This window comes from Apium graveolens, chromosome 7 (genome assembly GCF_009905375.1).
Source record: "Apium graveolens cultivar Ventura chromosome 7, ASM990537v1, whole genome shotgun sequence".
NCBI lineage: Eukaryota > Viridiplantae > Streptophyta > Magnoliopsida > Apiales > Apiaceae > Apium > Apium graveolens.
The window spans coordinates 8,028,406-8,100,494 of record NC_133653.1 but is presented as its reverse complement, the minus strand read 5'-3'; the positions used below and the strand labels follow the sequence as shown (position 1 = coordinate 8,100,494).

Sequence of the window (72,089 nt, the reverse complement as noted above, 5' to 3'; positions counted from 1 at the left end):
ATTGGCAGCTTTCACTTGTGCTTTTCCTGTCAATTTTGCACCCTGCAAAATCTGCATCTGAGTAACCTATTAGCTTAAAGTCTGATTCCCTAGGATACCACAATCCTAGATCAGTTGTACCCTTAAGGTACTTGAAAATTCTTTTCACAGCTATTAAGTGAGGTTCTCTTGGATCTGCTGTTGGATTTGCTTGAAATCTTGCACAAAGACAGGTAGCATACATGATATCAGGTCTACTTGCAGTTAGATAGAGTAGTGAGCCAATCATACCTCTGTAATCAGTAATATCTATTGATGTACCAGTATCCTTATCCAATTTTGTTGCAGTGGCCATGGGAGTGGATGCACTTGAACAGTCTTGCATTCCAAATTTTTTCAAAAAATTTCTGGTGTACTTAGATTGAAAAATAAAAGTTCCTTCTTCATTCTGCTTGACTTGAAGGCCCGGAAAATAACTAAGTTCTCCCATCATACTCATTTGATATCTTGACTGCATTAGCTTGGCAAACCTTTTACAAAGTCTGTCATTTGTAGAACCAAAAATGATATCATCAACATATATCTGTACCAAAAGTAAGTCCTTTCCATGGTTGAGATAGAATAAAGTTTTGTCAATAGTCCCTCTGTTAAATCCACTTTCCAGAAGAAATTGAGCTAATGTCTCATACCATGCTCTTGGAGTTTGCTTAAGGCCATAAAGTGCTTTATCAAGTCTGTAGACATGATTAGGAGATTTTGAATCTACAAAACCTGGAGGTTGTTCAACATATACTTCTTCTTCCAATTCTCCATTAAGAAAAGTACTTTTTACATACATTTGAAAGACTGTAAACTTTTTGTGAGCAGCATAAGCTAAAAATATCCTTATGGCTTCCAATCGAGCAACTGGTGCAAATGTTTCATCATAATCAATTCCTTCTTGCTGAGAATATCCTTTTGCAACCAACCTTGCTTTATTCCTTGTAATTATGCCATCACTATCAGTTTTGTTTCTGAACACCCATTTTGTACCAACAACTAATCTGTTCTTTGGTCTTGGCACTAGGGTCCAGACTTTATTTCTTTCAAATTCATTTAACTCTTCCTGCATTGCTTACACCCAATCAGCATCTTGAAGAGATTCTTCCACTTTCTTTGGTTTAGCCTGAGAAAGAAAAGAATGATAGAGACATTCATTTGATGTTGTTGTTCTAGTTCTAACACCTGCTTCAGGATTTCCAATAATCAAGTCAGGTGTATGTGCTTTAGTCCACTTCCTTGCAGATGGAAGGTTATCTCTAGAACTGGATGCTCCCCCATGATTCATGCTGTCTCCATCAACATCTTCTGATGCTCCCCCTGAAATTATGCTCTCTGAGTTGGATCCTTCAGAATTTGAGTTTCCAGAATTATCAGAACTTGGCCTATCAGAACTTGATGAATCAGAACTTGAAGAGCCTGTTCGAGGTTCTGATACTTCTTGAGATGTGGTTGGATCTTCAATATGCTCCCCCTGCACAGATGCATTTTCCTTTGGCGTAGTCACCACAGTTTCAATAACATCAGAGTTTGACCCATCAGAATTTGCAGTATCAGGATTTAGACTATCAGAATTTACCATATCAGAATTTACAGAATCAGAATTTAAAACTTCATTCTCAAATCTCAGCTGATCATGATCATTGAAATCTTCAAGTCCAGTAATCTTCTTATCATTAAAAGAGACATTGATAGATTCCATAACAATCCTTGTTCTTAAATTATAGACCCTGAAAGCTTTTGTGGAAAGTGGATATCCAGCAAAAATTCCTTCATCAGCTTTTAGATCAAATTTGGATAGCTGTTCAGGATGAGTCTTAAGGACAAAATACTTGCATCCAAATACATGAAAGTACTTCAGATTTGGCTTTTTTTTCTTCACCATCTCATATGGTGCCTTTCCATGCTGGTTGATAAGTGTTGCATTCTGAGTAAAACAAGCAGTCTACACAACTTCTGCCCAAAAGTAGGTTGGTAACTTTGCTTCATCAAGCATAATTCGTGCAGCTTCAATAAGAGTTCTATTCTTTCTTTCAACAACTCCATTTTGCTGTGGGGTTCCAGTAGCAGAGAATTCCTGCTTTATGCCATGGTCTTTGCAGAACTCTTCCATGATCAAATTCTTGAACTCAGTGTCATTATCACTTCTTATAATTTTCACAGAGTCTTTGACCAATTTATCCAGTTATTTGACATGATCAATCAAGATAGATGCAGTTTCACTTTTTGTGTGCAAGAAATACACCCGTGTGTATCTGGTAAACTCATCTACTATGACCATAGCATATTTCTTCTTTGCAATAGACATGACATTCACTGGACCAAATAGATCAACATGTAGTAGGTGATAAGGCTCAAGAATTGAAGATTCAGTCTTGCTCTTGAATGAAGATTTTCTTTGTTTTGCCTTTTGACATGAATCACAAAGGCCATCAGGAGCAAATACTGATTTTGGCAGTCCTCTCACAAGATCCTTCTTGACTAGTTCATTTATATTGTTAAAATTTAAATGAGAGAGTTTCTTGTGCCAATCCCAGCTTTCTTCAATTGATGCTCTGCTTAACAAACAGATTGCAGAACCATCAGAACTTGTTGAAAGCTTGGCTTCATAAATGTTACCATGCCTGTATCCCTTCAGAACAACTTTGCCTGTAGATTTGCTTACAACTTCACAGTGTTCTTCAAAGAAATCCACATGATAACCTCTGTCATAGATTTGACTAACACTCAACAGGTTGTGTTTAAGTCCTGAGACTAGAGCTACTTTTTCAATGATGATATTCCCAAGATTGATATTGCCATATCCCAGAGTTTTTCCCATGTTACCATCTCCATAAGAAACTCCTGGGCCAGCTTTCTCCACAAAGTATGATAGCAGGGCTTTATTTCCAGTCATATGTCCTGAACATCCACTGTCCAGGACTAGGATGTTTTTCCTGTTGCCATGCAATCATAAAGACCACTAATGATTAGTTTAAAGACCCAGACTTGCTTGGATCTTTTGGCCTTATTAAGTTTGTTAACATTTGCAGCGGATTTTATATCAGAGTTTATGTTAACATTTTTCTTATCAGAAATTACAGTATCAGACTTTGCATCAGAACTTACACTAGAAGGAATTAAAGCAACTTTCTTCAAAGAAGGTTTTATTTGATAATAATCATAGTACAAACTATGATATTCCTTACAAGTATAAATGGAATGCCATAAACTATCACAATGAAAATAAGGATTTTGTGGCTTAAACCTAACAAACTGACTCTTAACTCCTGACTTAGAAGGTAAGGAGTTTATATTCTTATTCTTCCTGCAAAAAGAAGCCAGATGGTTAGAATTTCCACAGTTATAGCATTTCTTTCTAGGAGAATTAGGAACAGGCATAAAATTATTGCTTTTATTCACACCTTCCTTTCCATTCCTATTTTTCCTAGGTGGCTTTAATTTGTTTACATTTTTAATCTCTTTCAGCTTATATTTAAGCTGCTTCTTTGTCATTAAGCCTATGTTAACTTCAATTGGCTTATTCTGTTTCAATTTGTCAGAAGTTAAATCTGCCTTAACTTTTGTCTCAGTATCTTTCATCTTTTCAGAATCAGACTTTACAGTTTTAGCTACAAACTTAACAGGATTTACCTTTGGCTTAATAGTCTGTTTAACAATAATTGGCTTAATTTGTTCAGTTCCTTTTTCACTTTTGTCATCTCCATAACCTAAGCCCTCTTTCAAGTTTCCACTACTTAATATATCCTGAGTTGTTCTACCAGAGTTAGTCCAAGTCCTGATAATCTCTCTTTCCTATTCTAACTCAGTTTTTAGAGATTGATTCATTTTTAACACTTCATCTCTAACATAGAAAGCATCATCTCTATCCTTCTGAGTTTGATGGAACATAACTAACTCCTTTTCTAAATAGTCATTCCATTTCTTAAAAGCTAGATTTTCAGAAGTTAACCTATCACATGTTAAAGTCTGATCTCTATAGCTAATGAACATGGTTTTAAGATAAGATCTCAACTCATTAATATCATCAGTATGAAAAGCATAAGTTATTTGAGGGACCTTTAACTCAGCAGCATCAGAACTGCTATCAGCATTTACCATCAAGGCATAGTTCACCTCATCTTCAGAATCTGAAGTGTCTGTCCAGCTTTTCTTCTTTGTGACCAGTGCCTTGCCTTTGTCACCTTTTCCTTTCTTGAAATCAGGAGATATGTGGTCTTTCTCACCACAATTGTAGCATTTAACATTTGAGTAATCTCCTCTGTCAGACTTTCCAGCTTTGCCTTCAGATTTTCTGAAACCCTTCTTATCAGAACTTCCACTTTTCCTGGAAAACTTCTTTCCCCTTCTGAATTTCCTGTAGGCTATCTTTGTGATACCCTTCACCATAAGAGCACACAATTTCATCATCTCTTCATTAGCATCCATCTCAGATAGACTTTCAGTTTCTGAATACTCATGATTATCAGAACTTGATGACTCAGTATCAGACTTTGTGATGAGAGCCTTTCATTTGCCTTTCTTTGAGACAACCACTTTGGGGGATTCCTCCTCAGCCTTAAGAGCAATTTTTATTGACTTTCTCCCATGCCTCTTGCTTCTTTGATCCATCTCAAGTTCATAAGTCTTGAGCATATCATAAATTTCATCAAGAGTAGTTTCATCAAGAGCATAGTTGTCTCTTATAGCAGTTGCCTTCAAATCCAAACTTTCAGGAAGAGCTAAAAGGAATTTAAGATTAGTATCTTCAAGATCATATTCCTTATCCACTAGTGACAGATCATTCAAGAGTTTGACAAATCTGTCATATAAGCCAGTCAATGACTCATCAGGTTTTGAGTCAAAGTGCTCATACTCTTGAGTGAGTATAGTCCTCATATTCTTCTTAATTGCATCAGTTCCCTGGCATCTTATCTCCAAGGCATTCCATATCTCATTTGCAGTCTTGCAGTTGATTACCCTATTTGACCTGACATTATCAATGGCACTATGCATCAAATGCCTTACCTTTGCATCCTTGGCAATGGATGAGATATCTTCAGCTGTATACTCACTTTTCTCCTTTGGCACGACCTTTGATGGCTGATCTGCAACTATAACAGAGAGCTTGGTTGGCTTATGTGGTCTTTCATTAATTCTGTCAAGGTATTCTGGATCTGTAGCTTCCAGAAACATAGTCATCCTCACTTTCCATATGGGATACTCATAAGGTTTCAGTATGGGAATCCTAATAGTCTCATATCGACTATGGATTTGAGTCTTTGGAGTTTCTTCAATTTTGGTGGGCTTGATTAGAGTTTCTGCTTCTTCAGACATGATTGTATTTGGATCTTAAACTGTATATGTGTTAACAGATAGGCTTTGATACCATTTGTTAGGTCACACACACTGTAGAAGGGGGTTGAATACAGTGCATACTACAATCAAATCGAATTAAGAATACAAGTATGAAACACAGAATAATCTTATTAATAAAACTGTATTACAATGGAACCATTCTCTCTCAGTGATGAACAAATATCACGAGAGCTGCTAGGGTTACAATGAATAATATTCTCGATTAAGATAACACTTATAGTGTAAACCCTATGCTGTGTTTATATACTACACAGTTACAAGATAATCTTCTAATTGATATCGAATATGATTCTGTATTCTAAAATATATCAACTAGTTATCTTTTCTTCCAAGTCTTCTATTCTTCATAGAATTCTTCTCCATGCATATCTCTTCTTGTTTTAGTCTTGATCTTCTTTCCTTTCAATCATCCGCCTTCCTTATCTGAAAGTCTTCTTAAATCCTGATATTATCTCCTGATAAATATCTTCTGATATCTTAAGTTCTGATAACTTAAGTTCTGATATCTTAAGTTCTGACTTTAGTATAAGTACTGATTTCCAGTTAAGTCCTGATTTATCCTGTTAGACAAGATCTGAAAACTAAACACAAATCACTATTAGACATGACATCACAAATATATCTAACAATCTCCCCCAACTTATAAATTAGCATAATATACAAGTTCAATAGATATTTGATGATGTCAAAAACATTAAGTACAAATACATATGAGAATTTGACTAGATAACTACAACCCACAGTCCTTGTAGCTTTTACCATCCTTAAAGTCTGATATCAGCTTTAGCCTGTATATCCTTCAGAATTTATCAGCTGTAGTCCTTGACCTGGCTTCAGTGTATGATCTCTCGAATATCAGGAGTTGTTCTGAGATAGTTCTTTAACAGTTAAATTCTCAACAATCTAAAGCTGAACAATCTACTCAACCTTTGAAGACTACATCAAGTGGTTTTGAAGCAAGAGTTATTCTAGGAAAGGAAGCTAAAGACAAATCAGGATTGGGTAGTTCTGATGAAAGAAGAATACATAACACTACCAATGATCCAACTTCCTTAAGTGCACAAGGAGTAGGGACAACTCCAGAAAGACTAAATCAATTAGAGTCTGTACAAATGGTCTATCACTCTGTGCTAAAAGAAGATATCATGCTATACTTCATGACAGATGGGAGGGTATTCCAGATAAGAAAGGATGTTATTCGTTTGAAGTACTTTGAAGAATTGCAACATGTGATATTTCTACTTCAAGTGAAGAACAAATCAACAGATGGTGCTGCCAGATACATAAGGTCTGATATTGAAAGACAGAAGAAATTATACTCTGTAAAGTCTGACAGTCCATACTATCCAAAGTACAGAGATCACAATGATGATTTAGTTGAGATGAAGCCTAATACCGCCAAGATCACTACTTTTCTGGGTCTTAAGGGTGTTGAATTTAATCTGGAGTCTGACAAAGCTTATCTTATCAGACTGGATCAGAATATAAGGAAAGCAAAGATTAATGATCTCAGGGCTGCTATTTTTTCAGACAGGAGAAGATACAGCTGAACTTAAAGATGCTAAAAGGAGGATGCAGAATGAACTTGAATATGCTGAGAGGAGTCTGTTAAAGAACTATCTCAGAACAACTCCTGATATTCGAGAGATCATACACTGAAGCCAGGTCAAGGACTACAACTGTTAAATTTTGAAGGATATACAGGCTAAAGCTGATATCAGACTTTAAGGATGGTAAAAGCTACAAGGACTGTGAGTTGTAGTTATCTAGTCAAATTCTCATATGCATTTGTACTTAATGTTTTTGACATCATCAAATATCTATTGAATTTGTATATTATGCTAATTTACAAGTTGGGGGAGATTGTTAGATATATTTGTGATATCATGTCTAATAATGATTTATGTTTAGTTTTTAGATCTTGACTAACAGGATAAATCAGGACTTAACTGGAAATCAGTACTTATACTGAAGTCAGAACTTAAGATATCAGAACTTAAGTTGTCAGAAATTAAGATATTAGAAGATATTCATCAAAAGATAATATCAGGACTTAAGAAGACATTCAGATAAGGAAGGCGGCTGTAACACCCCCAAATTCGGGGTCGGGGATCCGGATTGTCACGAGTTCCATTTCCCTTAATAACACCCAATCTTAATAATTAATCAACTACTCTGTACTGTGACCCCACAATAAACACACACACCACACGTTATAGTCTCAGAGATGAACATCCAAAAATAATCACAAGTCATTTTATTCCACAATTATCTGCCAATACACCTTAAAAGGTTTTCTGAATAAATTTACATTTTCTTTGCCATTATTACAATTCATAAGTATACATAAATCTGGTGCATCAAAAGTTGAAGCCTAGTCTATTGGTAGTTCCCACCTTAGCTACAGCGACTTCAATGCCTATAGGAAGCTGTAGAACGTTTTCTATCCGCTCGCGAATTGGGAGCTTGGTCCTGTTCATCTTGTCTATCTGATGTTGTGTGATGAAAGAAGAAAGCAAGGGTGAGCAGCAAGCCCACCAAAATAATATGTATAATAATTTACAATATATGAGCCTTCTCATAGTACTCATGAAAGTCTTGGTCAAAAGAAATGAACCAAGTTTGATATCTTAATGCGATGAAGTCGCAAAATATTCAGTATATATACATATATACTTTTCAAAATCTTGGAAGTCCTCTTCCATGCATAATATACACAGAGTTCCAGTGTATAACTGTATAAAAATATCGTTGCAAGGTGATCTCATATATTTAACCTTGTCTCAACGTTATTCTGAAAATCTTTGTCATGCATAAGATAATCATTTACTAGATATAAGTTTAAAAGATGAAGTTACAAGATACTCCAATATACTTATATCTTTTCCAAATACTACTTGAACTACCATCGTTCAAGTTATAATTAGTTTCAAAAGTTCATCACGTAGATGAGACTACAAGACCAGATTTGAATAGATTAAATCTTCAAAATGAAGTTACGAGATACTTCATTTGATGCAAACATCATTTTGAAAACTTGACCATGCCAACACTCAACAATCGCCCAACCGTAGCCTTTCTATCGAAGTGCTCTGGGTAGTGTTGCAGAAATATCCAATTGGATGATGAACTCATTACGGGAGTTTGTCGCGCCAGGAAGACCACTTACGATGATCAGTCGTAGTAGTGCAACCCCACAATTTTCTACATGTAGAGGAGAACCTGTCGGATTTACTTGTCAACCGAACACTGAACTCCTAAGGAATGGACCGCCTTAGCGGAACTTCCAGGCCATTTGGGCCAATATAATAAGGCTGGGCCGGCGCCACTCGACCACTTACGCCACTCCTAGTTCAGATGAAATCCATGACTCTGAAACGTAAAGGAACTTGTTGATACGGCTCCACCAAGAAGTCGTATCTAGTTGGAAAGGAGAACTCACCGATATTTCCCAAGCGATGCCTGTTAATGGATTAACTTGTTCCAAGAATTTTACTTCCCGAGTGTTGGGTAAGTAATCGATTCATTTAACAAAACAGCAATCTTGTTGCGAATATAAAACACACCACAGAGCCGGATCCCTCAGGTTTTGAGCGAGTATTTAAATCCCCTTCGAAAGGAGGATCTTAAATATAAAAATGAGTTTTGGGATCCGCTCTAACTTTTAAAAATCATTTTGAAGACTCGCAAAACATTTTTAAGAATGTTTGGAGTGATGCTGATTTAACAAAATAAATCAGTCCCAGTATATTAGAAAATATCTGAATATTATTATTTAAATAATATTTCCATAAAGAATAATCTTTATAAAAATAATTGAAGTAGAAGTTTTGAAACTTATACTTGAAATGAATATTAAATATCTAAAGATATACCTATAAGAAAGTACTATCTTTATTTGAATAATTAAAAGTGAGTTTGATTATCGACACCTTATTCTTTAATAAAATAAAGAATATATCTCAGCAAATAATCGGAGTCATAGATCCTCAAATGAATATTCAAATAATATTCAATAAATAAAATAAGCTGAGTCATAAGCCCTCGAATGAATATTCGAAATAATATTCAATAAATAAATAAGCTGAGTCATAAGCCCTCGAATGAATATTCGAAATAATATTCATTAAATAATAAGCTGAGTCATAATACCTCGAATGAATATTATAAATAATATTCATTAAATAAAATAAAGGAGTCATACATCCTCAAATTAATATCCAAGTAATATTCAATAAATAATATAAAGGAGTCATAAGTCCTCGAATGAATATTCAAGATAATATTCATTAATAAAATAAAGTTATCGAATAAAACTTATTCGATTAATAGTTTTGAAAACTATAACCATATATATATAAATATATATAAAAAATCTACTCGGGATCCTCGACTCCCGGTTTTAGAAAATGTTTTCACCTTTGGGTCCCTATACTAAGGGTATATGCAAATTACCGCTATTCTCTAGCATAGGTATTATCAACTGAACCAACAGATATATATGGCAAGAATACGAAACAGGCATACATATATATACCATATCAGCATGCTTCAATATATCGCAAAATTTGCTAATTAACCAACATGCATCCATCACAAGATAATGCATATACATATATACATCACAACAACAGTATAACGGGTAGAAAACTTGCCTGAGCGACTGGGGGTGATAAAAGGCTCGGGACGAGTCTGGTAACCTATAAACAACAAGTAAGTTGGAATTAACCAAAGTCACTTGTAAATCTATACTCTAACTATCTTAGACTCTAACGCTCGCTTTGCGCTTACTGATTCTCTTAAGTCACTCGAGTACCCTCGGCTCCACCATTTTTTATAATTTAACCATTACAAGTTTTAAGGCGATTCCTTCGCGAGTGTCTTACCAACTGCCTAACACTCTTACCATAATTGTTTCATACACTAATTAACCCTTTTTGGTCTTTAACCTATATTTCAAAGTAAGGCGAGGGGAAAAGTTTCGTTCGCGAAACGCCGTTACTTAAAACGGTCGTTTCTCCTAAACCGTACATCGGAATCAAACGAACTACATATCAAAACGAAGCTCGTAACATGAACTATCTAAACATGGCAATGGTCATAATCTAGCAGGGAGTTCTCGGGTCTAAATGTTATGAACAAAAGCAGTCTAAAGTAAATCGGACATTACGACGGCTATGTTTACGCGATTACCAATGTTTAAACTACTCCAATTAACCACCAACCAACTCATAACCATCAATACAATAAAACTTCACCTAAACCATACCACATCAGTCCATAATATCCAAGGTTTTCAACTCAAACAACCACAATCAAGACCTATGAACTATAATCAAGCTTCAATTACCAAAACACTTCCAAATCAAACCAAACTACTAATAATCACAATCCATGCTTCTCATTTCACAAAACCAACCATTAAACTTACTAACAAATAAAGTAAAGGCTAGGGTTTGAAGTTTATACCTTCCTTGGGAGGTTTTAAGTTGCTAGGAAGCCTTAGGGAGCCTCCTACAAGCTTGATCTTTCAAAAGAAATCAAGAACACAAAGTTAGGCTTTGAAGTTTCTAAAAGTCCGATTTAAAGAACTGTAAAAATGAGGGTCTTACCATGATTATTTGGACGAGACTTGTGAACAAGAGTTGTAGGCCATCTCAATACCTTTCCAATGAGCTATAGAACACAATATTTGAGTGAGAAATGAAGGAGATACAGCAGTTTTAGTGTGCTGGTTCTGTTTTGGCCGAGAGCAATGGAAATGGGGGAGGAAATGCTTTTGCTTTCTTGTGTTGGTGGAATAATGTGGTGGATAATGATGGGTTGTCTTGATATTTTGCTAGGTTAATAATAAACAAAGGAGTTAGTGGAAGATGATCTCACCATTTGTCATATGTTGGTGATTTGTGGTGAGATGAGATCATCCCTAGTTAAGTATATAATTAACTAGTCATTCCTTCCTAACTATCACTTGGTTTCTTGTTTGATCAACCATCCACTTGCCTTGCCACTTGCAAAGGTATTTACAAGAGTCGTTATTCATTTCTTTGTCCGGTTATCACTCAATCTCGTTGATCGTTTGGTTAAATACCTTAATGGTTTTATTGATAAAATCTTCTTGGTATTTTTAATACCTAAATTAATTCTCCTTTATAATCCTTGAATTTAAAATCATTCATCTTAATATTAATTCCTTAAATCCCTTAATGTCTGGTGGAAATCTCGGGGAAAAATAAAAGTGCTCGTTTTCAAAATCCGACAGCTTTTACATACACTTATTTTCTTTATGGAATACTAATACGATCTTAGAATTTCCATAACAATACTCCTATATATCGTGGTCTGATAATTTTTCTTAATCAGCATTGTCAGCAAAAATTACTATTCATCCGGGTTTCAAAAATCTCCAAAAATTGGGGTTATTACAGTCTCCCCTCCTTAAAAGGATTCCGTCCCGGAATCAGATAGAAAACAGTTGGGGATGCTTTTCTAGCATTGTGCCTTCTAACTCTCTAGTCAATTTTCCACATTATGGTTCTACCACCAAACTCTGACTAGTTTGATAACCCTTCTCCTAAGCACTTGTCCCTTTTCGATCTATAACCCTTCCTGGTTGCTCCATATAGGTTACGTCTGGTTGCATGTCTATGCGCTCATATGCCCCTATTTATCTGGCATCCGAATTACATTTTCTTAACATTGATACGTGGAACACGTTATGAACTTGCTACATATTCGGGGGTAGGGCTAGCTCATATGCTATCTTCCCAATATGTCTTAATATATCCAAGGGTCCAACAATTCGTGGACTTAGCTTCCCTTTCTTTCCGAACCTCATCCTTCCTTTCCAAGGGAATACCTATAACAACACTAGGTCCCCCACTTCCTATTCCTTGTCCTTTCGTGTCAAATCAACATACTTCGTGTTCCCATGTTGGGCTACTACCAGCCGTCCTCTGATTAAAATCTATTATATCCGTGATCCTTTGGACTACTGCGGGTCCGAGCATCTTGCGCTCTACAACTTCATCCAAACATAAGGGAGATCGACATTGTTTTCCCTCAAGGATCTCATAAGGCGATATCTCAATACTGACATATGATCTATTATCGTAAGAAAACTCAATCCGTGTTAAGTGATCATTCCAAATTCTTTCAAGTCTATTGCACAGAATCTCATTACAGCTTTTAACATTAGAGCTTTTGCTTCTCAATACCCATTCTTTTCCAGTTCGTAATCGCTACTACCTTCCGTTCCTAATATTATACTGGTTATACTTTTGCTCGTTAGCGTTCTATAACCTTTTAATAACCATGCCAACCTTAGTATCACGAATGTGTTTCCATTCCGAATACTACCACAACTTTATTACTCCTTTTTCAGCTGTTTCTATTTTCGAAAGCTTAATCCTTCATATAGAAGTAAAAGAATTTATTGAGAGATCACTATGATCATGAACACTTGTTATATCGCATAGTTAGTACAGAAGGTGGCCAGCCTTTAGTACTTGACAAGCAATTAAACAATAGATGGTATCCTACTAGGCTTCTATCACACAGATAGATAGTCATTCGGCAATACCTCCCCTTTCTGGAAGGGTTGTTCTTCTCAGCTTACATGAAATGAAAAGAAGAGAAAAGAACGAATTGAAGAGAATTGTATATATAAAAAAATATACTGCCACAAAATATCTGGCTTGGAACCTACCTCTGAACTATAGAGGTTTGTCATAGGAGAACAAAACATATATGTATTTATATCAACATCAAGTATTATAGCATCGCATTTCACATGCCTAAATATTTTCGCCATTCCGTCCATCATTCTATGGACCCATGCTCTTCCTCGAGCTTATACACAATCACCTTTGAAACTCCCTCGATATCGAAAATCGAATCTGGGATCTCATTCTAGACCTCATCATTACTAGAATCCATTTCTATACCGCAACCTTCTTCGTATGGGTAATACTACTCTTTATCGATAAGAAGGAATAAATATATTATAGGTAGATAATCGACTTAATTAGTCTATCAATGATAACTTATACACCACCACGACCCGATTAGTGGTACTTACTCTCAACATCCATTCCAATACAACTCTCACGGTTGTAAGTAATCAGCTCATTACTCTCAGAATCATTCCTGCATTACTATGGCCCACCGTTGACCTACTGTAGTCATTCGTTTTCCATGAAGTTTTAATAGCTAACCATACGGAGTCCATTCATATCATATCGAATTCTTCTAAGGAGGTAACATGATCACCGTTCTTGATTCATGAAGAACACTCCTGATCCTGACGTACATTCATGACGTGAAGCAGATAAAATTGCAAAAGAGTTTCAATGAAAGCAATGATAGCAGGTTAATACCATTCTTAATCATATGCCTTCAATAGAAGACTTAACTCAAAGGTTTGTTTAGTCCTTTTTTTGAAACATGGTCCAGGCTCATTCTCAAGATAGTATCTCCTGAGATAGATAGCCCGCTCATGGCGATTACACGAATTAAACCTTTACCAACTACTATTACGGTTGGGTATTGCACAGTCATCAGAAGGAATGTCAATCTTCCAAACCATAATACAACCTTCATAGCTTTAACCATCATCACTGTATTCCTTTGGCACAAGCCCCTATAATTATCCTCTTACCTTTAAAGTGTCGGCCACCTCTTTGGCCTTTCCTGATAGTAAAATTTCCTTACAGTCAATGTCATTTTAACCACCTCCAAATAAATTTTCTACCTTATTTCAATCACAGCTTATGTGAAAATGCTTTTCTTTAATATCTGATGAGTAAATAAAAAAAAATATCACCATTTTTCCATAAGTTATTGCCTCAATCTTTAGAGGTTAATCACTGTCACGACTGACTCTCAATCATACTTAGAACATCTTTTATCTTAGGTCCTAATTGCCCTGAACAATTTCGACCTTTACTGGTTCGATCCATACTTTCTCGTGATTTAACACGTGCCCCACTTGGCATCATTATAATTATGTCATATTTCCTTTATCAACATTTTTATTCTTGAGAATTTCGAATATTTCCTTTCTCCTTGTAAAACCTCTAAGGTTATCCTTCAATCGTTCCTCATGTATTCCCTATATACAGGGCATATCAAAATACCATTTACTAATACTAGAACCATTGTCTATATACTTCTGAAAAATTTCTCCACTAATCCTTAAAGGTTATTATTACCTTAATCCTTTCCAATTCATACCGTCAAAACTCATACTATCCCTATTAAGGGTGAAATGCCAACCTTTATGCATTCCCCTAGGATTCGTTTTAAGTTACCGATGTTCTATCCTTAATTCCACCTTTAAAAAGGTACAAGCATCCTTCCATGGATAAATAAAGTCATATATCCATGATAAGGGTATCTTATTCAATCATTTCCACTTCGATAGTCTATACCGAATTTCACAATAGCATCCTTATTCAAGTTAAGGTCAATCCACATGGCCTCCAAAAGATAAAAATGGTTATCCGCTTTTCTTTCCTGATTTGGTAATGATCACATGGATGATCTGGAAGATATTGGTCGTGTTCAACGTGAACTTCTTCTTAATAAATCCTTATTTACTTTTGTTGTTTATCTCAACAGTCATCTCAATGTTGGGATATCTTTCATACCTGGCGTCTCCCTTCCTGGGTATCAAGCCACCGGTCTTATATTTCACATTCTTGAAGGTCACTTCCTTCATCCAATTTTCCTAATTTCTTACTTCCTTGTCTCCTCAGTCTATCCGCGTCTCAATATTTATCCTTCGAACTATCTCAAGGTTTCCTCAAATCCTCCCAACTTACAGGGGATAAAATATATTTATCTCTTATGCCTTCAACCATCAATTTAACTCATGGTGAATCACCCTCATCCTGACGATTACATACTTTTCTATTTCAATTGCTACGAGTCTTTAGGGTTTCCTCATACCCAACTTCCTTATCATTCCTCAAACTCTATTGCCTTTATATTCCTTTCCACTTCAGTTTCTTTTTATTTTCCTTTCTCTTATCATTATTTCATGAACCAACACAACATAAGCATTGATTTCAAATATCCCGTCATTCTGGATTCGTGTCCTCAGAACGAATCTTGATAACTTTTACAACTTAGATTCATAATTCATCATACTCATCCGCTTTTGTTCTAGCTCCAAAGCTTTTACACTACCTCCATAACCTTGGGAAGTACTTTCCCGAAAATAATTGTCTGAACTTAAATCAGTTTATTATAATCTCTTGCTCCGTGCCTTCCTTGGCCTTTCACCAGCGGGTGGCCTCTCTCTTAGGAGGGTAAGTGACAAAAATAGTCTTTTGTGATTCGTCAATCATTTAGAATCTCAAATGATTCCTGTATTTCCTTTAGCCAGGCTCTTGCCTCGACTGGGTCAGCTTGTTCCTTGGAACTCTGAGAGCTTAGCGACTTAAAGGTCCTGAAAGAATTTCTCACCGCATTGTTTCCTCAGGGTGGTGGTTGGGGATAATAGTCTAAGTTCTGTCTAGACTGGTCCATAAATTGTCGTATAGGAGTACCATCTCGGGTCTCCTTTCCTTACTCGACTTTCTGTTTCCTTAGTATGAAATGTTTCAACCTTCTCCCATAATCGGGGTTATCTTATACATTAAAAACCTTGTTTTCCACTCTATTATGTTATGGGTTCTTTCTTTCTTGATGGCAACCTCCCTGACTATCACATTCAGGGTTTGCCCTAAATCTTATTCCTCAAACTATGGCTCTCATCTAAGTTCTCATCCTTAAGCTCTTGAACTTTTGGAACCCAATTTATGTAGGAACACCTCACTATCCCCTTATCATCTTTCTCGGTGTGGATCTCTTCTCCAGTCATTGACTCTCTGCCTTCATTCATCACTTTTTCTGGCACAATATGTTCTTTTCCAAAAATTCGGTCTGTATTGCAATCTCAAACAGCTTTTCGGTACCGGCTCCGGTTACCTTCACTTCTATTTCCATTTTCTCAAAATCTCTTATAAACTATCCCAAAGACATTATCATCTTGGGTCTCTCCTTTTTACTAAGGGCATCAGCCACCACATTGGCTTTCCCCGAATGATAAAGAATCTCCCAATCATAATTCTTGATTAGCTCTAACCGCCTCCTCTGGCGTATGTTGAGCTCTTTCTACGTAAAAATGTACTAGAGCTCCTATGGTTTGTGTAAATCTTGCACTTCTCTCCATACAAGTAGTGCCTCCAATCTTTAGGGAAAAACTATTGCCACGAGCCCAAGCTCATGGGTGGGGATATCGAATTTTATATTCCCTTAGTTGTCTTGACGCGTACGCGATTACCTTGTTGTGCTGTATATGAAGCACCCTAATTCCTTATGCGAAGCGTCACTACACATCACAAAATCTCATTTTCCATCCGGCAACGCCAACATAGGGAACGTCACCAACCTTTGCTTCGGTTCTTAAAAGTTGTTCTCACATTTCTCTGTCCATTCGAACTTCTCAGTCTTACGAGTAAGCTGCGTTAAAGGGGCTACTATCTTTACAAACTTGAACGAACCTCCGGTAGTGACCGGCCAATCCTACCTCTGGTAGTTTCCCTAACCATGGTCATCAATTCCTCAGTGGTCCTTTATTCATTCTTGTCAGGATCCTCCACGGGATCCTCCTCAGCAACAATCCCTTCTAGGACAACATCCTCAACCGCTATATCCTCAATATGAACATCATCCGGTCCTGCGTTAGGACGCTCTATCGGATCCACAATCCGATCTCCAATTAGTAATAAAACATCATCGCGTTGTTGGTCCTCAACCTCAGGGTTCGGAGTCCCGCTACCATATACGATAACGAACTACTCTTCTATAACGATATTTATAAGGGTTCCCATAAGGGTTTTAACTGTCAGTACTACGTTAGGTAGCCCGACTATGAACTTGGCAAGAGTTCTTATTATCTTAGTTATTATCTTAACGTCACATCATCTCTGAGGTTTATAACGCTTAGCTCTGATACCACTTCTGTAACACCCCCAAATCCGGGGTCGGGGATCCGGGTTGTCACGAGTTCCATTTCCCTTAATAACACCCAATCTTAATAATTAATCAACTACTCTGTACTTCGACCCCATAATAAACACACACACCACACGTTATAGTCTCAGAGATGAACATCCAAAAATAATCACAAGTCATTTTATTCCACAATTATCTGCCAATACACCTTAGTTATTATCTTAAAAGGTTTTCTGAATAAATTTATATTTTCTTTGACATTATTACAATTCATAAGTATACATAAATCTGGTACATCAAAAGTTGAAGCCTAGTCTATTGGTAGTTCCCACCTTAGCTACAGCGACTTCAATGCCTATAGGAAGCTGCCGAACGTTTCCTATCCGCTCGCGAATTGGGAGCTTGGTCCTGTTCATCTTATCTATCTGATGTTGTGTGATGAAAGAAGAAAGCAAGGGTGAGCAGCAAGCCCACCAAAATAATATGTATAATAATTTACAATATATGAGCCTTCTCATAGTACTCATGAAAGTCTTGGTCAAAAGAAATGAACCAAGTTTGATATCTTAATACGATGAAGTCACAAAATATTCAGTATATATACATATATACTTTTCAAAATCTTGGAAGTCCTCTTCCATGCATAATATACACAGAGTTCCAGTGTATAACTGTATAAAAATATCGTTGCAAGGTGATCTCATATATCTAACCTTGTCTCAACGTTTTTCTGAAAATCTTTGTCATGCATAAGATAATCATTTACTAGATATAAGTTTAAAAGATGAAGTTACAAGATACTCCAATATACTTATATCTTTTCCAAATACTACTTGAACTACCACCGTTCAAGTTATAATTAGTTTCAAAAGCTCATCACATAGATGAGACTACAAGACCAGATTTGAATAGATTAAATCTTTAAAATGAAGTTACGAGATACTTCATTTGATGCAAACATCATTTTGAAAACTTGACCCTGCCAACACTCAACAATCGCCCAACCGTAGCCTTTCTATCGAAGTGCTCTGGGTAGTGTTGCAGAAATATCCAATTGGATGATGAACTCATTACGGGAGTTTGCCGCGCCAGGAAGACCACTTACGATGATCAGTCGTAGTAGTGCAATCCCACCATTTTCTACATGTAGAGGAGAACCTGTCGGATTTACTAGTCAACCGAACACTGAACTCCTAAGGAATGGACCGCCTTAGCGGAACTTCCAGGCCATTTGGGCCAATATAATAAGGCTGGGCCGGCGCCACTCGACCACTTACGCCACTCCTAGTTCAGATGAAATCCATGACTCTGAAACGTAAAGCTCGTTCCCCTTTCCCCAAGTAGAAACTTGTTGATACGGATCCACCAAGAAGTCGTATCTAGTTGGAAAGGAGAACTCACCGATATTTCCCAGGCGATGCCTGTTAATGGATTAACTTGTTCCAAGAATTTTACTTCCCGAGTGTTGGGTAAGTAATCGATTCATTTAACAAAACAGCAACCTTGTTGCGAATATAAAACACACCACAGAGCCGGATCCCTCAGGTTTTGAGCGAGTATTTAAATCCCCTTCGAAAGGAGGATCTTAAATATAAAAATGAGTTTTGGGATCCGCTCTAACTTTTAAAAATCATTTTGAAGACTCGCAAAACATTTTTAAGAATGTTTGGAGTGATGCTGATTTAACAAAATAAATCAGTCCCAATATATTAGAAAATATCTTAATATTATTATTTAAATAATATTTCCATAAAGAATAATCTTTATAAAAATAATTGAAGTAGAAGTTTTGAAACTTATACTTGAAATGAATATTAAATATCCAAAGATATACCTATACGAAAGTACTATCTTTATTTGAATAATTAAAAGTGAGTTTGATTATCGACACCTTATTCTTTAATAAAATAAAGAATATATCTCAGCATATAATCGGAGTCATAGATCCTCAAATGAATATTCAAATAATATTCAATAAATAAAATAAGCTGAGTCATAAGCCCTCGAATGAATATTCGAAATAATATTCAATAAATAAATAAGCTGAGTCATAAGCCCTCGAATGAATATTCGAAATAATATTCATTAAATAATAAGCTGAGTCATAATACCTCGAATGAATATATTATAAATAATATTCATTAAATAAAATAAAGGAGTCATACATCCTCAAATGAATATCCAAGTAATATTCAATCAATAATATAAAGGAGTCATAAGTCCTCGAATGAATATTCAAGATAATATTCATTAATAAAATAAAGTTATCGAATAAACCTTATTCGATTAATAGTTTTGAAAACTATAACCATATATATATAAATATATATATATATATAAAATCTACTCGGGATCCTCGACTCCCGGTTTTAGAAAATGTTTTCACCTTTGGGTCCCTATACTAAGGGTATATGCAAATTACCGCTATTCTCTAGCATAGGTATTATCAACTGAACCAACAGATATATATGGCAAAAATAGGAAACAGGCATACATATATATACCATATCAGCATGCTTCAATATATCGCAAAATTTGTTAATTAACCAACATGCATCTATCACAAGATAATGCATATACATATATACATCACAACAACAGTATAACGGGTAGAAAACTTGCCTGAGCGACTGGGGGTGATAAAAGGCTCGGGACGAGTCTGGTAACCTATAAACAACAAGTAAGTTGGAATTAAACCAAAGTCACTTGTAAATCTATACTCTAACTACCTTAGACTCTAACGCTCGCTTTGCGCTTACTGATTCTCTTAAGTCACTCGAGTACCCTCGGCTCCACCATTTTTTATAATTTAACCATTACAAGTTTTAAGGCGACTCCTTCGCGAGTGTCTTACCAACTGCCTAACACTCTTACCATAATTGTTTCATACACTAATTAACCCTTTTTGGTCTTTAACCTATATTTCAAAGTAAGGCGAGGGGAAAAGTTTCGTTCGCGAAACGCCGTTACTTAAAACGGTCGTTTCTCCTAAACCGTACATCGGAATCAAACGAACTACATATCAAAACGAAGCTCGTAACATGAACTATCTAAACATGGCAATGGTCATAATATAGCAGGGAGTTCTCGGGTCCAAATGTTATGAACAAAAGCAGTCTAAAGTAAATCGGACATTACGACGGCTATGTTTACGCGATTACCAATGTTTAAACTACTCCAATTAACCACCAACCAACTCATAACCATCAATACAATAAAACTTCACCTAAACCATACCACATCAGTCCATAATATCCAAGGTTTTCAACTCAAACAACCACAATCAAGACCTATGAACTATAATCAAGCTTCAATTACCAAAACACTTCCAAATCAAACCAAACTACTAATAATCACAATCCATGCTTCTCATTTCACAAAACCAACCATTAAACTTACTAACAAATAAAGTAAAGGCTAGGGTTTGAAGTTTATACCTTCCTTGGGAGGTTTTAAGTTGCTAGGAAGCCTTAGGGAGCCTCCTACAAGCTTGATCTTTCCAAAGAAATCAAGAACACAAAGTTAGGCTTTGAAGTTTCTAAAAGTCCGATTTAAAGAACTGTAAAAATGAGGGTCTTAACATGATTATTTGGACGAGACTTGTGAACAAGAGTTGTAGGCCATCTCAATACCTTTCCAATGAGCTATAGAACACAATATTTGAGTGAGAAATGAAGGAGATACAGTAGTTTTAGTGTGCTGGTTCTATTTTGGCCGAGAGCAATGGAAATGGGGGAGGAAATGCTTTTGCTTTCTTGTGTTGGTGGAATAATGTGGTGGATAATGATGGGTTGTCTTGATATTTTGCTAGGTTAATAATAAACAAAGGAGTTAGTGGAAGATGATCTCACCATTTGCCATGTGTTGGTGATTTGTGGTGAGATGAGATCATCCCTAGTTAACTATATAATTAACTAGCCATTCCTTCCTAACTATCACTTGGTTTCTTGTTTGATCAACCATCCACTTGCCTTGCCACTTGCAAAGGTATTTACAAGAGTCGTTATTCATTTCTTTGTCCGGTTATCACTCAATCTCGTTGATCGTTTGGTTAAATACCTTAATGGTTTTATTGATAAAATCTTCTTGATATTTTTAATACCTAAATTAATTCTCCTTTATAATCCTTGAATTTAAAATCCTTCATCTTAATATTAATTCCTTAAATCCCTTAATGTCTGGTGGAAATCTCGGGGAAAAATAAAAGTGCTCGTTTTCAAAATCCGACAGCTTTTACATACACTTATTTTCTTTATGGAATACTAATACGATCTTAGAATTTGCATAACAGTACTCCTATATATCATGGTCTGATAATTTTTCTTAATCAGCATTGTCAGCAAAAGTTACTATTCATCCGGATTTCAAAAATCTCCAAAAATTGGGGTTATTACAGCGGCTGATTGAAAGGAAAGAAGATCAAGAGAATTCTATGAAGAATAGAAGACTTGGAGGAAAAGATAACTAATTGATATATTTTAGGATACAAAATCATATTCGATATCAATTAGAGATTATCTTGTAACTGTGTGGTATATAAACACAGACATAGGATTTACACTATAAGTGTTATCATTATCGAGAATATTATTCATTGTAACCCTAGCAGCTCTCGTGATATTTGTTCATCACTGAGAGAGAACGTTCTATTGCAATACTGTTTTAATAAGATTATTCTTTATTACATACTTGTGTTCTTAATTCGATTTGATTGTATTATACACTGTATTCAACTCTCTTCTACAGTGTGTGTGTGACCTAACAGTTTCTTTCACCATTGTACCTCAAAAATTATAAACCGTTCCTTCAGAATTTCTGATCAACACAAAGTGCAGTATACAACAAAAGAGAGGGAAAGAGAGGGAGAGATAGAGAGATAGGGAAGATAGAGAGAGACTTGGAAAGAATTTAATAAAAATAATAAAGTTTAAGAGAGGGGAGTGATTAAAACCCACGAGATGAACTTATATATATTCAAGTTATGTTTCTAAAGCGAGATTTCATCATAATTTCTTAAGTCAAATAAAAAATTTTAGTAATCATATTAAAACCCAAAACGAGCTCTATACACTTATATTATCATTTTTTCAATTTTAGATAATTTTAATTTTTGACTTAATCAGAATGATCAAAATAAGTTAATTGATAAAAAGTTTGAGTCAAATTTGTAATGAATAACCTATTTGAGTGTTTTGACATAGTTAGTCACCTATTTGATATTTAACACGTTGATTTTTAAATGGAAATTGAATTGGGGATATCTTCATATTTGATTTTATTGATAGGAAAACAGTTTCTCTATTTTTTTTAGGAAAGTTTATCATAAATTTATAATTTCGTTAATGGTTCGATATATAAATTTAGTCGCCAAACTCAAACATGTCTCCAACTGGTCATTTAAGTCAGTTATGGGTATATTTGATTAGTCAGCATCCAAATTTTATGATCAGAAATGCTAGGTGTTAAAATTTATTCGATGTAGCATCTATCTGAGAGGGTAACACATCTATCGAATTGGATAATAACTCTTTTTAGTAAACTCGGCAATGCAACATTTTCATATATGAAATTGTATGTATGTATATCTTGTGTCTGCATGTAAATTAGGGTTCATATATATTTTATAAGAATTCGAAGTATCAAAATTACTATGATGTTGGACATACACATTAACCTTACTCGACATGCTTGATATACACAAAAAAATGTTTAGGAAAAAAGCTATTATTAAAAACTATTTAAAAAAATTAATGAAATGTACATGTAACTTGTTAGTGTGTGTGCCCTAGAGACAACACTATTATGTTTATGTTATGAAACATTTGAATTATTAATTATGACTTTATGGATTATTCTTTAGTAATTTATTGCATCTTTATTTTATGCGATAAAATGTTAGATTAATAAATATCCTTGGAATATGATATGTAAATCTATATCTCTAAGTACGTGACTTAGAAATGAGATTATGAGAATAGTATTATTATTCTTAAAGGTCCCTAGTCAAGTATTATTGTTAAGGGACGATAATAAATACGTTAAGTCTAGTGTGTTTGTTGACTGATGATCACATCTCATTGATCATAGGTATGGTGATACTAAAGTCAAAACACAGGCACATGTATTAAATACATGGTGCTGGATTGACCCGTTGTGAGATACTACATGTTTAATGTGTCATAAGTTAATCTCACAGTGATAATGATGTATTGGTCCTTAGACCTGAAATCATTATATTTCTATACGAGAATTAATATACTTTGATACTATTGAAAGTTACCATTGACCGGGTAATAATAAAAGTAGACATTGGGTATATTATGAATCGTATGAGAAATATGAATGATCAAGATGAGATTTAACTCTCCTTCATTAAAGGAGTGATATTATTGGCCTCTTGATTGAGTAAGACTATAAAATGCATGGTCGTGCTCAAATACTGATTTGTTTAATAGTTTACTCATTGATCAAGGAAAGAAGGATTAAACGTTAACAGAGGATGACACAATGCATGCCTCGAGTTTGATCTATAATATAAGGCTAAAGGGAATATATTACATTGTACATTATTCACGAAAGGTTTAATTGAATCACCAATTATTATTATTACTTGGGAGCAATGATGTATTACTAGATGTCTCTCACTGTTTATAATTTTATTAATAGAAAAATAAAATTATTGTCAACGTAATAATAATCTAAAGGGTCACACACAAAATATGTTTAAAACAGAGTGTTATTTAAATTATGAATTTAAATATTTTATTGTTGTTAATTCGAATTTAATTATTAAATTAATTAAGTGCGACTTGATTAATTGTATATATACTAGAATTCGAATTAAATAATAATATAAACCTAAAACCATAATGAGTCCTTTTAGAAGCCCGTTATGATTAGGGTTAGGCTCAAATCTCCTCTCTCCCTATATATACATTAAGATGTATATTTTTTGAAAAGAGAAGTTAATCACGTTTTTGAAAAAAAAACCTAGCAGCTCTACATCTTAGAGAGGAGAGAGAGAGAGGCAACTAAATTGGCTAGTACTGGCTCCGGTGATCGTTGGACGGTCGGACGTTCATGTGGATACCTTTGGAGAGCATATATCTTCAAAAGGAGGATTGTTGTGTTGGTTCATCAAGAACAAAACGCCCATTACAGTCAGAAGGAAAGCTTTATTAAGGTAAACATCTATTCTCCATAATTATCCAATCATTATAGATAGATCATGCGGTAGGAATTCGAAATTTTATTTTTCTGTTGCGTTTTAATGTTCGAACCTCCTAACATAACAAACTTAAGTGTCCAGACACCGTTTTGAGTTTGATGACTAACTTATACACCGATCCCACTTTATTGACTTACTTGATTATTAAAATATTTATAATTCTTAGCTTAAAATCTGTGTTGCACGTTTCGTTGATATTTTTTTAATTCTACTAATTGATGATATTTAAAACAAATATTTAACTTAGAATAAAGTTTGTGGAATTCGAACCAAAAATCTTAAATATTTATATTTTTAATATTTAAATTTAATGATACTAATTATTTAATTTACAAAATTTTATAATTATGATTTATAAGGATAATCAAAATCTATTTTAAATTTAACGGTTATGATTCATAGGAATAGTCAAAAGAAAGGAAAATCAAACTAAAGAGAATGAATAAAATTATGGGATTTTTTCAAATATATCAAAAGTTTTACAAAAAGTTTGCAAAAATACTATCCCTGTTTAAAAATATTTGCAAAAATAAGTGCAACCATTTTTGCAACCACGTTTGTAACCTAAAATTATAAAAAAATTGCAAATATTCGTTCTATAAATTGCAACCATATTTACAACCTAAGATGCGACATAAAATGCAACCCAAAATGTAATCTAAAACAGTTACACAATTTACACTAATTTGCAACCTATTATGTAACATCGTATTTTTGCAAATATTTTCAGAGTTAAATAGTAATTTTTGCAAATATTTTCAGAAGTTAGTAAAATCGCAAATAATTTTACAAAAAAATAGCATTTTTGTTAAATTCCCTAAAATTATATCACATCCGGTTACAATAGTTAAATAGTTAAGTATATAATTATTTTTAAAAATTCTTGTTCTAATAAATATCCACCCATTTCTTCCCGATCTAACTTTTTTTTGTAACTCATTGCTCACTACTTCTTTCCATACATATCTCGTTTACTTATGAATTTCTCTTATTCTCATCTTCTTCTCATCTAATTTTACTTTTTCATTACTAATATACTCTTTTCTATCATCAAAATTATAATATTTTTTTGTAATTTATTTTAATAAATTCATTAATTATAGATTTTATTTAATTTTAGTTTCGTTAAATTTTTGATAATTTTGGACCTTATTATTTTGAAAAGATCTTTTCGTTATCTACAACTTATTCGTTCTTTAAGATTTTTTTTCGAAAAGTATCATTTAAAGTGTCAAAAAACTTAAATACTGATTTTCCTAAAATACCCTTAAAATTTTAACAAATTTAGTGAAATTCAGTGTTTCATACAGCTTGTTAGATTTAAGATATCGCTGTAATGTTACTTTTACAAGTCTCATAAGCTTGTTAGATTTAAGATATATGCAATGTTACTTTTACGAGTCGTGCCAGCAAGCAAGTACTTTTGGAAAATTACCATATAAGATTATGTATGACAGGGTAAAGATAATCTCCCCTAACAAATGAATTTTGGAGTTTCTGATGAGGGCACCTGGGAACAAAATTCTACCATCAAGGCACTATGTCAATTGTCGGGCATTTCCTGGAACCTGAGCTCTGATACCATGTTAAGGAACCAGTTACGCTAAAATCTTTGTAGAGAAAGACCCAGGATCTTATATTCTAACAGTTATGGTTGTAACTTGTATGGGAAGCGTGAACGGGGATGGCTTGTACTCTCTTGTAACAAGTTGCTGCACCTGCTAAGACTTTCTTCGCTTAAGTTTGGAATCTTGACCTACTTTTACTATTAACTGTAAATTATCGATATTTACTCAAGTACTCAGCATATCATTTTAGGGGGTGAGTTTTTTTAGTAATTATTAACTCTGTTGGTTTTGAGTGTTTAGTTTCCGTATTCATGTCTATTTTTGTTTTGCTGCTGTAATTTTTTTAAATGCTTGCTCTATTATGCAGGATGAGGACTTTGTTGCTGAGAAATATGATTCTGGTTCGCCTACAGATAAATTTTTAAGGAGAAGATACTAATGGGAGCGACAATGGAGGTGAAAATGAGGTATACCAGTCTTCATCATTTGCTTATTCTAGGGATTCATTGTCAAGTGTCAAACATTCAGTATTTCACTTGTATTACAATGGTATAACGTATCAAATTATTTTTTATATATATATTGCCTGCATTAAAATTGCATATGCATATCTTACAAGACTTAAAAAACCAAATTGTTGAGTTATTATCTTTGGCAGTTGTCTTTGAGATGGTACTCCAGTATGGAATGTAAAAAGTAATGCTTCTAGTGAAGTATCGATAAAATTGATAACAAGAGAGCCTAGAGCGAGTCTGTCCTTGCATGTTCCTGGCTGAAAACACTTTCAATCTAATGTACATACAGATGACACTCCAAAAATGGTGCCACTCATATCTAAGTTTGGGCTGTCTCGCGTCACTGGTTGTTCTAGACTTCGTATTTCTGGGTTACTAGACTTGTTTGTTCAGTGCTCAATCAGAGATGGTGCTCGTGATTGCAGGTTGATCATATCTGACCTTGTATGCACTTCACTGAAGATACTTTTAGATGAATGTACATATAGATGATCACCAATACAATGTTGCCCCTTTCCTATCTATGTTTGCGCTTTCTCGTCACTAATGATTAATCTTTTGGGCTTATGCAATAGTTTATGTGTTTAGCACTTTTGTGGTTGCAGGATTTGATAAAGTGATGAGAAAACATTAGGTTGCAATAGTATTGCATATATATTTGCGATGTTCTTAAGCTTATTATGAGGTTTCTCTTTCTTATAAAGGTTGTTCACGAAACTGTAAATGTTGGGACAGAGACTGCTGCAGCTGTGACGGCACAGGCATGTATTTGTTGACGGAGGAATTTGGTAACAACAAAATTTGAGGTTCGTAGCCGGAATCAAGATCTGTGATGGCGGTTCTTTGTCGGAAACATGAACAGTACCCGATGGATCCGATGAACAGTGTTCGTCGGGAAGTATGAACAGTGTTTGGTGGTGGAGATTATTGGGTATTGTTCATGTTTCTGACAAAGAACCGCCATCACAGATCTTGATTCCGGCTACGAACCTCAAATTTTGTTGTTACCAAATTCCTCCGTCAACAAATTGGCGCTAGAAGGAGGGGCTAATCAAGATCAAAATCTCAGGAGAAAGAGATGTCTCGTCACGATGAAGGTTCTTTGACGCAAGAATTGAAGGATAGCCACGGAGGAGTTGCATACAACGACCACGAAGGAGATCCATGAATAACTCGAGATCCGTGAATAACTGTTTTTGGCAGGGGGTCGAAGGAGATTTGGGTGTAGTATTCGCGACCACGAGGGAGATCCATGGATGATGATATCCAACCGTGGAGGTTGAAGTTTGCAGCTATAGCCACGAAGGAGCGAAGTTGGATGGAAAATTCGAATTTGATGGATTAAGCGATTTGTTTACACTGTTTGGGCCGTATCTTGAGTTCCGTAAGCGCAAGGAGGGGGATGCCGAAGGCAGGGCTAGACCAATTGGAGGGATGTAGCGCAGCTTGGTAGCGCGTTTGTTTTTTGAATGATCTTACAATCTACGCGAAGCTTGTTGAATTCTCTTTAATTTGGAGATGATATGATTACGGGAATAAAAGTTGAGCAGTCCGAAAACAGAGAAAAACAATAGCTGCGAATTTTTCCAAAAAATCCTATTTGGTTTAGAAGATTGGGAGAACCCTATTTGGTTTAGAAGATTGGGAGAACCCTATTTGATTTAGAAGATTGGGAGAAACCTATTTGGTATTAAAGATTGGAGTATCCTATTATAATTAGAAGATTGGAGTATCCTATTCTAATTTGAAGATTGAAGAATCCTATTCGATATATAAAATTGGGGAATCCTATTCTAATTAGAAGATTGAAGAATCTTATTCCATTAAGGAGATTGGAGAATCCTATTCCAACAAGAAGACTGAAGAATCCTATTTGATTTAGAATTTTTGAGAACACTATTTAGTTTAGAGGACTTAACCAGGAGCAAATCTGAGGAGGATCGGGAGGAGAACACTTCAAGAAGAAGGCATTACTACCATGAGCTAGTCATCGTCGTTAAGATGATTCCACGAGGTAACTCTCGATTAGTTTTGTTGTGTTTTCCATTAATTGTTTCTAGGACTTGTGCAGGAAGAATATTGTGAAGGAGATTTAGCACGGAGGAGACCCCCACAAACACTTCGAACGCGCTTTGATGAAGACATCTGAGGCCCAGGAGACTTCTAACATATTTCAGGAGAGTTCGTTGATTGGACACATCCATCCCTCTAGGACGCGTCCTCCAGATAACATTTAAAGTTCCATATTAATTGTATTTCTTGCAGGTAGGAAATCTTATCTGGGAAAAATCTCATGATTTGCGAAGCACAGTATCACAATCTATTAAGGTGCGCCCTCTGCATGTGAAACATTCAGTGGAAAATTGCCCTCCCAGGGCGCGCCCTCAGAAGAAAAATGGAAGTTTTCAATGAAGATGTCTTGATGATCAGATGAGTCATAGTCTGTACTTGAAGAATGGCTCGACTAGAACTAATTTCTTGTCTTTCAAGACGCGCCCTTTCTTTAAGGCGCGCCCTCAGAGAAATATTGAGAGTGAGATGCCCTTTATTGGATGACACTTCGTGAGATGCCCAAGAGATGTTTCTATATGAGATGGTTTTGGCATCCCTTGAGCTTTGTAGAAGATAGAAGCCTTCTAAGAATATTGATCTTTGATTTAGTTTAATTACATGAAGATTCTGTAGAAGACCCTTGTCGAGGTAGATGCTCCTGTTATAGTGGACGCGCCCTCGACAAGATGACTTTCCCTTGTCGAGGTAGATGCTCCTGTTACAGTGGACGCGCCCTCCAAGGATGATTTCCCTTGTCGAGGTAGATGCTCCTGTTACAGTGGACGCGCCCTCGACAAGATGATTTTCCCTTGTCGAGGTAGATGCTCCTGTTACAGTGGACGCGCCCTCGACAAGATGATTTTCCCTTATCGAGGTAGATGCTCCTGTTACAGTGGACGCGCCCCCCAAAGATGATTTTCCCTTGTCGAGGTAGATGCTCCTGTTACAGTGGACGCGCCCTCCAAGGATGATTTCCCTTGTTGAGGTAGATGCTCCTGTTACAGTGGACGCGCCCTCGACAAGATGATTTTCTTTGTCGAGGTAGATGCTCCTGTTACAGTGGACGCGCCCTCCAAGGATGATTTCCCTTGTCGAGGTAGATGCTCCTGTTACAGTGGACGCGCCCTCGACAAGATGATTTTCTTTGTCGAGGTAGATGCTCCTCTTCCAGAAGACGCGCCCTCCAAAAATGAATACCCTTATCGAGGTAGACGCGCCTCTTACAGAGGAAGCTCCCTCCAAGGATGATTACCTTTATCAAGGTAGACGCGCCTTATATAAAGGACGCGCCCTCCAAGGATGAACACCTGTTTTGAGCAAAACGCTCCTCGTAAAGAGGATGCGCCCTCTAATTCACAGATAATTTTATTTGAGGAAGACGCCGCCACTATAAAGGGCGCGCCCTCTAAAAGTATATGATTATAGAAGATCGTAAAGGTTTTGAATTTGAGTTAAAATGAATCACACTATTTATGGAAAAGACGAGATCAACGATTTAGAGTTATGATTTGACAAGGAGAAAGAAATCAAACATGGAATGGTATTGTGTTGTGTTGTTCATGGAAGGATCACTTTCACCAACAAAACACGTCCTCCTTTCATCAAAGATTATTTATTATTTGAAGATCAGAGAACTGGTCTTTTATTCTGGTTATGCCTTCCCTTAGAGAGCGCCTTCTAAGATCAGAGAACTGGCCTTTCTGTTTAAGGCGCGCCTATAGGAAACCAATATTAGGATGAAAAAGTTGGAAGAAGCCCTCAAACCTTTGTTAAATGGATTATTCTTTTCCAAGGTACGCGAGGTGCACTCTTTTGTATGATTTCTCTTGATTCTTACGCCGAGTTAGCTCATGTAAGCTTAGAGATGTGGTGCATAAGTGGTAAACCTCCCTAGTCAAACCAAAGGTTAAAGTCACTAAGAAGAGAAGCGGTAGAGAGTGAAAGATGTTACGTTGTGTGGTGTGAAGCTGTTGTCTAGATTCATGAAGCGCGCCTTTATCTGGGGCGCGCCCTATCATGTTCAAAAAAAGAAATAGAGCAGGATGAAGAAAGAGGAATGAATAAGTTCGTAAGGGCATACCCTCAATTTTGTAGATGCTCATACAAATTTTTCAAGTTTGCTAGGGGGGTTGAAAATTCCAATCCCATTTTCAATGGCATATGGAATTTGGGGGTAGTTGTTAAGCCCAAAATTTGGTATAAACTTTGTTCGGGTCAAAACCGGGTCAATTGGTCAGAATTGGGATTTTGGTGCCTAAATTAAGGAAAGATAAGGCATCTATTTTATCACAAAGGAAGAAGGTGCGCCCTACAGATATGGGGAGGTGGGCCCTTATGCATACGAGAAGAGTAATGTTGACGCCTTACATAATCTAGGCGCGCCCTCATTGGTGAAGGAGGCGCACCCTATTGGTATATGAAGAAAATAATTCAACTGATTCTTAGAGCTATCCCCTAAGGTATTAGGGCGCGCCCTAAGTGAGAAACATAGCTTGGATGGGACTTCAACATGGTTACTTGGACGGGTTCTTTGGATGATTCAAGGAAGATGGAGAATTATTATTACTAACTTATTTGGTGCAGGTACTCTATTGAAGAACTCCTTCCTGTAGCATATCTACAGGAAAGGCGGTGTCCGTGGTCAGAGACCTCCAGGGGTATGCCTGGACTGAAGGCCTCCTCCTGTAGTCAATGGGTGTCCTCATTAGGGATGTGGGGTGAAATCTGGTGTGTGCTTTGGAAGCTCTGTCTCTGTAGTCAACGGATGTCCTCGTTGGGAGACTTTGGAGTATCTTGCACTTTGCACCCAAAAGCTTGGGATCACTTGTCCTGCAATCTGGTAGGGGCTCCTTATCGGGGGACAAGGATGCGTCCAACATTTGGGGTTAACCACGGCTATACCTGCGTCCGCGGACTAGAGAAACAGCTGGTAGCGGAGGGTTATCCTTGGCCAGGGAGATGCTTTATCCGTGAAGTCTCGAAGTCGCGGACGAGCCTTGGGCCTTTGTGGTTGGGCCTCATCGGCGGACATTCCTAAAGCTAGTAGAAGACGGTTTCCAGTGGGTTTCCCATTGGGCCTCGGGATAAGAAATCTAAGCCCATTAGGTTTCTTGTTCCCCAAGAACTACGTGGGCTTGATTCCCTATAAATAGGGATACGTAGGCAAATTGCAAGGGGTCAGAAGCGAGAGCGCAAAGGAGCCACCACTAACCCTAAGCAATCTCAGCCCCCAATTATCACCACCACCAAACACTGTTCATCTTTTCCGACGAATACTGTTCATCGGATCCACCGACTACTGTTCACGTTTCCGACAAAGAACCGCCATCATAGATCTTGTTTCCGGCTACGAACCTCAAACTTTGTTGATACCAAATTCCTCCGTCAACAGTATTGTACCTTCTTTGAAATGAAATTGATTATTACTCATATCAACATGGTGTGAGAACTGCAATTTTCGCCGTTGTGTTCCAAGGACCAATGTTAATTACCAAAATTCGAGGGTCAAACGAGCACGAGAAAGAAGTGATAGACTCGTTTCTACAACATGTCGATGACATTGTGTTACGATATATGAGAAGAAGTAAGATGTGAAACTATTCAAGAAAGAAGCTAAAGCTTGGTATTGTTAATGCTCTCCAGAATATGGAGTGAAACTCATTGTTGATATATGATAACGAAAACAATGCTTCTTAATCAAGTAAATATAAATGAGCAATGTTACAGGTACCGAATTTTTGGACAGAATGACGTGGAAGTCCCAGCTTGACAATGTATTTATAACATTTGTTGGCCACTATGATTATAATTGTGTCCACTGTACACCCTTAACTTATTTTTATTTGTTTATTTAAAAATTTTGTTTTTTGTTGCGTACTTACAAAATTAAATGTTTCTATTAATGTTGTTTATGTTATTAATAGTGGCTCACAAATATTATTAACACAGTGACGAGCCGGGACTTTCACGTCATTCTATACATATAACATTACTCAATATAAATTTATGGATGATAACACATGTACAAGTCACCGCAAAGGCCAACGAGAAGCTAAGAAGGTTGCATTTAACGCCAAGTTCGAACATTCTGATGCATCTACTGGAATAGAAGGTGTGACAACTATCAAAGATAGAAAATTGAAGGCGTGAGTGGAGCCGCCAATTTCGTACACGACATGATAACATAATATATAAATAACACGAAAATAACGGGTTTAGGTTGATATTTTTGGTACACGAACACGAAAGTACACGAACATGAAAATACACGAATGAATTTGATGTCGTTTTTAGATTTACCCTTACGTGCACGACACGATACGAAAGTACACGAAATAAATAAATAAATATATTTATCATAATTATATGAATACATATATCTTATAATAATATTTTTACATATATTTTTTTACAAAAAATAGATACAAAATAGATTTAAATTTAAATCCCACAAGACTTCACTGCACTTGAGTTTGTATGACTTATTGAATCAAGACTCGACTACTAAAAATAAAATATTTCATATAAATTATATTTATCTTTATTTTTATTATTAATTTTAATTTAATTAAATAATAAAATTAAGTTAATTGAAAATTAATTTACATTAAATTTATAATGAGTAACCTACTTAAATTTTTTAATAAAATAAATCATTTACTTGATTATTTGACCTTTCGAAATAATAAGGTAAAAGTATCCGAATCCAAACATGGGCCAACCCCGCAAAAGTGCTTCAAAATCAAGAAAAAAAGGCCCAACCGGGCCCACAAGAACCGGCCTAATCATCACTGACCAAGCTCACGGAGATTAATATAAACACCAAATATTTTGACGTGTACTCCATTATTTATCAACAAAAACAATCATCAAAATTAAAATATTCAAATAAAACAAATTAATAAAATTACAAATTTTAAATTTGAAAATAAAATCGCTATCATCTTCTTCATCTCTTCTCTTCAGCTTTCAGATCCATTTTCATCAGATCCAGCTATACACACACCTATACATACACACATTTGTATCTATATCTGCATTGCGAAATTTTCGGAGCTCACTCTATGTTGACTTAATTGAACATATACGTACAGAAAGTTGTGTGTATATATAGCGAAGTTTTCGAAGATGGCGGCGTTATCTGGAATCAGCGAGGAGCTCGCTCAGCTCGACGGCCAAGTCGCTGATATATTTCGAGCTTTATCGTAAGAACTATTTCTTGATTTGATTTGATTTTGTGTTTTTTGTTTGATTTAGTTGATTAATTTGATGATTTAGTGTTTTTTATAGAATTAATTTAGTATAGGATTAATTTGATTATTTGATTTAGTGTTGTTGATGTTGTTAGATGATTGTTGAAATGTAGGAATGGATTTCAGAAGCTGGAGAAGATGAAGGATTCGAATAGGCAGAGTAGGCAGTTGGAGGAGCTTACGGATAAGATGCGCGATTGTAAGAGGTATAATTCGATTGTTTACGTGTTTAGCAGGCATTTGGATTTACTGATTTTACAAACTGTGTATATGTAATTGTTAATTGTATGTATAATATGTGCATTTACTGATTAAATGTGTGATTGTGAGAGGTATAATTCGGTTGTTGGCGTACGTAGCTGGCACTTACATTTACTAATTTTACGATTTGTGTGTATGTAATTATTAATTTTATATATGATATGTGCATTTACTGATTTAATGCGCGATTGTAAGAGGTATAATTTGATTGTTTACGGCTTTACGTGGTTAGCAGGCATGTAGATTTACTAATTTTAGAAACTGTGTGTATCTAATTGTTAATTGTGTATATATTGCATTCACTGATTTAATGAACTATATGTATTTGCTGGTGTTATGGAATATATAGTCGTATAGCGGGAGATAGGCTTGTGAAGTTGATTATGTTTTCGGATAAATTTGTGTTGTAACTGTTTGTGGTGGTGTGATAGAGGTGTTTTAAGTTCTTAAAGTAATAATGTGATGGTTTAGGCGTATTATGTATTGTATATATTGTAGTTTGTAAATATGCAATTTAGGAGAAAATAGAAAGTAAATTTGATCAAAGATATGGTCATGTATTGTACTGAATTATGGAAATTAGGAGAAATGATGAGTCAATACGTGTACTAGTTTTGTCAAAGAGAATCCGGAATGAAATATCTGCTCAGTTGTTATTACAAAGAAAGCTTACTTTAACTAATTAACTTGTACTTCAATAATTGATGATGTTGTTCAATATTTATTTTCCTTGTGTATTAAAGCAATTAATTATTTGCTGGCGCCAGGCTTATTAAAGAATTCGACAGAGAAGTTAAGGATATGGAATATAGCAATGATGCAGCCACAAATAGGATGTTGAATGAGAAAAAACAGTCAATGGTGCCGTCTCAGTCTCAAATTGTTGATTGGTGCTATAATCTGAGAATTATTAAGCAATTGCATTTATACATCGTGCTGTTTGATTTCAGGTGAAGGAGTTAAATTCATACGTGGCTCTTAAAAAGCAGTAAGTCTCTGTTCCAACCTCTCACATTTACCACAGTTTGTGGAAATTTTAACTATATTCTTTCTCCATTTTAAATGTTACAACAAATTTAGTAGTGCGACTCTTATAGTACAGTTTTCTACAATTTGTTCATCTAACATTTTGGGTAAATGGTTTGCTTTTGATGTAGATCTGCTTTAACCGGTTAATCATTGTTGACATGTGGTCCAAAACATTTTTGTCATTGATTTGCCTCACAGCTAAAATTCCAAAACACACATATTGCCGTTATTCACAATCTTTTGGATGGTGATGCAGATATGCCAGCAACCTTGACAACAAGCGAGCTGATCTCTTTCAGGCGCCCGAAGAAAGTTTAAGAGACGATAATAGCCTACTAGCTTCATGTAAGCATATACTGTGTTTTTTAGTGGAATGATACAGTTTTTTCCTGTTACTACCATAAGTTGGAAAAGATTAAATGAGAATGACAGGTTTTGCTGGTATTTGTATTATTAAACTATGATGATTGATGAGTGCCAGTTTTATCAATTTTTATTTGGATGTTGAATTCTTAGCATGTTAAAACTTAAAGGCAAGCAGGGTTCTCTTTGATACGGAGAATATAATGATTTTTCCATTTATAAGTTTGAGTTAATGGCTGATTGAATTCTCTAGCTATGATCCACTTTAGACCCAACGTAATATTGTGTTTGGGAACATGAAATTCATTTCGGATGACATGAATTGAGTTGTCATTTAAACATTCTCAAATTTATGCTTATATTTGAATGCCCTGAAATTTAGTTAAATCCAAATTCTTTTAGTTATCCAAACATGTCATTTGCAGTTTTGCACTAAATTGAGAATTTCAAATGAAATTCCACATTCCAAAATAAGCCATGAAGTTATTATAGTTATTACAAGGACTCTGATACTGATCTGCAAATACCTGAGTTAAGTGTACAACTTTACATCGAAGTTTGGTTTAGTCTTGGTTGTTATAATTCCTTATATTCCCCTTATTGCAAGTTATTGGTGCTCCTTGGCTGAGACATAGTTACTGACGCTCTATGTAGTGGTTGCGACATTACATACATTTCCTTCTCTTGTTTGAATAGTGTGACTAGGGTGTAGTAATAGCCGCCTTTAATCCGATGTGTTCCAATGTGAGAGTCAAGTGTTTATATAGGGAATATCTGGCTAGACCCTTTCTCCACCATGATAGGCCATTGCTCAGCATACCATTTGCTCTCTTATTCTGTAGTGTGACAAGGTTCAGCTAGATCCCTCCTTTATCCATCAATTCGTAATGCAAAATTAAGGCATTCCATACCCTGAGCTTATCATGGACCTAGTCAATTGTTAGTGATTCTATAGAGAATATGAGGCTAGACCCTTTCTTCGTCATGATAGGCCATTGCTCAGCATACCATTTGCTCTCTTATTCTGTAGTGTGACAAGGTTCAGCTAGATCTCTCCTTTATTCATTAATTCGTAATGCAAAGGTGTTCCATACCCTGAGCTTTTTATCTACCTAGTCAATCTGTAGGAAATATCTGTATGTAGCCCTTGATTTCTTGTTCAGTGAGCACTTACATGCTTTATTTTATCACTTAAGCTGAGAAGTTAGACAAAGGTTTTTTATATCCTGGAAGTCTTGTCAACTTGGTCATTTCCCACAGTATATATATGGATGAATCCCCGTGATTGGACACTGCAAATAGTATTTCATGCAACCTGAGGTGAGCACTACATTTGGATCAAGAGGTGATCCAGGTCTCGGTAACATGGAGTGTTTCTAGTCACCCTGATCCAACGCAGGATAGGAAAAAGTTTATAAAAAAAAATAATTGGGATTAATTGGGATTTTTTGCCATATCCATTGATAGTTTATGTTTCAGTGTAGATATTCGTGTTACAAGTTAAATAGCATGGTGGCTGAGAAGCTTATATTAAACAGCCAGCTTATTGCTCAACCATAACTCTTTATATCAAATAGAGCTTGTAATTTGCTGCCTGTTGAAATTGCAACTATTTATTGCATCTTAATTATTTAAATGACAATATTCACTTATTTTACGACAGAGTTATGTAAATTTTAATATAAATTTAATCAATTTTCCTTTTTATTGAATCTCTGAGCTCAAGCGTGTCTCTACTGCAGCTATGACAAATCAACAACTAATGGACAATGGCAACCAGATGATGGACGAGACAGATCAAGCAATTGAAAGGTCGAAAAAGGTACGTAGTACATACTTATGGGAGTAGTCATTAATTTTTTAGTTGCGTCTTATGGCTATGATCAATGAAAAACTTAAAGGTAAAAATAAATTGGATAAGAGGTTCAGTGTGCCCTATAATCATTACTGGGTATTGTATGGTTATTACAAATCTTCCTGGTGGTTGTGCTTTGATTCTAGTAACTATTAAAGCCATTTAGCAAAAAAACACTTTCAAAGTCTTAAGACAGAGACGACTCCATCCAAATCGTTCTCCTGCATACTGATCCTATTTGATGTTAACTATTACTTGACCATCATAAATGAAGTTGATTTATCGAGTTATTGAAGTGCAGACTAATGCTTGAATGACTTCAATTCATGCCTATACCAAGACATTTTGTAACATTCCTGACTTTTCTGTTTGTTATTTTTGGGGCCTTTAAAGCATCTTCCACAAGTGGTTATAACTTTTTTTAGGGCAAACAAAAGTGTTTTAAAACAGCAGACCAATATCCATGGTTACAAAAGAAGCCAACTCATACCCAACATTGTTCATCACAAACGGCACAACCAGAACTTGACAAACCGATTTATGGATGATATTTTCGTACCCAAATTCCTTTGCCTTCTTCAAACCAAATGAGCTGCTCCGCATTGTGCATTTCTGCTACTGAACTCAATCGCCCCCTCCATCTTCTGACAGCGGCAAAGAGGACCACACCTTGTTTATTTCGCGCTACTGCCCCATACTGATCCACCCATCAAGTGCTGTTGATGCATTCACGTTTAATTTTATAGCTCCTTTAGGGGGTGGGTACCAGCTACTACTTGCTGCATTAGATCTTCCACGAACTGTTATATCTAGTCACAGAGGCAATCTTCATAGAAATGAGAAATACCACAGGAATATGTATTATATACGAATGGACATCCTCAGATGTTACAGAATCAAACCAAGACTAGGAAATTACACTTTCATCGAGCTTTTGTGATATATTAGCATTTTTTTCCTGCGGGATTGATGAAGTGATGACAAAACATTGGGCCGCAATAGTATTGCATATTTATTTGCGATATTCTAAAGTTATATAGTGCATTACTAAATTTGATGTGCTCTCTTTGTTAAATAGGTTGTTCACGAAACTGTAAATGTTGGGACAGAGACTGCTGCAGCTTTGAAGGCACAGGTGTGTTGTACCTTCTTTGAAATGATATTAATAATTACTCACATCAACAGGGTGTGAGAACTGCAATTTTCAGATATCACTGTCAATTTCACGTATTAATTTTGTTATTATTTCTCCTTTGTAATTATCAGACTGAACAAATGGGTAGGATAGTTAATGAACTGGATTCCATTCACTTCTCCATCAAAAAGGCTTCTCAGCTGGTCAAGGAAATTGGTAGGCAGGTCAATCTCTGAACTCTTCTCATCCGTGTTCGTATCTGTATTAGCCCTTGTTACCATGTCCTCACTATGATTTGTTTATTAGGTTGCAACTGATCGCTGTATCATGGCTCTGCTCTTCCTCATTGTTATCGGTGTTATAGCGGTCATTATTGTAAAGGTTAGCCTATATTGATTTTAATATGCATATAATTGTCATCTAGATTCTAAATCTTAATCTGTTTCGACCATCTTACCTTATTATTGAATTTTTGTCTTCTATTATGCATTTTTCGGTGACAAGTCTCATACATTATAAAATAAGATTATATTCAATAAATCTGTTCTTGTCAAATTGGTCATTAATTTGTTGACTGGCCTTCTAGATAGTTACTTATATAACGTGTGTCCTTGGCGACTGTCATTTGCTCCTTTTATCTATTTGCCTATAATTCAATCCCCAGAATTCTATATATAAGTATCTAAACTCCTGTAGTCTTCTGATTGATCTTGATCTCTTCTCCTCTATTAAAATTAGACTATTACAACCTTTTCAACATTAATTTGTATTTTAGTGGATACTTACTAATGAGCATGTCCAATATTTATGAAGTATAAACAGACAAATTCTTCAATTCTAGAAAGCAAGCATATCTCCAAGCAACTAATACTCCTCAAAATAACTTTATGAATGTGTGGTTTTGCACTGTTAATTAGTTATGTACGCTAATTATATATATGGTTACAAAAAATTTCAGCTTGTGAACCCAAATAACAAAGACATCCGAGATATTCCTGGGCTAGCTCCCCCGGCTTCTACTAACAGGAAACTACTCTGGAATTCAAATTAGTATACCCAAAATTGCTGTTTGATCTGGTGGACTACAAGAATATTCGCTGTTGACAATGGTGCCTCTGTTATAACATAGCCTCATATGGATTTGAAAGGCAGGTTGCCTTAATGCACTTGATTAGATTACCCTCTATCAATGCTATCGCCCCAAGTTCATACTTGCATAAATTTTCGCATGTTGATTTTGTTACAGCCTTACTCTCCCTGTTAGATATTCACAACTGGGTGAGAAAAGTTTGCAAATTGACTTTGGCCTCCTTTGTTCCAGTATTTATTCATCATATTCATTTTATTTAAATATTTTGTGATTATAAAATTCTTTCTAGACATCTATGTCATCTGCTCATCAAGTGTTGGTTTACCATAAAAAGGTCAGAACAGAGTGACTTTGAAGCTAATCTATGAGATATTGATATCATTTGTTTGTTGGTTGTTTAAATAAATACCGCTGGAGGACAAGTCTTCTGGTCTAGGTGTTTAATAAATATTGAACCAGAAAAGGCGGTCATTGATTGTGTTGTCTCAATTATTATTATTTTCATTGATTTTTTGTTTACAAAATTAAATTTGTGTAAAACTCAACTAATTATTCATCAAGTATTCCCTGTCCCAGTTTATGTGTTTTATTTAAATTTCTATGGTCAAATTTCCCTGACTTCGATTGAGGATGAAAAATTATTCTTTAATAATTTTCAAAAACTGAAAAATGCATTTTTAAATAGATCGAAATAATTTGCAATGATGTTACCTTTTTCTTTTTTTTCCAACCATAAGATATATGCAATTTTTAGTTAAATTTAAGATAGTTAGATGGTAAATTATTAATAAGACAGATAGATTGGGATGGGGTCACCGGAAATATTAAAGCGAAACAATTGATTAAATGAATTAACTTTTGATGAAAGTTATATTTTTTAGGTAATTAATTCCTTAATTAAATTTATAGAGAGTACAAAATCCACTATCCACCCACAAAACCTCACATAATGCTGTTTGATACACTTTGTAAGTCGCATGTTTTATCTGCATTGACTAATACTAGATGACTATTGTTGATTATGGGCAAAAATTTCCAATGAATTATATATTATTGAGAAATCGGATGAAATGGGCAGATAAAGCAGAAGTTTATAGTTTAATGCATGTTTGTTTTATGGGATTATAATTTCGTGATAATGTTTCGAGGATAACTAATTTCATCAAAATTTGTTTTATGAATAATCATATCATAATTTTGTTTGGAAGGATTAAGTATAGAATTGGAATATAATTTTTTAAAATTTTATCATATGTTTATTTTGAGGTATAGTACTTGGGATTATAATATAGTCATTATCCTATGTTTATTTCATATATGATAACAAAAAGGGAATTATAAATGACTTGCAAGAGAGGATTCTACTTTAACTAAACAAACATGATATATGATAATTTAAAGAATTATAATTTTTCGATAACTTTTCACTATTTTTTTACAAAATAAAAAGTTTAAAAATTATAATTCTATCTCATAGGAAACAAAAGTGGCCTCTCTAGACATTGAAGGGGACTTCGGAAGTCATTCCAAGTTCATTTTAAGGTCTGTTTGTGTAAGGACTTATAAGTTAGTTATAGTTTATACGTATGTAAGTACTTATCTCAGATTGTTTGTCGATCCAACGTATAAGTCGAATTTACAGCTTTTAAATATATATTTTTAAATGTTAAGTTAATTTAAAAGTCATGAATTAAAATAATAATATAACAAAATTATTTATTTTAGTTCATTTAAGTTAAAAAAAATTATGACTTATAAGTAAAATTAACCAAACACTTATCTAACTTATAAGTATTCATCTACTTATCACTTTTAAGTTATTTATTAATTTTAAATTATAAGTTATTTATTTTAAAATTTCTCGAACAGACACTTAGCCTCTTTACTTAAGAGTTTACTTAAAAGTGAGTTCAACGAAGTTATAAACCATGTCTAAGTTAAATTTTAAGATATTTGGTATAATCGAGTCTTCCAATAATATTTTAATGGTGCATGTTATTGAAGTTTATCTATAAAATCATCTATTAAATTACTAGAATACTATTTTTTATTATACTTTCAAGTTATTTAATAGGATATTGTTGGATTCTTTTAAAAGAAAGAGTTTTATACAATTTTCTAGCAAAAAAATATTATTTATTTTTAAAAGAAAAGCAAGAAAAGTCGAATCTTCGTACTTTCCTTATACTTCGTCTTATATCCCATTCCTAACCTTCTTAAATTTATGACTGACCTAGTGTTATCGTGTTATCTAGAGGACTGTAATTTGTAGTGAACGAGTCGAGTTTAATTTGGGATGAGCGAGTCGATAGTTTCGAGCCGAAATTAATCGAATCGAGTTGAGAACTCATATAACTAATCAAATCTAAACCTCTGTCCGAACTCGATTTATTTAATTTCACGAATTGGCCGTACCAATCAACCCAAATTACGGCTCTAGTGATTTATTCTCTCCATCTCAAAATACAAGTATCTTTGACTTTTTAGGTGTATTTTTTTCTTTGACAAAGAAAATGAAAATTTCATTAAAACATTGAACGCCGGCCGGGACAAACCCCCGAATTGCAAACTACAACCTGATTGTGAAACAAAAATCGAGCTAACCAAATAGCTATTTTGTTTTCAGATTGTATAACACATAGAATATTCAAATTATTTAATCTAAAAAATATTACAATGACATCTCGAGTAATTCAAGTTACATCAATTCTGAAACTAGTAGTAGCACAATTGACCTTCACATAAGTATCATCTGTAACCCAATGTTCAGAACTATCAATTATATCAACCGATATTAGAGCAAGAGCAACAAATGCCCATAAAATATAAAATATGAACATTTTTTTGTTGTGAAATGTGAGTTTTTGCGATATAAAACACCGTCCCAAATCTGATACAAGGCTTACAGATCTCCCAATATATCATATAAATCCTTCTCAGAGCGACTACCAAAACCGGCAACAAAATACAATTTCTCACCCAAAAAGGATTAGATTTTGGTTTTATTGAAAAAAATATAGATAAATAAAAGATGAGATGAGAGAGCGAAATGGGGCTTGATCAATCGTTGGATGAAGGTTGAAGAATGGAGAAGTGGTAGTTAGAACTCTAGTTTTGGGGGCGACTCTCAAAACCCTAAATACTTTTTACGCGTGTTTTAAGGTGAATAAAAAAGACAACTCCATAAATTATTTTTCAATTTTTTTTTCTAAACAAAAATATACATATTAAATTTTAATTCAAGAAAAAAAAAATAGAAAAAAATATAGGAGCCATGACACCTTAAAATACGCGTAAAAAGTAAAAGCGTATAACCTTAAAATACGCGTAAAAAGTAAAAGCGTATAACCTTAAAATACGCGTAAAAATTAAAGCGACTAATAAGGACGAAGGAGTAAATTGATTTATTTTATAAACACCATAATCATAAAGATCTTTTCACTCAAAATAGACATAGCTCCAACTCTTAAAGACTAGAGTAGATTGATCGGAGGTGATAGAACTGTACTCCTTAACGATGAACACCAACTGTTCGACAAAATGTCGTTGAGAGATGCTTCGATATTCGATGTTAAATATTCGTTTTTGCTTAAAAATTAAATGAGAGATGTAAGTTCTGCACTCTTCTCATCAGTGAAATGTAGGTTAGCCTATTTTGTTTCTAATATGCATAATTGTCATATAGATGCTAAATCTCAGTGAAATGTAGGTTAGCCAATATTTATGATAATATATTGAGATCAGTTGGTCGTTTAAATAAATGCTGCTGGTGTAGTATATTGTATTAGATAAAATGAGAATCTATGAGCTTTTATATATTTAGTTATATTTTCTAGGTAATTAATGTCTTAATTAAATTTCTGGAAAGTGCATAATCCCTAAGAAAACCTCACATAATGCTGTTAGATATGGTGGACTTATAACGAAGGCACTTGTTTTTCTCTGCATTGACTTATGTTGACTTGTTAACAATATATTGACTTATGTTGAAATGGAGAAAATGGGCAGGAGAAAGTTGAAGATTTTTTTTTTTTTTTGAAACTGAAATTCATTAAGCAGAAGAAGAATCAGATACAATCATCACCAACACACAGGGAGGAGGAGTACTAAACCAGTTCATTGTTCCTGACATACAAGGAATTTTAGCTATGCTATGAGCTACCCTATTTGCTTGTCGACGAACGTGTTGAACTTTCAAATCACATCGTTGGCGAAGGACAACCCTGCAACACTCGAAAATAGAGCCAACCTCGGACACATACTGACTGTTCTTTCTTAAGACATTAACCACAATTAGCGAATCACTTTCCACGACCACCTGAGAGACACCCAACCCACACACCCACTGCAGCACTTCCTGCACTCCTGTTGCCTCTGCTTCCAAAATCGAGGCATTTTCATCAAAGTTCTTGAACATACCTGCCACAAAAGCTCCTATATCGTCCCTTAGAACCATCCCAATTTTGAAATGAGACGAACCTTCATGTATAGCAGCATCCACATTAGCTTTATACCATCCAGGATCTGGAAGTTGCCATCTAACTCTGTTACCAGGTTCACTACTACTTAATACCTGTCCACCGCCCTGCTGCTTACTTTGAGCTGCCTTCCATTCTGTAATCATCCTGGAACTAATCTTCGTTGCTATTTGTGGAGTGATAGTTTTATCCTCCCATATTTTCCTGTTTCTAGAAAACCAGATCCCCCACAACACCTTAACCATTTTAATCAAATTATCCTCCGTTTCCACCTCAAGTTTCTCCAGTAGCCAAGTCGATACGTACTCCACCTCTGCCATATTATATCCTCCACCCATGCAGCTCCAACAACTATTTGCAAAAGGACAATCGAAGAAAAGATGACATACGTGCTCAACATCCACATTACACATTGGACAAAGTATTATTGTTTGAACTCCTTTACTTCGAAGCAAGTTCCCACAGGGATAGTGTTTTTGCAGATTCTCCATAAGAAGTACTCCATCTTATGTGGAATTGATAACTCCCAAAGTCTCTTCCAGCCTTTCGATACAGCCTCAGGTTCATTAAACTGCCTATCAAACCAATAGTGATATCCAGATTTCGCCGTATAACACCCTTCCTTTGAATGAATCCATGCTACTCGATCTTTACATTGATTCTGTGGAATTCTCGTTCCCAAAATACAGTTAACATCAACTTCATGAAAGGTATTTCGTATTTTATTCACGTCCCATTGTTTAATGTCTGGACGGAAATACTCACTCACCTTATCACTTATGTTTCTGTTAACGTGATGATCCTCCACTCTATAGCCATTCTTTCCCCTTAACCACTGATCAGAGAAGATATTAATAGTCTGACCATCTCCCAGCACCCATTTAAAACCTTTGCACAATTCATCTCTTGCCATACAAATGCCTTTCCAGATAAAACTTGCATCTTGACCCACCTGAGCTTTTAGAAAATGATTTTGTTGAAAGTAGCGTGCTTTAAAGACTCTTTCAACCAGCGATCCTGTATTGTTCAACAAATGTCATACGTGCTTCCCCAATAGAGCCAGATTGAAACCGTACAAACTTCTAAAACCCAGACCACCTTTGTTTTTCGATTTACACATCTTTTCCCATGAAAGCCAGCGTAAGCCCTTCCCGTTATTTGCTCCTGACTTCCACCAAAAACCATTTAAAATCCTTTCAATCTCATGTGAAAGCGATTTAGGAATTAAAAAACACAACATACAGTAAGATGGAATTGCTTGAGCTACGTTCTTTATCATTACAGCCTTTCCTGCCCGTGAAAGCTTACTATTACTCCAACCTTGGATGCGTTTCAACACTCTTTCTTTAACGAAATTGAAAACCTTCTTCTTTGACTTTCCTATCAGAGATGGTAGTCCCAGATACTTACTGTCCTCCATTCCATTATGAACACCCAAAATACCAGAGATCTCTTGCTGCTTGTCCCTCCTTACATTTGAGCTAAAAAATATCCCCGACTTGTTAAAGTTTACAGCTTGCCCCGACTGTCGCTCATACACATTCAAAATATTCTTCACCCATTGAGATTCTTCCTTACTTGCTTTGAAAAACAACAAGCTATCGTCTGCAAATAATAAGTGCGTAACCGCAGGAGCAGAACCACTAACACAGCAGCCATGAATGTTCCCGTTAGTAGCTGTCTGTTTGATTAGATGAGACAGACCTTCAACGCAGAGTAAAAATAGATATGGAGACAGAGGGTCTCCCTGTCTCAAACCTCGACTCGGAATAATGGGACCAACATACGATCCATTTATACACACCATGTATTGAACTGTAGTGATACAAAGCTTCATCCAACCCACCCATTTTCCATTAAAACCCATGACTTTTAAGCTGTGCCAAAGATAGTTCCAATTCACTCGGTCATAAGCCTTGCTAATGTCAAGTTTCAAAGCCACCTCCCCTTCTTGACAGTCATTCTTCCTTTTCATAAAATGGATCAGCTCAAACGCTACTAGTACATTGTCAGTGATGCTTCTACCGGGCACAAAAGCTGACTGGTTCTCCAAAATAATACTAGGAAGAACACACTTTAAACGATTAGCTAAAACCTTCGCCAAAATCTTGTACATCACATTACAAAGGGCTATTGGCCTTACATCAGTGAGCTTCTCGACACTTTCTTTTTTCGGAATCAAAACCAGATTGGTACTGTTTACCTCAGCAGGAAAAGCATAATCATCTAACCATTTTTTGCAACACTGAAAAATTTCCTTGCCAACTAACTCCCAAAAGTGCTGAAAAAACGCAGGTGTGAACCCATCTGGCCCAGATGCTTTCTCTGGGTGCATCTGCTTTAGCGCAGATGTGAATTCCTCGAAATTATGCTCTACAACCAGCATCCTATTCTGCTCCGCTATAATAACAGGTTGATCCGTATCAGATGCAGGAAGATCAGCACAACACTCCCCCGAAAACACACCTTTGAAGTAGTCTTTGGCCATTACACACATCTGCTCATGATCATCTATTATCTCCCCATCATCTGTAGTCAAAATGCAACATTATTGAGCTTCTTCCTCTTCGATGCTTGTGCATGAAAGAATTTAGTATTCAAATCACCTTCTTTCAACCAAAAAGTCTTTGCCCTCTGTTTCCAATATACCTCTTCGTTTAAAAGAAGCTCGTTTAATCTTTCTTTCTCTTCAAAATAAGATTTAATCCCTTCAGCATCTTCTCGACACTCCAACGCATTCATAATCTCCTTTTGCTTTTTCACTTTGTCTCTAAACTTGTGAAAAAAATTCTTACCCCACTTAGCCATGAAAGAAGACGTAGACAACAACTTAGGTAAGACAATCACTGTAGGAAGAGATTTCCAAAATCCCGTTACTTCCTCCTTAAAAGAAGGTTCCTGTAGCCAGGAGTTTTCAAAATGAAATATGAATTGCTTTTTTGAAACATTCATATCACAAAGCAGCAATTGAATATGATCATGGTCTGAGCACAACACATGATTAACGTTAAGAGTGCAGAGAGGAAATTTACGCCACCAATCCTGATTAGCAAAAGCTCTATCAAGACGTTCTTTAAACCAGTTCGGTTTGCCTTTGCTTTTCTCCCAAGTAAACTCTCCCCCCGTAAAATCCAGCTCCACCAAATGACAATCTTCCACAGCTAAACGAAACCCATCTAGAAGAGACTGAGGGTGAGGGTTCCCTCCCTTCTTATCAGACACATATAACAAGTCGTTGAAGTCCCCAAACACACACCAAGGTATCAAGTCCTTTGTTGCTAAGTTCCTTAACAGGTCTCACGACTCTTGTCTTCTGGTTCTCTCTGGAATTCCATAGAAACAATACAAACGCCAAGCTGGAGAATTCTTCTCTAAGAAAACTACGTCAATGTGGTTAGTAGAGGAATCAGTAACTTTACATGCCACCGTTTACTTCCACATAACAGCTAACCCTCCTCCCTGGCCAATCCTATTTACTGCAAAACAATCTGAAAAACCATACTTACTGCAAAGCTCATCAATTCTACCTTTATCCACCTTAGTTTCTGAAAGGAAAAGAAATGTGGGTTTTAGAGACCTTATAACGTCTCCTAGAACACGAACTGTACGAGGGTTCCCCAACCCTCGACAGTTCCAACTTAAGAGATTCATAATGAGCGGCTAGCTTGCTGAGCAAGCGTAGCCAAATATTGTTGAGATGATACTGAACAATCCATATTAGAAAGACCAGCTTCATGTTGTACGATTACTTTGTTAACCGCCTCTAGGTTTTTTAGGACATCGTCTGTATCCATAACTCTTTTTGAGTCAGGCCCACTCCTTCTCCTTTTCCTATCCTCGACATGCAGCCCAATAATTTCCTCATCCCCTGGCCCAGATTTACCATCTTTTAATTGTAGTAATTTATTTGAAAAACTCCTGCCTTGTTCTCCCACATTTTCAGCAGTGTAAATCTTATTATCATAAATCATGTGAAAATCTCGTCCAACAGCTACAGTCTTATCCTTACTCCTTGAACTACCATCCGTGAATGCAGGGTCGTTATTCTTCCGCCCCATCTTCGCCTCCCAATCCGCGTCATTTTCGTCTCTCAACCATCTACTCCTGTTCTGAAACGCCGCCCTCCTCGGCGGTGCTCGAAGCCATCCACCCCAGTCTTTCTGAACATCATCACCTCTATTATCAATATTCCTCCTGCAAAAACGCTCTGTGAGGGTCATGAGATCACAAGCAAAACAGAAATCTCCAAGAGGCTCGTACTTACAGTACACAGTGAATTATGTGCCATTCTTCCTCTTAATTTTCTTCTTCCTCTTCAATGGTTTACGCACGTCTAACCTGATTTTTAATCTCATATACTCCACCCAGATGCTAGAGTTATTCTTAGCATCATATAGCACAAACTCTCCAAAGAAATCTCCTAACTGCTTTCCCACCACTTCTGACATGAAACCTTTTGGTAAATCGTGAATTTGAATCCACATTTCCAAAGCCCATAATGGTACATTCGGTGGTTCTTTACCAGATGGAATTTTACTCACAACCAACATTGCATTATCAAACGACCATGGTCCTCCATTAAAAACCCATGATAAGTCTTCCCGGTGATAAAATTGAAACAAGAAAATTCCAGGATCAATCTCCTTAATGTTGATACCCATCGTAGGTTTCCAAACGTCCGCCAACTTCGATGTCATGGCCCTGGTGTTGATGCTCTTCTCTGTTAGAAATCTTCCAACCAAACACAATTCATATCTATTCACCTGCTCCTCCACCCCTTCATCGAAAGAAAAATCTTCATTTTCCTCCTCCTCAATGATCAGATCTGCTAGGTGGTCGTCTAAATTTTGATAGCGTGCCATTTAAAACTCTCACAAGCCTGGTACAGGTTGAAGAGACAAAAACAAACTCTCACGTAATGGAGAGAAACCTACATCTTCAAAAACATATCAATCAATTTTCATCTTAATTTCATATTTTTATTTTAATGAAAATATTAAAATTTTACTAGTATTATTTAGAATTAATTTGATTAGTCTCAAACCACTAATGTAATTTTTACGACAACAAGTGTCATTACATTGATTTTTTCATATATACACTAATCAAAACGGTCTATTTCTTATATCCACTAACAAGTTGCAATTCAACATTTCATTTAATTCCGGTTCCACCAGAATAATAACACTCGGTTTAATCATCATAGTCGGTGTTCTAAAAATTCCCGATAAATCCCCGATTCAACCGATTAATCCCCTACAAAATATCTGAACGATTCGATCTTTAAAATCCGATTAATTCTTACGAATTTTTCTTTATTAGAGTATATATAATTATTTATTAAAATTAAAATAATATATTAATTTAAATATGAATAAGTATAAAAATTATGATATAATAAATATATATTTGTTAATAAATAAATAATATAATGATAATAATATAGTACTAAATATAATTGGTGTATGGAGAAGGAGGGATCCAAAGGCTATTGGTGTATGAATACAAGCCCAATAAGAGCTTAGAAGATCATCTATTTGGTAGAGCTTTGCAAGTTCTTCCTTGGATTACAAGATTACAAATTATCCTTGGAGCTGCTCAAGGACTGGCTTATTTGCACAGCGGACTGGAAGTTCAGGTAAGAATTACATCGTGTATTTCTCATGAGTAAGACTAGAACTTGTCATGTACTTTTTAGTTGTATAATATCCTTGGAGCCTTAGTACTAATCAGTTCTCTTCGAAACTCTTATTATGTTTCAATCCAGTATCCATATTGCAACAGCTTCCAAAAGTATTAGGAGTACATTCTGGCATTGGGAGCTTTAATATGTTGTTCTAAGGAAAAAAGATAACTTTGCATCTGTGCATTCGACTTTAAAAAAAAAGTATGGAGTATTAGGTAGAAGTGGTGGAAGAAAAAAACTTAACCTAGTTCTATAATGTTCCATTACTCGAGTCTACCTGACAAAGAAATTGCACCATCTGTTTTAAATCGATTTGCATAAGTTACCTGAAGCGCAATGCACTTTTGTTGGCAGAGTTTGATCATGTCAATTGTTTCTATATTTGGTAGGTAATATATCGAGATTTTAAACCATCAAATGTGCTATTAGACATGGACTTCAAGCCCAAACTGTCAGACTTTGGTCTCGCAAGAGAAGGTCCGATGGGAAATAACACTCATGTATCTACAATGGTAAGTAAAAACTCGTATTTGGATGAGTAAATTTTACTTTGCATCTCTACATAATTCCTGCTTGCAGTGTGATGTATCTGAAAACATTCTACTAAATGAAGTTGAGAACATTAAGGGGTCAGATTTGTGCTCAGAGCTAAACCTAAGCAAGTTTGTAAGAATGAATTCTTCCATACTTGGGCTTTACAATTTTAGAACATATATTTCAACCGATATGAATGGATGGCGTCATGGGAGGCAGAGATGTAGTGTAAGAAGATTAGTAACACCATGAGTTGAGCCCAAATGCAATTTTTATGCCTTTGGGGCCTATTGCCTAACGAATCTTCCGATTGGCTTCATCTAAATACAGCATAAGAAAATGTAAACTGACACAGATACCTCTTTCAAACTAACCCTCTTAAATAAATTTGCAGAAAAGAAGTTCTGAGGATGTTGAGATTTCAGTAACATTATGCTTAGTCTGTTGAGTGTTCACTTAGGAAAATTGGAGCAGAAAGCATCAAGTAGGGATAAGGACAAGGGTGTGGAGTGATATTTTTCCTGTTATAAACACGTAACAGGGCTCAGGTCTCTGGCAGATGATATTGCAGCATACTTCCGCAGTGTGCGTTTAGGCTAAACTTATAAAAATTTGTCCTAAGCGCGGTAAGGGTAAGTGGCCCCCTTTCCACTCACATAAAAGATCTGCATTCTCGTTAAAATCAGTATGATTTTTTACTAATCTTAATAAGCATGGTAACGTATGCTCCAACAATCATTTGTCACGACCCGGGCCTACCTTTCTAAAGAGATCTGCATTCTCACTAAAAATCAGTTTGATTTTTTACTAATCTTAATAAGCTCGGTAACGTATGCTCCAACAATCATCTGTCACGACCCAAACCTACTAATACCGGTAAATTTTAAATTAGTGTCATTTAAGTGATCTTCCAGAGGGGCCCTCTTTTATGCTTGGTCTGACTGGACATATTTTGAGTTCTCTGGCAGTGTTATGTCAGCTGAACTAAAATGTATTAGCAGCTGCTGAGTTTTTTTTTTATGTTTTTTTTAATCCTACTGTTTTATGGTTAACTGTTATTGATCACATAGCTAAAGAAGCTTGTACATTGATCAGCCTGTTGGCACATATGGATATGCTGCACCAGAATACGTTGAAACTGGACACCTCACTACTCATTGCGACTTGTATAGTTTTGGGGTTGTGCTCTATGAGATTCTCACAGGTAGACGTGCCTTGGAAAGAAATCATCCAACCATTGAGCAGAAACTTCTAGATTGGGTGAAAAGGTTCCCTGCAGACAGCAAGAAGTTTAGCTTGATTATTGATCCCCGGATAAGAAATCAGTATTCTCAGAGTGCAGCGAGAAAGATTGCAAAACTAGCAGATGCCTGCCTGAACAAGAATCCGAAAGAACGGCCAACAATGGATGAAGTGGTAGAAATCTTGAAGCAAGCAATACGAGTGTCTGAAGAAATGAATTTAACCGCGAGGAGTTTTGTAGAAATCGGCCGATTTTTCAAAAATCGCCGATAAATCGCTCAACCTGACTACTTAAGATTTAGTGCGACTGGTTACGTAACGCTCGTACTAGGACGGTTTACTATGAAAATAATTAATGGTGAAGGGCCAAGTTCCAGAACAGATTGACTACGAAACTAGCCTATGAGATAATGTGTTGGCCATCCAATGAAGTCATCATCTTTTGGTCTTGGTCTTTCATCTCAAAGGAATTGTGGCTTTTGGAAAAACCGGTCACATCAAATATTAAATTATTATTATTATTATTATTTTAATATTTTCTTGTTCTAAAAATTTACAAAATTATTGTTTATACAAGATTTCTGCTGGCCATATTTTTGCTCGAGTATATGATTAATGATTCCGACAGTTTTGTGCTGTCACGGTCGATTTTCCCAGCTTGACTCTTAAAATCGAGCCAAACAGACTATGTATCTAGGAAAAAATTTGTCTATATATAAAAATTTACAAAAATTATTACGTATTTAAAACGTATCCAGGAATGCTGAATATCATTGATATTTGATATAGTTGAGTCGCTTTCTTTACATAATATTGAGAATTCGAATTTTATAAAGAAAAATGAATATATAACTATGTTTAAATGGAAAAGATAACGTGTCCCGAAAACGGGATTAGATTCGTAACGGGGACATAATTTTGTTTTTATAAGAATACGAATTTGGCCGATAACAAATCAAATGAAGTATATTTTGTAGTGTGTTTTACTAATTTTGAACTTGCATTTAATTGCTACATATACTCGCGCTTAACATGATTTAATGTGGTTTAAAAGTTGGTCTTGGCTCAAGCACGTAAAAGTCTAGTCTAGTGGGAGCTCGTGTTCTTTTGTTAATTGGTAATCCACTAAGTTCAATCCACACATTAATGGTGTTGTTAGATATGTTGGACTTGTAACTAAGCCACTTGTTTCTCTATATTGACCCCATGTTGACTTCTCTAAAGGTTGTGGGTAGCTCCGGCACTGACCTAAATATTCAAATTTAGGGCAATTTCGGTCCAAAGTTATCCAACAATGACTTACATTTTCGTCCAAATTTGGATACATGAATAGTGCCGGCGTACGATTCAAATTTGGATCAAAATTAAAATAATAAATTTTAACTTTTGTTATTTAGTTTATTACATATTATTTTGATTTTAGATATATATATATATATAAATGTAATTAACTAATATTTTAATTCATTATTATTTATTTATAATTTCATATTAATAAATTATTAAAACATAACCAAATTAAAAATGTTTGTATTTCTTAAATTAGAAATGAGGAGGCTTATATTGCAATTGGATATGTACTAATTTAGTATTTGTGAGAAGAATATATTAATTCTGAGAATTAATATTAATATTTAAAATTTAATTAGAATTACATTACTTCATATTAATTTTATATTTAAAATAATACATTTAATTTATAATAGTAATAATCAAATATTAAGATAAAATTTAATATCATACAAGAATGAAATATTTTTTATTATAAAAATTTATAATATTAAAAAATATCATTTTATAATTTGGATCGAACTGTTGGAATTGAAGAGAGGCTTGGTTCAAATTTAGACCCAAAGTGCTCTAAGTTTTAGGTTAAGTTTTTGACCAATAGTTTTGAAGTAAATAAGTGATGTTTGATTTATAGTTAATGAGAATATTTAATCAAAATCGAAATTTTGATTTCAAATATTCGTGTTTATGTTAATACAAATAATTTAGGGTTGTGGAATTTCATTTTCTTTTTCATGATAAATCATGCATTTCATATTTTTAAAATATTTATCATTCACGTTAATATTCACATTTAATTTATGTTTTCATATTTTTTAATTTTTGTTAGTTATGTTTTACGTAATATTATATATCATGGTATATATAATTAAATTCATTCGATATGTTTTTCGTGAATCAAATCATATATTAAAATATTATTTTAAAATTATCATAAACACTATTTCATGTATTATATATTAAGTCAGAAAATATCATCAAAACAATATTTCTGCTTACATCGTAGAGCCAAGGAGGTACTATCTTTCATCGATTATCCAAATCCTCGTACTACTTTTCAAATATTTGGGCTTTTCTCTTCTTCCGCTTCCTTTTTATTCTTAGGATATCGTATAATTACGAATTATTATTAGGGAAATGATAAATTCGGGAGCATTTTTTTAAAATTCAGAACATAAAAGAGATTTAAAAAAGACTTAAAATACCCTCCCGAATGCACATTAACCCTCCTGAATGCACATCATGTTAGAAAAATATTTGAATAGAATTAATTGGCATTATTTGCTTGATTTGTAACTTGTGAGATTTTTGATTTTGTAACTCCTAAACTAATGAGTTCGAATTAATTTGGTCATTATTGTGGAGGTTACAAAGTTATTATTTTTTATAAGTTACATATCATTTCCCCCCTATAAATAGAACTCTTGTATCATTGTTTTCCACACCAAAAAAGTTATAGAATTTTCATTGTTTTCTTGCATTCCTCGTAGAGCTCTAGGTTCAGTTTTTGTGAGATAGAAAGTAGTGTTTGTTCAGTTCGTAGAAGGCGAGTCTTCAAGTGCTTAAGACCACCTTTGTTCGTTGTATCCTGGAAGACGGAAACTACAACACCTTCAAGCACCATACGAAAGGGGCTAATCTGTTTTAAGGAGAGCGTGGTTTTCACGTGACTCGAACAATTTTTGGTATTTGTATTATTGATTTCCTAATTTAAGGTACTCCTTTTTTCTTATACTCTTAACAAGCTTAAAACAGATTAATATACTTTATATGAATTAACTTAACTAATAAACTGATTTGTTTGAATTTTTCTTGAATATAGTAGTTTTATGTATTTTTCATGATACATACATGCTTTATTTGGACTTTATTGATTATTTTTATATTTATCATGTTCTCAATATATCGGCGCTATTAGCTCATGTGTTATATTCATGTTTGGTTTTCTTGTTTATTTATGTTCTAGTTGTTTTTACAATTTATCTTAATTCATGAGTATAATATGATTTTACTGGTAAGTTATAGGATTAAGGCTTATGTTGGTAATAATTGTTAATCATTCAGGCATTTGGTGCATGTTTTTATGTGCTTGATGTTGTCGTTTACGTGTTTTCAAGTACGGTTTTGTGATTTTTTTATTGTTCTAGCATTGCATGCATTTTGTTTCCTATATTGACCATGTATCAAGGAGATTTTGTTTTGTTTATTTATATGATTATCAGGTTAATAGCAGCATGCTCAGGCCTCTGGTGTAACGGCCCCAAATCCGGGGTCAGGGGATTTGGTCGTCACTATGAAACCTCAATAAAAAATAATCTGTTAAATCAATAAATAAATGCCAGCGGAAGATATTAATCATCTCTGATCCCAAACTAATCCAAGATCTTTTAAGGTTACGGTTCTAGAAACAAGAAATCCAAATTCCACCAATAATTTTTCACTTTCTTTTAAAACTCTTTTTAACAAAATCCAATTCAAAACTAAACCCACTAGTATAACTTCGAAATGAAGTATACTAGGCCCAAATAAAATACACAACTATAATATAATATAATATAAACAACTTTACACAATAAAACTTACACTAGTTCGCAGACGCTGGACCAACCACCTTCCAAAAGCTTCTTCTTTGCTTCTTCGAATTACGCAGTTGAACAGCGCAAGCTAATCCTCACTGGAGGTTAAATTTGAAAATAGGTAAGTATGAGCGAAAGAAATGCTCAGCAAGATCATTATAGCGAATATAGGGTGGTTTTGATATAAAACTGACATCTGCATTAGAACAGAACATTTAAAATCATAATTGCTGAATCATAAAATTTTAGTTGAGGAATCCCAGAATTGATTCCTTAATTGTATTCAAACCATTTTGATATTTTTGAGCGAAATGCTTCAGCAATACTTTGAATCTTGACGAGAATAAAACTCGTAAAACAGTGTTTATGGAAATATCGTAAACCACAATAACATGAAACATTGATTATGGATTGAATCATAAACTTTACTCAAAACCGAACTCTTGAAATTAATACTTAGTTTGCCGTCATATCAAATTAGATATCAATACGAACTTTGATGCTCACAACCTACCCGCGCTAAAATATGGAAGTCAACATCAATCATCTATATTAATACCACATTTGATATTTAATAACAACTTAAATATCAACATCAATCAGCAACCGGATCAAAACTGTATTCCACCTTTATTCAAAACCAAAACAGTTGATAAAACATTCCTTATAAGATTATCAAAAACAATATAATAATTTAGATTGGAATCCTCGAACGACGGTGTGTTGCCGCCGGTGATCAGCCGCGTAGCAACACTGGTATGCCGAAGCATATCCAACTAAACAAATGGGGCACCCAAGGCACATATCGGCCTAATGGTATTATATCATGTATAATACCTAAATCTCCGCTGGACCGCCGCCACAGCCTCTTACGCAACCATTCAATTTTAAAATATTTTATTGAAAGGAGTCATAATACTCGACACCCTTATAAACTTTTATTCGCCCATTAACCTGGGCAGCAAAACCAAAACAACGTCATCTTTCTCAAAATCCAAAACATTTATGAATCCGATAGTTGGATAAGTAAAACACTTGACTATTCTGAACATAGAATAGCATATAAGTACTTGCATAAACAGAATCATTTATTTCAGCGATATGTAAAACATTTATCTATTTTGAGATGAGAATAGGGAAAGCAATACTTGCATGATAAGATTTAAAATAAATATCATTGAACAATAAGTGATGATAGGGATACTTGTCTTTGAGATTTAGTAGTTAGTCACACTCGCAAAGACGCATTTATTCTGACATTCTGTCTCAAAACATCTTCGTCTTTCTTTTCAACACTTTACTGATATGTTGCTCCTGCGATTGCTAGAGGCCAGATACCCAATACCATTCCATCTTATTCTTTATCCAACGTATTGTCCTGATCAACTCGAATGATCCGCATCTATAATTAAAAGATATAACTTTAATCGCCTAAACGATAATCACTCGACGAACTGCGCGTCAATACCTTATCGTCTACCCATACGATAGCCCACACATAAATATAACAGACAAACACAGGACTCTTGATCCACATATGCAAATAATTCACATAACACGTAAACATATAACTCACGTATCACATAATTCATATAACACACGCCACGGTTCGTCAAAAGGTTCGACTCGGTATGTTTAAAACGGAAATCGGGTCAAAAATATAATTTATCGATCAAAAATCGACTCAGAATGATTCGTAAGACAAGCGACCTTTCGAAATAAAAGGATTTGGGTCTCGAAAGTATTTTTAATGAAAGCAAAATATTTTTCTGAGTCTAGAGGCGTTCGTTTCATATTAAACGGACGAACGGTTTATTTATTATGAATTTTTGAACATTTTTCGGAATTAAAACGGGTCTCTAAATCATTTTATAATTAAATAATAGGGCTCGAACACCCGAAAATAATTTTATAAGAATTATCGAGCCAGGAAAATAATTTAAAATAATATTTTAAAACTCGAAACTATTCTTCGGAATTTTTAAGTCAAAAAAAATAATTAAATCTAATTAAATAATTAATTAAAATTAATTAATAACTAATTAAATTAATTAATCAATTAATATTTTAATTAATTGACTAATTAAATAATTAATTATCAACTAAAATTAATTAATTGAATAATTTGGATTTATTTTTGAATTAAAAATAGATTTTCAGAATTAAAATAATGATTTTAGAATTTTTAAATATTTAAAAACTATTTTTCTGAAAATAAAATAAAAAGGAAACACGATTTTTGAAAGTTTTGGAAACTAGAATCCAAAGTTTTGTAAGTTTTGCAAATTGTAGGGGCTCAAGTGGAAGTTTTCAAAACATAAATATTAAAACTGAGTATTCTGGAAACATACAGGGGTTAGACTGTAATTTACCACCATCGTCGGCGCCGTCGCCGGCCGCCAGTGGCGAATCAACTCGCCCAGAACTCGACAGAAATGAGCAGATTTGAAGTGCAAAACGAGACGATCATTACTATATAAACGAAATCACCGAACCCTGCTTGAAACGGCCGGAAAAGCATGAAGAACACTCGTCGCCGGCGAGTGTTCCCCAAAATCCGGCGACCGTTTCCGGCATCAGTTGGTGAAACCGAACACACCATAGAGATCCTTGTTTCAAAAGCATTCCATTGGTATATACTAGACCTTTCCAGGATTACTGAATCAAAAAGCCCCAAATTTTTAATTAAAAATATTCAAGAACAGTGAAGAACATTCAGAAACCCTATTTCGAGAATCCAACAGCCATTTCAACATGTTATTGAGCTCTATTTTTGACATATAATATACCAAATTGACCAGAAAAATGTTATCTACACGATTACGCCATCAAATCACACAAACAACATCAAGAACAAAAATTCATATTTTAATCCATATTTAATTCGAATTAAAATCATTAAATCGGAAAAATACCTTGATTTCTGGGTAAAAATTGATGATTGATTCAGAAAGAAGATTTCGAGAGTTTCGTTTGATATGCTGCACGCCCGAATAAGAGTTCGATAACGCCTTCGTTCGTACGATTGATTTTCAGGAACATATCGATTTTTAGGGTTTTTCTATGTATTTACTGTATTTTTACTAGTTGCAAATGAATAAACGAATAAAATGAAATAAGAATTAGGCTATTTATATTTACGGAATATTGGTTCGTTCTGGATCATTTTGGATCGATAAATTAGTTGCTTAGCCGCTAAGTAACTACAAAACGATCCAAAAATAGATTACTTAGCCGCTAAGTAACTATAAAAACGATACAATTTAATATCAGATTTGGATGATTATCAAAATCGAGCTTCTTATAAAACACCATATACGAAAATAATGTAAAAATATCCCGTCTCTCGATAATACGGGTTTTATAGATTACCGAAATGATTGTCGTATCGAAAATTATACGCCGGGACGCGTACGGGTCAAACCGTAACCCGGATTGAAAAAGTTAAAACACGGAAAATGTCTGGAATTACCAGATTAGGTTAGGAAGGAGTTTTCGGAAGAGTTTCGGGTTGTAAAAACGTAAAAACGGTTGAGGTTGGACGATTTCCGGTTTTATAAAATAGTTTTGTAATTATTCAGAAAATAATTAATAATTCATAAATCATTATAAAATCATATAACACTCCAAAAATTACCAGAAAAATACCTTAATTGTCTATATTTTATTATGCACATATAAAAATTAGTATACTCAAAGAATATCATATTTAAACATCCAAAACATCAATTCCAATTATCAGATAATTCACTAAAATTCACATAAAATCACATAAATAATTCCAAATAATTATAATAATAATATCTGAAAATATGGGATATTACATCTGGTATCTAACATGATTCTAATAATCTATGTCATGGTTTTAGATTTTATGGGCTTGATAGAATGATCAATGATGCATGTTTCTTATTTGTATTCCTCTTCCAAAGTTGTGCAGTGAAAAAGCTTAGTTTTTTTATTTAATCAAGTTTTTGCATACCTCGGATTTATTAAATCATCCTTCTTTGGTCTCATAACTTGTTTTGTATCTCGTAATAAAAAAATTTGGAAGGCAAATAATTGAATATATTGAACGATTATTTCATGTGAGCTTTTATTAATATGTGTTCTTGTAACGTTTGGGGAGGGATAAATCTAATTGGTTAATGCTTGAAATGTTGAGGAGCAAAAAATGTTATGCTTATATTTTAAAGCAATTTTTTTTCCTCTTATATCTAGTTTTTTTTAGGACACGGAAAAAAAAATAAAAAAAAATTAATAAAGAAATTAAATATGAAATATTATTGTTTAAAGATTGAATGATTTTGTCACCAACATGATTAAATTTCTGTAAGATTGGATGGTGCCAATAATGTCGTTTGTGCGTTAACCAAACTACCTGGAGATCATTCTATCAATGAACTATAATATGAAATATTTGATTCAAAGATATGGTTTTTTTTTCTTTTTGATGTGATCATATTTGTACAAAACTGTTATGTGTATCTTTATATTATCAATTAATTTTGTTGATATTTTAATTGATAATTATACTTACTAGTTTTGTATTTTATATTTGCTGATTTAAGAAATGACTGGAGTTGACAGAGATAGTTTGTCTGGTGATAAGACTGGTGAGGCAGTGCCTGAATGTCAAAACGTGGCAACAAAAGATGTTGTTTTACTTGACCACGTTGAACCTTGCGAGGTTCTTGACTGAGGATGCACCTAAGCTGAAAGAAGATGAGTCTGATGTTCAACTAGTGAGTGCAGTCCAAGCTTGGAACCACTCGTATTTCTTGTGCATAAATTACATAATGAACTGTTTGAGTGATTCACTATATAAGGTGTATAGTGTGCTAAAACGTCCAAAACTCTGTGGGACTCACCTGACAGAAAGTATAGAACCGAGGATGCGGGTACTAAGAAGTTTATAGTGGCCCGACTCCTTGAGTTTATGATGGTGGATTCCAAGAAGATGGTTGATCAAGTTCAGGACCTTCAGATGATCATGTATGACATGGAAGCTGAGGGAATGCCCATGAATGAAGCCTTCCAAGTAGCCGTTATAATTGAGAAATTGCCCCCTGGTTGGAAGAACTTCAAGAATTATTTGAAGCATAAGCGTAAGAAGATGTTTGTACAAGACCTTATCTTAAGACTTCACATCGTGGAAGATAACAAGAATCGGTATGTCGGCTTTTCAAATGCTAATGTGGTGGAAGTCAAGAGGAACTCTAAGTTCAAGAAGGTGAAACTAGACAAGAGGCCCGACTTGGGACCTAGGACTGGAATTTCAAAGAAGGGATTTCAAAGAAAGTGTTTTAATTGTGACAAAATGGGGTATAAGTCAACTGAGTGTAGGCTACCGAAGCGGAAGAAACACGAGGTCCACATGATAGATGAAGTGGCTCAAGACATGTCTGACATCATTCTATCTGCTTAAAGTTATTTTCTCCCAAAATGTAATGTTTGTGGGATATGGTTATGTAACCGATTGATTATTTGAAATAAATGTAATGACTGCAAAGAATATTTCATAATTCTTCTGCTTACTTGCTTTAGTCTTCCAGTTTGTGGCATGAGAGACTAGTTCATGTTAATAGAAATTATTGTCAATGGTTTCAAATGATATGACTAAGTTGCTAATTTGAGGACACTCAAATTGAGTAATTAAATTAATGAGAATCCCAATTTGAGGACGCTCAAATTTGGTTTTCTAGCGAATTGAAATTGCTATTTTTCGGGACGCTGTAAGTTGGTAATATCAATTATGAATTGAAACCTTGATGATGACAGAGTCTGTAGACTCTTTGATTATAACAAATACTCTCAACTGGAGTTATCACTATTGACTATGTCAAGTCAAAAGATAAAACTGCGGATCCGCTAACCAAAGAGTTAACTAGAGAGATAGTTGAGAAATCATCGAAATGAATGGGACTAAAGCCCATTATAAAAGTCGATACAAAGGAAACCCAACCTTGTTGACTGGAGATCCCAAGATCTTGGTTCAATGGGATAACCTAACTGTAAAAACTTAGTGAGATCATTGTGGGAGTTTTACTTCCGGGTCCATTCCTATGATGAAAACAGTGATAAAATACGGAAAAGGCTAAGCTATGCTTTTAATGATCCTTCTGTGTCAATATGTCGAACAAAAATACTTTTGTATTGTTTAAGAGATCACCTATGTGAGTGAAGTGGGGTCGCTTCAAGAAGGAATTGTGGGGGCTAATTCTGAGAAAAACTCACAGTACCAGGCTAAAGCTCAGGACCAAAAAGGGCTTAACAGTGAGAACTGAATAAATATAGGAAAGACTCCAAGGGGGTGGATGTATCATCATTTCACAATACAGAAGAGCAGTTCAAGGTCAACGCGACTACTAAAATTCTAGAAATGTAAATATGTTCTTACAAGGGAAGGTTCAAGGGGTAACGCCTACCTATCCTATGCTGGTTTCTACCGCGACTTTCTATCTCCGTGTCAAAACATGTCATTTTGCAACGTCAATTTTATTCATGTGGAGGATTGTTAGAAAAAAAATTGAATAAAATTAATTGGCATTATTTGCTTGATTTGTAATTTATGAGATTTTTGATTTTGTAACTCCTAAACTAATGAGTTAGAATTAATTTGGTCATTATTGTGGAGGTTACAAAGTTATTATTTTTTGTAAGTTACATATCATTTCCCCTATAAATAGAACTCTTGCATCATTGTTTTACACACCAAAAAAGTTATAGAATTTTCATTGTTTTCATGCATTCCTCTTAGAGCACCAAGTTCAGTTTTTGTGAGATAGAAAGTAGTGTTTGTTCATTTCGTAGAAGGCGGGTCTTCAAGTGCTTAAGACTACCTTTGTTCGTTGTATCCTGGGAGACGGAAGCCACAACACCTTCAAGCACCATACGGAAGGGGCTAATCTGTTTTAAGGAGAGCATGATTTTCATGTGACTCGAACAATTTTTGGTATTTGTATTATCGATTTGCTAATATAAGGTACTCCTTTTTTCTTATACTCCTAACACATCAACATAAAAATTAACATGAGGGTAATTTATACTTTTCATACTGTTTTGTTTTAAATTTTAAAAAACTGCTCTGAATTTAACAGTTGACTATCATTATTTACAAGTTTATTTGTAATAGTCTGTTAGGTCACACACACTGTAGAAGGGGGTTGAATACAGTGTTTATCATAATCAAATCGAATATAAGAACTCAAGTAACAGAATACAGATTTTATTCAACACAATAAACTTCGTTACAATATGGAAATGTCTTCTCTCAGTGATGAATAAATTATCACGAGAGCTGCTAGAGTTACAAAGAATAATAACTTCGATAATCGTAACACTTATAGTGTAAACTCTATGCATGTGTTTATATACTACACAATTACAAGATAATCTTCTAATTGATATGGAATATAATTCTGCTTCCTAAAATATATCAACTAGTTATCTTTTCTTCCAAGTATTCTATTCTTCATAGAATTCCTTCTTCATGCACAATTCTTTATGTCTTAGTCTCGATCTTCTATCCTTTCAATCAGCCGCCTGCCTTATCTGAAAGTCATCTTAAGTCCTGATATTATCTCCTGATAAATATCTTCTGAACCTTAAGTTCTGATAACTTAAGTTCTGATATCTTAAATTATGTCTTCAGTATAAGTGCTGATTTCCAGTTAAGTATTGATTTGTCCTGTAAGGTAAGATCTGAAAACTAAACACATATCATATTACACATGACATTATCAAATATATCTAACAATCTCCCCCAACTTGTAAATTAGCATAATATACAACTTCAACGGATATTTGATGATGTCAAAACATTAAGTACAAATGCATGAGAATTTGACTAGATAACTACAACTTACAGTCCTTTCAGCTTTACCATCTTTAACTTTTGATAACAGCTTCAGTCTGTATAAACTTCAGAATTTAAGTAGTTGTAGATATTTGACTTAGCTTCAATTACTTTTGATCTCTTTTACATCAGGAGTTGTTCTGAGATAGTTCTTTAACAAACATCTCTCAGCATATTCAAGTTCATTAACCATCCTCCTTTTGGCATTCTTCAATTCAACTGTATCTTCTCCAGTTTGAAAAATAGCTGCTCTGAGATCATTTATCTTAGCTTTTCTTATCTCCTGATCTAGTCTGATTAAATATTCCTTGTCAGACTCAAGATTGAATTCCACAGCCTTATAACCCAGAAAAGTAGTTATAATCTTAGCAGTGTTAGGCTTCATATCGACAATATCACCCTTGTGATCTCTGTACTTGGGACAATATGTGATGTCAGACTTTACAGAGTAAAGCTTCTTCTGTCTTTGAATTTGAGTCTTCAAATAAATTACAGCACTATCTGTTAATCTGTTCTTCACTTGAAGTAAGAATAGAACATGTTCCAGTTCCTCAAAATACTTCAGTGGTATAGCATTCTGCCTAATATGGTATACCCTTCCATCTGTCATAAAATATAACAAGATATGTTCTTTCAAGAAGGTATGGTAAACCATTTGTACAGATTCAAGTCGATTCAACTTTCAGGAGTTGCTCCAACACCTGGTTCACTTAAAGAAGTTGGATCATTGGTTGTGTTCTGTATTCTTCTTTCATCAGCACTACCCAATCCAGATTTATCTCTTGCTTCTTTTCCTGTAACAACTCTTGCTTCAAAACCACTTGTTGCAGTCTTCAAAGATTGAGTTTGTTTAGCTTTGGTGAATCCTGGTAGGAGTATCTTTGAAGGTTTAACATGAGCAATGTCAGAGGTTTCCTTTTCCTTATCTTCTGATATCAAGCCAACTTGAGCTAAGTCAGAGGTTGCTTGCTTCACTGTCATATCAGAACTTACTAACTCTTGACTCTGAACAACATGAGCCATGTCAGAGGTTGTTTGAAAAATCTTCTTATGCATCAGAGTAAGATTAGCATCTGCTTCTTCATCAATTATTTCTTCATCCATAACTGGCATATAAACCTTTACAGGTTCATCAACTTTTTCTTTGCCCTTGGACCTTGGATCTATCTCCACTTGTGATTTGCTTTAATTGCCTCAGGATTTGTCCTTTCTTTTATCACAATGCATTTAGCCTTAGGAAGTTTCTTTTCAACAACAGAAGCTTTAGATTTGAAGTTGACTTTTTCTAACTTAAGTTTAGCTTCTTCTTCCTTTAGACTCTCAAATTCCATTCCTGGATTTTCTTTCAGAAATAATTGTCTTGAAATTTCCTCATCAAGTTCCAGATGTTCATCAAAACTTATCCTTTTACCAGTATCTGAACTTATTCTTCTCCCAGTATCAGAACTTGTTCTTTGACTTGTAGTTCCAGTTTTACGTGATGAAATTCCTTTGCCTTGACCTTGACCTCTACCCTTGTTAGAGTTTCCCTGGTCATCATTTTCATCATCCTTTCCTTTTAGTGTCTGAATAGATTTGCATTTGGACTTAATCACTTTCTCCCCCTTTTTGGCATCAGCAGGTAATAGAAGAGAGACAAGCAATTCCACTGAGAATTGGATCTCATTGAGTTGATTTTGGTGAGAAGCTTGATTCTTCATAATTTCTTCAATTTGAGCTTGTTGCTTCTTCTGAGTTTTCTCAATGTAGGCAATTCTGTCAAAGGCTGGCTTGAAAAATCTGTTCTTTTCAAGTTTCAGATTCATATCTTGCTGGATCAAGTTTTCTTGAATTTTATTCACCTTGTCATGAGTTATTGAGTGTTGACCTTAAGGTGCCTTGTACTCAATGAAGTAACTCTCAGCTGTGCCTTGAAATCATCATTTATCAGCATTTCATCAGCTTTTGCAAGATGCTCAGCAAGAATCTTTTCAGAAGGAACAAAACTAACTGAGTTCCATTCTTTAGTCCACTCCTTTCCTCTAGGAGTTTCACTCCAAGGTACTGGTGCTTCCCCTGTAACAAACTTCTTGACTAAATCAGCTTTCTGAACAGTTTGTTGAGGTGCATGTCCTGATGGACCAGCTGCATCAGCATCTAAATTGGCAGCAGCTTCACCAATAATTTCTTCATTGACTGCATCAGAACTTGTAGATCCTGCAGTATCAGCATCCTCTGGTAAAACAACAGTATGTGAGGCTATAGAGGCTTCAACATCATCCTCTAAATTCTGATCCGCATCCAGGTTCCGATCAATATTCAAAAGTGATGTTGTTGGTGGAGTGAGTTGAAATTGTGGAGCTTCCAAGTACAAAACCTCAGGCACAATCAGGTTATGAATATCAATGTCAGCACTTGTACCCGGTTTTTCAGTATGTACTGGATCAACTATAGGTGACATAGAAGGTGTATGCATTTTATCTTAAGCAGTTTCTGGTTGTGCAGTTTCTGGTTGTGCAGAAGGAAGTAATTCAATAACAACTGGTTCTGTTGAGATCAGAGATTCCTGATCCCCTTCCTTAGCTGCTTCCACTACATCTGAATCTGTCTCAACTATGTTCCTATGAGCTCTCTGTTTCTTTACTTTCCTCAAAGTTGGAGACACTGTAGGAGTTTTATCATCAAAATTTAATTTTCTAAGCCTTTTTAAGGGGCCTAGAACTCCCAGTTACAATATCTTTCTGAGAAGAAATCTTCTCAGCTTCTATAATAACAGGTTCTGATATAGGAACCTGTTCCTCAGTTATTTTCTCAAATCAACAGAATTTAATCAAAACATTCATCACAAAATAAGATTAAAAGTCGATGAAGTAAAGATTAAAAAAAATTACAATTAAACATGCACAATCACATAATTTGAGAAACATAGAACAAATCTTGCAATTAATCAAAATTTCATTAATATATCAGATGATTACATTTGATGAAATTTATCAATTACATTCAAAACTAAAAGATAGTCCTATTCTACGATTCCTAACATCAACAGCCTTAGTCCTAGTCTAAGAAGACCTAACGACTAACTCCTTCTGCTGCTGACGAAGAGCACTACAAGACGATGATTCGTTCTTGCTGACAGAGAGCTTCTCTCCTTTCCTCTTCCAACCTATCAAGATGGAGGTGATACTCCATTGATAAAAACAAGAGTTCGGTGTGAACCACTTGTGGAACTGAATTCCAGAGTTCATCAGGAATGGCAGTGACATGCCACTCCTGCTGCCAGTCAGCACAACTCAACTCAATAGTGAAAGTTTCATAGTTCAAGAACATGTTGAAACGGACCATTTTTGTTGATATGAATAAAAAGAGAGTGAGTTTGTGAGAAAATGAAAGATGTTTTGGCTGGAATGAATTGTTGGTTTAAATAACCAATGGAATACCAAGGGACGCGAGGAATGGGCAACAATTACAAGTAAAAATAATGACCCCTCGACTCCCTAGACTGATGTGTAATAATAACAGTCAGTAAAAGATCTAAAACTAGAGTTAATGGGCACGGGATATAATAATTACTGTGCGCATGCAGTTTTTCAAGACATATACGCTAACCACTAACCAATAATTATTATGACTGTTTTATCTCACATTAACCAATATTCTGTAAAAATATTATCGTTCAAGTAATGACCAAAAATAAACCAAGTAAATAAATACTGTCACGTCGGCATCAAAACTTGATTATTATCAGGATTTAAAAGTCATCAGAATATGGCTTCTTAACTCGAAAAGTGAATATGTATTCCTGTAATTCTTCACACAAATTCTGATATGGTTCCATCAGAACTTAATCATCAGAACTTCCATCAGAACTTGTTCTCAGAATTTATGCAATCTGACACATAAACTGTTCATCTAAAACAACGTTGATCACCACAGTAATTTTCACCATTCATATGGAGTGTAAGTGTGTGCATTAAGCTAAATATCAGACAAAGAGTAAAGTCTGATTCACTTCAGTACATCTTAGAAATAAGGCATAACTAAGAACTTTGCTCAAAATCTGTCATTATTCTGAGGTCTACTTTAGAATGAGTTCATGCATGAGTCCACCTCAACTGTTTTGTGCTCATTTTATGCATCTTTTGAAATTCTATTTTACAGTGGCTTCTCAGTGTAAGTGAGTCACGACTGCTTATCAGAATTTATGCTGTTATCAGAGTATTTCTCCAGTAATCATAAAGTGTGAAAAGTCACCAAGAAAATTTTATTTTGCTTTTCCAATGCATATTACTTAATACCAGCAATGCACTTGGGTCTTCCCTTCCATATTTTTACTCTAGATTTCAAAGGAGTACCTGATTTTTATTTCTTTTTTTTCTTTTTCTTTTGATAAGTGAGCCTTATCAGCACTTAGTACATCCACTAGATTTACTAACATCAAAATTTAACAGATAAGAAGCACCATTCTAGTTTTTGACTTAGTAATAAGATACACAAAGTAAACTTAACTAAGCTCAATATCAGAATTTGCTTGTGTTAAAAGATTTCCACATAAACAATTACTTCAAACATGTGATCTTTAGTATATTAAAGACTACTAAGTTAGCATCTAGCACAGTTATCCTCATTGGATTGTATAGTCACAGAAACATTCAGAGTTTAGAAATTCACATCGGACAACAATCAACACTTAGAAAATTTCTAATTAAGCACATAATACACAAAGATAGTAATATCTGTAAATACTGATCATAAAGTCTGATGTATCAGAACATAAACTAAGCAGATTTAGAGAAAAAACCTGAAACCATTCCAAGTTCACTTACCAATCTTGTAAAAGTAGCTTCACACAATGGTTTTGTGAAGATATCTGCTAGTTGTTGATCTGTTGGAACAAAATGCAATTCCACGGTACCTTCATCCACATGTTCCCTTATGAAGTGGTACCTAATGCTGATGTGCTTTGTCATTGAGTGCTGAACTGGATTACCTGTCATAGAAATATCACTTTGATTATCACAGTAAATAGGGATTTTAGAAAATTCTAACCCATAATCCAGTAACTGATTTTTCATCCAAAGACTCTGTGTACAACAGCTTCCTGCAGCAAGGTACTCCGCTTCTGCAGTTGATGTGGAAATTGACTTCTGTTTCTTGCTAAACCAAGAAACCAATCCGTCTCCAAGAAATTGGCAGCTTCCATTTGTGCTTTTCCTGTTAATTTTGCATCCTGCAAAATCTGCATCTGAGTAACCTATTAGCTTAAAGTCTGATTCTCTAGGATACCACAATCCCAGATCAGCTGTACCCTTAAGGTACTTGAAATTTTTTTTCACAGCTGTTAAGTGAGGTTCTCTTGGTCTTGGCACTAGGGTCCAGACTTTATTTTTTTCAAATTCATTTAACTTTTTCTGCATTGCTTGCACCCAATCAGCATCTTGAAGAGCTTCTTCCACTTTCTTTGGTTTAGTCTGAGAGAGAAAAGAATGATAAATACATTCATTTGATGTAGCTGTTCTAGTTCTAACATCGGCATCAGGATTTTCAATAATTAAGTCAGGTGTATGTGCTTTAGTCCACTTCCTTGCAGATGGAAGGTTTTCTCTAGAACTGGATGATCCCCCATGATCCATGCTGTCTTCATCAACATTTTCTGATGCTCCCCCTGAAATTATGCTCTCTGAGTTGGATCCTTCATTATTTGAGTTTCCAGAAATATCAGTACATGAGTTTCCAGAATTATCAGAACTTGGCCCATCAGAACTTGAAGAGCCTATTGTAGGTTATGATGCTTCTTGAGATGTGGTTAGATCTTCAGTATGCTCCCCCTGCACAGGTGCATTTTCTTTAGGCATAGTCACCACAGTTTCAATAACATCAGAGTTTAATCCATCAGAGTTTGCAGTATCAGGATTTACAGAATCAGAATTTAAAACTTTATTTTCGAATCTCAGCTGATCATGATCATTGAAATCTTCAAGTCCAGTAATCTTCTTATCATCAAAAGAGACATTTATAGATTCCATGACAACCCTTGTTCTTAAATTGTAGACTCTGAAGGCTTTTATAGAAAGTGGATATCCAACAAAAATTCCTTTATCAGCTTTTAGATCAAATTTGGATAGTTATTCGGGATGAGTCTTAAGAACAAAACACTTGTATCCAAATACATGAAAATACTTCAGATTTGGCTTCTTCTTCTTCACCCTCTCATATGGTGTTTTTCCATGCTTGTTAATGAGTGTTGCATTCTGAGTAAAACAAGCAGTCTGCACAGCTTCAGCCCAAAAATAGGTTGGCAACTTTGCTTCATCAAGCATAGTTCGTGCAGTTTCAATGAGAGTTCTATTCTTTCCTTCAACAACTCCATTTTGCTGAGGAGTTCCAGGAGCAGAGAATTCCTGCTTGATTCCTTGATCTTTGCAGAACTCTTTCATGATCAAATTCTTGAACTCAGTGCCATTATCACTTCTTATGATCATCACAAAATCTTTGACCAATTTATCCAGTTGTTTGACATGATCAATCAAGATAGATGCAGTTTCACTTTTTGTGTGCAAGAAATACACCCATGTGTATCTGGTGAACTCATCCACTATGACCATAGCATATTTCTTCTTTGCAATAGACATGACATTAACTGGACCAAATAGATCAACATGTAGTAGGTGATAAGGCTCAAGAATTGATGATTCAGTCTTGTTCTTGAATGAAGATTTTCTTTGTTTTCCCTTCTGACATGAATCACAAAGGCCATCAGGAGCAAATACTGATTTTGGCAGTCCTCTCACAAGATCTTTCTTGACAAGTTCATTTATATCGTTAAAATTTAAATGAGAGAGTTTCTTGTGCCAATCCCAGCTTTCTTCAATTGATGTTCTACTCAACAGACAGAGTGCAGAACCATCAGTACTTGTTGAAAGCTTGGCTTCATAAATGTTACCATGCCTGTATCCTTTCAGAACAACTTTGCCTATAGATTTACTTACAACTTCATGGTGTTCTTCAAAGAAATCTACATGATAACCTCTATCACAAATTTGACTCACACTTAGCAGATTGTGTTTAAGTCCTGAGACCAGAGCTACTTTTTCAATGATGACATTTCCAAGATTGATATTGCCATATCCCAGAGTTTTTCTAATGTTGTCATCTCCATAAGAAATACCTGGGCCAGCTTTCTCCACAAAGTCTGATAGCAGGGCTTTATTTCCAGTCATATGTCCTGAACATCCACTGTCCAGAACTAGGATGTTTTTCCTGTTGCCCTGCAATCACAAAGACCACTAATGATTAGCTTTAAGGACCCGAACTTGCTTGGATCCTTTGGCCTTTTTAAGTTTGTTAACATTTGCAGTGGATTTAGCATCAGAGTTTATGTTTACAGTTTTATTATCAGAATTTGCAATATCAGACTTTGCATCAGAACTTACACTAGAAGGAAGAATGCTAACTTTCTTTACAGAAGGTTTTAATTGATAATAATCATAGTAGAGACTATGATATTCCTTACAAGTATAAATGGAATGTCATAAACTACCACAATGAAAACAAGGATTTTGTGGCCTATATCTAACAGACTGACTCTTAACTCCTGATTTTGAAGGTAAGGAGTTTATATTCTTATTCTTCCTGCAAAAAGAAGCCAGATGGTTAGAGTTTCCACAGTTATGACATATTTTTATAGGAGCATTAGGAACAAGCTTATAATTTTTATTTTTATTCACACCTTCCTTTCCATTCCTATTTTTCCTAGGTGGCTTTACCTTGTTTACATTCTTAACATCTTTCAGCTTATGCTTAAGCTGCTTCTTAGTCATTAAACCTATGCTAACTTCAGTTGGCTTATCCTGTTTAGGTTTGTCAGAAGTAACTTTCTCCTTAACTTCTGAGTTCTCAATATCAGACTTTGCAATTATAAACTTAACATGATTTATCTTTGGTTTTTGTTTAACAACTATATGCTCAGTTTTTACAGTTCCCTTATTGTTCTTATCATCTCCATAACCTAAGCCCTCTTTCCAGTTTCCACTACTAAGAATATCCTGAGTTGCTTCACCAGAGTTAGTCCAAGTCCTAATAATCTCTCTTTCCTTTTCTAACTCAGTTTTTAGAGATTCATTCATTTTTAACACTTCATCCCTAACATAAAAGACATCGTCTCTATCTTTCTGAGTTTGATGGAACATGACTAACTCTTTTTCTAAATAATCATTCCTCTTTTTATAAGCAAGATTTTCAGAAGTTAATCTTTCACATGTTAAAATTTGATCTTTATAACTAATGAACATGGTTTTAAGATATCTTCTCAACTCAGTAATATCATCAGTATGAAAAGCATAAGTAGTTTGAGGTACCTTTAAGTCAGCAGTATCAGAACTGCTATCAGCATTTGCCATCAAGGCATAGTTTTCCTCATCCTCAGAATTTGAAGCATCTGACCAGCTTTTCTTCTTTGTGACAAGAGCCTTGCCTTTGTCATTTTTACCTTTTCTGCAATCTGGAGATATGTGGCCTTTCTCACCACAGTTGTAGCATTTAACATTTGAGTAATCTCCTCTGTCAGACTTTCCTCCTTTGTCTTCAGATTTTCTGAAACCTTTCTAATCAGAACTTGCACCTTTCCTGGAAAACTTCTTTCATCTCCTGAATTTCCTGTATGCAATCTTTGTGATCCCTTTCACCATAAGAGCACACAACTTCATCATCTCCTCATCAG

At 34.9% G+C, this 72,089-nt stretch overlaps 3 protein-coding genes across 3 annotated transcripts; 2 read left to right on the top strand and 1 right to left on the bottom strand.

The window, feature by feature from the left end:
- The first annotated feature begins 26,479 nt into the window (after window positions 1-26,479).
- LOC141672336 (putative plant SNARE 11) lies at window positions 26,480-40,015 on the top strand. Its single transcript, XM_074478907.1, has 11 exons — window positions 26,480-26,642; window positions 33,836-33,946; window positions 34,108-34,200; window positions 35,023-35,116; window positions 35,206-35,243; window positions 35,541-35,629; window positions 37,390-37,469; window positions 38,581-38,637; window positions 38,769-38,861; window positions 38,944-39,018; window positions 39,596-40,015. Exons 1-11 carry the CDS (start codon window positions 26,614-26,616, stop codon window positions 39,686-39,688), a joined length of 852 nt encoding a protein of 283 aa, XP_074335008.1. The 5' UTR covers window positions 26,480-26,613; the 3' UTR covers window positions 39,689-40,015.
- A 6,725-nt stretch (window positions 40,016-46,740) lies between these two features.
- Window positions 46,741-47,856, bottom strand: LOC141673201 (uncharacterized). Its single transcript, XM_074479935.1, has 3 exons — window positions 47,639-47,856; window positions 47,462-47,528; window positions 46,741-47,412 (listed from the first exon to the last, which is right to left on the bottom strand). Exons 1-3 carry the CDS (start codon window positions 47,854-47,856, stop codon window positions 46,741-46,743), a joined length of 957 nt encoding a protein of 318 aa, XP_074336036.1.
- A 937-nt stretch (window positions 47,857-48,793) lies between these two features.
- Window positions 48,794-52,243, top strand: LOC141673200 (putative serine/threonine-protein kinase PBL19). Its single transcript, XM_074479934.1, has 4 exons — window positions 48,794-48,809; window positions 49,677-49,843; window positions 50,281-50,403; window positions 51,521-52,243. Exons 1-4 carry the CDS (start codon window positions 48,794-48,796, stop codon window positions 51,938-51,940), a joined length of 726 nt encoding a protein of 241 aa, XP_074336035.1. The 3' UTR covers window positions 51,941-52,243.
- Window positions 52,244-72,089: the final 19,846 nt, after the last annotated feature.

Excerpts from the sequence above, each read along its gene's own strand:
- LOC141672336 (XM_074478907.1), top strand. The coding sequence starts at position 26,614 with ATGGGAGCGACAATGGAGGTGAAAATGAG. Across the intron at positions 38,862-38,943 it reads TCAAGGAAATTGGTAGGCAG|GTTGCAACTGATCGCTGTAT; the intron begins GTCAATCTCTGA and ends TTTGTTTATTAG. Across the intron at positions 39,019-39,595 it reads TAGCGGTCATTATTGTAAAG|CTTGTGAACCCAAATAACAA; the intron begins GTTAGCCTATAT and ends AAAAAATTTCAG.
- LOC141673201 (XM_074479935.1), bottom strand. The coding sequence starts at position 47,856 with ATGAATCTCTTAAGTTGGAACTGTCGAGGGTTGGGGAACCCTCGTACA. Across the intron at positions 47,529-47,638 it reads GGGTTAGCTGTTATGTGGAA|AGAGAACCAGAAGACAAGAG; the intron begins GTAAACGGTGGC and ends ATGGAATTCCAG. Across the intron at positions 47,413-47,461 it reads ACAAAGGACTTGATACCTTG|GGAGGGAACCCTCACCCTCA; the intron begins GTGTGTGTTTGG and ends TCTGATAAGAAG.
- LOC141673200 (XM_074479934.1), top strand. Across the intron at positions 49,844-50,280 it reads ACAGCGGACTGGAAGTTCAG|GTAATATATCGAGATTTTAA; the intron begins GTAAGAATTACA and ends TATATTTGGTAG. Across the intron at positions 50,404-51,520 it reads ACACTCATGTATCTACAATG|CCTGTTGGCACATATGGATA; the intron begins GTAAGTAAAAAC and ends TACATTGATCAG.